This window comes from Pelophylax lessonae (assembly GCF_965119305.1).
Source record: "Pelophylax lessonae genome assembly, chromosome: 8".
In the NCBI taxonomy this organism is placed as follows: Eukaryota; Metazoa; Chordata; class Amphibia; order Anura; family Ranidae; genus Pelophylax; species Pelophylax lessonae.
In genome coordinates this window covers 35,527,549-35,582,505 of record NC_138775.1, presented here as the reverse complement: position 1 = coordinate 35,582,505, position 54,957 = coordinate 35,527,549, and the positions used below count along the sequence as shown (strand labels likewise).

The window sequence follows — 54,957 nt, the reverse complement described above, 5'->3', positions numbered from 1 at the left end:
GCGGCTAATGTAAACAAAGCCGCCTGTCATTCTCCCCTGTGTAACAGCACAGATCATACAGTCCTGCTATGTAAGACCGTTGATCTCTGCTGTTACACACACACAGCCACATCCAATCACAGTTAGAAGCACGCCCCTAGGGACACACTTAACCCCTTCCCTGCCAGTGTCATTTTCTACAGTAACAGTGCATATGTATAGCACTGATTACTGTAGTAATGTCACTAGTAACCCCAAAAGTGTCAAAATATGATGCAGTTCATCATAACCGACTTAAGTGGGCAAATGCTCACTTTCGATGGCGTCTGGCACTTTGGAGAGGTTTTCTTCTCACGGATGAATCCCGGTTTTCTTAGATCTTTGAGTTCACCTTATGAAAAATGGGGGGCAAAACAAGTGTTACCTTTTATAATTTTCTTCAGTATATATGTATATGCGTGTGTGCGCACATGGCAAAGTTCTAATAACTCTCCCATAACCATATCCCTTTTTTTTTTCTAAAAAAATAAAGAGTAAAATGTTAAAATGTAGCTGTGCTTTTTGAAATGTTTTATGGCAGTCCAATAAAAATCTGTTTCACTGAGGATTAGCATGATTGTCCTGGTAATCTTTGTACAAGATTTTTTTATTGATACTATGAAGACAGTTAAGCAGTCCATAGAAGATGCGATTTTTGGTTGCAGGAAAGAAAATCACCTCCTTTCCCCATCAACACAGTCAGTTGCACTGGTAAATACACCTGGATAAAACAAAAAGTATGTCTGTCTTCATTTCAGGCTGCAAAGCAACAAAATGTGATTATTTTAGAGGGGGGTGATTCTTTTCTATATCCACTGTATGGTTTTATTGTAAGATTGTATTTGTTTTATTCTTATTGGTCCTTTTTCTATTGTCTTTATAACCGAAATTCATTTCTGTTTAGGTCACTAAAAGAAAATGCGTCATCTCACGTCTCTGTCAGCGTGTCCTGCTCTCTGGCGTTCTCTGCCCTGCCCGTCCTCTGAACTCAGGCTGGATTTTGTGCTTCCAGGTGGCCAATCTTTTCGGTACATTGCTTTATATAAATCTGTATATAAGAATAGAATTTCCAAGTTATAAATAAACCTATCGGCCTAAAATGGTGTTATCCGCATTTTGCCGATAAGAGAAAAAGGTGCCAATAATAGCACTGAAAATGCACATGACTTTGCCATGACTTGACACGACTTTACTATGCTTCTGGTGTGTTTTTCATCGTTAATGTGACTCAAAAACCGCATCAAAAACATAACACAGGTGCTTTATTGATGCTTTCTTGCTGCGTTTTCAATGCATTTCAACAGGGAGGTGCGTTTTTGGCAGAACCGCCCCCCCCCCCTTTTCTTACTTGAACTAGGGATGCACCGAATGTTCGGCGGCCGAACATTATTCGGCCGAAAATAGAAAAAATAGCACTTTCGGTGTTCGGCCGAATAAGTAAAAAGGCCGAATAAATTTGTGCCGAGCAATGTCAGCGGCGGTCACTAAATGGCGGCCCGCGCGATGCTTCCGCCCGGACCGCGAGCCCGCTACCTAGGAGTCCTTCAGTCCCCTTCCTCATTGCGGCTCCCGGCTCCCTGCTCACATGCCGCCGGTGTCCTGTCCGGCCGCGAGTAGGGGGTGTGACGTCACGCGTGCGTCCCGCCCCCTGCTCCTGACTGCGGCTCCTTCACACTCGGTCCAGCGAGCGTGACACTATGTGCACGCCCCGCCCCCCTGTTCGCGGCTTTTGGCTCCAACCTGGCTGCAGTTCAGGTATGTGGAGCACATTTGGGGGAGAAAACGGTAGCTGCACAAGCATTAGTGTGCAGACTGGCATATTTTGCCATATGTTGCCACTTGCCATGCTCATTAGAGTGCCCTATAAAGTGCCCCTTAAAAAAAAAAAGAAAAAAAATGTGCCCAACAGAGTGCTCCCTTGACATAAAATGTGGCCATCAGCGTGCCCCTTATTTTATGCTAAGGGACATGCTGATGAGCATATTTTATGTTAAGGGGCACTCTGATGGGCATATTTTATGTTAAGGGGCACTCTGATGGGCATATTTTATGTTAAGGGGCACGCTAATGGGCATATTTTATGTTAAGAGCAACGCTGATTTAAATGTTTTGTTTTGCCCATCAGAGTGCCCCCTAACATAAAATGTGCCCATCAGCGTGCCCCCTAAAAATTGGCAAAATAAATGGAAAAAATGCGAAACACCGCGTTCGGTATTCGGCCTTCGGCCAAGCATTTCATTATTATTCGGCTTCGGCCAAGAATTTCATTTCGGTGCATCCCTAACTTGAACCCATCCAATCCAGCAATGTGCTCCCGCCGCTGTCTCACTCCTCATCAGACAGATTAATAGCACCGGCAGTGATTGACTCCCGCTGCTTTCTATCAAATCCAGTGACACGGCGGGCGTATCAATGGACGCAGCAGCGGGACTGGGGAACGAGCATGCACGGGTGCCCCCAGGTAGAGTGGCTTACCTTGGGGGCACTCGACGAAGAGGATGGGCCCGGAGCGCCAGTGGGTGACCCCAGAAGAACAGGATCGGGGCTGCTCTGTGCAAAACCATTACACAGAGCAGGTAAGTATAGGCGCTGCCCCCCGTGTCTATCAAATCGGGTGACATGGGGGGCGGGGCTGTGTCTCGCTGTCTGTGTCAATGGACGCTGCAGCAGGACTGGGGAACGAGCCCGCACGGGTGCCCCCAGGTAGAGTGGCTTACCTTGGGGGCACTCCACGAAAAGGAGGGGCCTGGAGTACCAGCGGGGGACCCCAGAAAAAGAGGATCGGGGCTGCTCTGTGCAAAACCATTACACAGTGCAGGTAAGTATAGGCGCCGCCCCCATGTCTATCAAATTTGGTGACATGGGGGCGGGGCCGAGTCCCAGCTGTCTATGTCAATGGGCGCAGCGGAACTGGGGAGCGAGCACGCACGGGTGCCCCCAGGTAGAGTGGCTTACCTTGGGGGCAAACCGACAAAGAGGAGGGGCCTGGAGCGCCAGTGGGGGACCCCAGAAGAAGAGGATCGGGGCTGCTCTGTGCAAAACCATTACACAGAGCAGGTAAGTATAGGCATGTTTATTTTTATAAAAAAAAAAATAACACAAAGCTTTATAACCACTTTAAGCTGCTAAGCACAACTATTGTGTAGCCCTGCAAAGCTTGAAGCAGAGGCTGTGTATGTAATGGGGAAATATGGCTGCCTATATGTATGTATACAATCTATATGTAGAAACCGGGTTTTTTAAAATACATAAGTACATGAAGCCAACCCTGGCAGGACTATATATTCCAAAACCCTTTCCCAGCCAGCCCTGGCATCTCTTTAACTGAGTCTTTACACCCGGGGGATGGTTAGGGCTGCCCATTCATGTGACTGCTGTGATTGGCCAGTGGTTACATGATTGGGATCTGGTCCCACCAGCTCCCGATCATTTTTGGAGACCAGGAACTCTCTCTGACAGCCAGGTCACTTTGCTGGGAGTGCGCAGTGAATGTGCTTTTGGCTCAGAAACCTCACCCATCCATATACGTGTATATGCTGCATGCTGGTGTTAATGCCCATCCTCCTTGCTTTTGCACATATGCATTCCGTGGGCAGCAAGAGGTTAAAGGAATAATGTAAGTAGGATTGGGGCTGGTCTTTCTTTTTGATTGTAAAACAAGTTACGATTGGCTTCTGTGATATTTCTGAAATGTTACCCTGCTAGCTTTAAAAGCTTGAAAAATCAGCTTAAATGGTGTTAACAATGAATTCCATGTATGGCATTTTTTACATCGTTACATTGGTCTGGCTTGGACCTATGCAAACACCAAGCCCCTGAAAGCTGGAAATCTTTGTAGTGGGCACTGTTACTCCGGTGACCTTCACTAGATCCTGTGTCCAACGTGGAGCGACTGCACAGTGAACACAGGGTTTTTTGGCTACTTAGCATGGGCCCCATTCAGAGAATGCTTTGCATTCATTGAGATAATGCAAAGCATTCTCTGAATGACGCCCATGCCAAGCAGCCGACCTACTGTGTTCACAGTTCAGCAGGGCAGCCGCTCGGTATGGGATCCGTAAGCCAGTGGAGATCACTGGAGTACTACAGTGATTTCCAGCTTCGAGAGCAGGGGTGTCAAAATCAATTTCATTGTGGGGCCACATCAGCATTATGATTGCCCTCAAAGGGCCGGCTGTATCTGTAAGACAAGATGTCCCCACCTCCTTTATATCAATGTCACCAGCCCCCCCACTATTAGAAGTCAAGAGTCCCCCATTCTCCCTTACATCACAGTGCACCCCCCCCCCCTTATCTTGTGCTGCTGTCGGGAAGAAGCTAGGGGTGGAGCTGTGAAGCAGAAAGTGCAGGGTCAGGAGGAGGACCAGAGGAGGGTGCAGGGTCAGGAGGAGGACCAGAGGAGGACTGGAGTCTGCTGAGCCCAGGGAAGCTGGAGACGAAGGGTTGCTGCACAGAGATAGAGGATCTGTAGGAGGAGTTCTGCTCTCTCTGCTGCCAGCTGCTGAGATTGGCGGGGGGGGGGGTGGATATTTTCTCTGCACCTTCATAGAGAAGGGCAGGACCTATAGGAGGAGTTCTCTCCTCCTTTCTGCTGCTAACTGCTGAGACAAGGTGGAGGAGGAAATCAGGGGATTGCCACACCTGCAAGAGAGGTGCGAGGGCCACATGAATTGGCCTGGAGGGCAGAATTTGGCCCGCGGGCCTTCTGTTTGACACATGTGTTCTAGAGCAGTGGCCCTCAACTCCGGTCCTCAGGGCCCACTAACAGGCCAGATTTTAAGTATTACCTTGGGGAGATGCAGACTAGAGTACTGCAATCACTGAGCAGCAAATGATCTCACCTGGGATGTATTTCAGTTATCTTGCAAACCTGGCCTGTTAGTGGGCCCTGTAGGCCAGGGTTGAGGACCACTGTTCTAGAGGGATCCTACAGGTATGGTATATTCAGCATTCCATTGGTCCAAGCAAAGTTCAGCTTTAAAGTACTGGTTCTCCTCCCTTTTTGCATTGCATTTCATTATAAGGCAAGGCAATCAGATCTTTAACTCCTTGAGAAAAGCGTTCCCATTGTGCTTGGTGCTTTGGGGAAGCTGGCGACACACAGTCCTCTGTTGATGTCATTTGTGAAAGACTTGTCATTTTTATTCAGGTGGAGGGAGAGCAGTCTAGGTTTCTGGACCGGCGTGGTACATGGGCGTGTGTGGACCCTGACACAGAAGGATGACCGTCTCTGGTACGCCGTTTACCCCAACACAGAGGAAGAAGAGGGTAAATCAAATAAGGAAACACGGAAGAAGGCCAGAAAGAGAAAGCTGCAGAAGACCACTGCTGGGACCATCGACACTGAAGACATAAAACAAGAAAAAGACGATGACTGGACAAATGTACCTATTCATAATGACTCCAAAGACTGCAAGAAAGACAGGGAAACACTGGAGGATTATTTCCAGCTGCATCTCCATCTCCAGAATCTCTATAAGCAATGGGGAGAATCAGACACCAACTTTCAGAAAGTAGCCAGAGAGTTTTCAGGTAATTGTCTGATAATTACATCTGTGTCATTTTTTTTTTTTTTGCAAATATATATTTATTGAGAACATCCGGGTACAGGCATAACAAAATACATAATACATACTGTATTTTCTGGCGTATAAGGCTACTTTTGAACCTCAAAAAAATTCCCCAAAAATGGGGGGTCGTCTTATACTCCGAGTATAATATCTCCAAGGTAACCTAAGTATAAGTATTACCGGTAGATGTCTCAAGACCCTGGCTGTGTGGGAATCCTGTACCGGTATACCGTATGTACCGTAGCTTTGGCTACATACAGTGTACCGCGCTGAGCCAATCAGGGAGAACGATGTATTCTATTATTGAATGCAAAGCCTGCTCGGATTGGCGAAGTAACATCAGCCCGCCTCTCTGACTCTGCCAATCCGAGCAGGCTTTGCATTCAATAGTAGAATACATCGCTCACTGTGATTGGCTCAGCTTGGTATACTGTATGTAGCCGAAGCTACGGTACATACGGTATACCGGTACAGGATTCCCGCACAGCCAGCATCTTGAGATTACATCTACCGGTAATACTTTATACTTAGGGTACCTTGGAGATATGAGAGATTACATGTATTACAGTACTTGGGGTACCTTGGAGATCTATGAGAAATCTGATGTTTTTCAATGGTGTTGCCTTGCTTCGGAAGGGGGGTAGTCTTATATGACGAGTATAGCCAAAAATCTATGTTTTAACTTGAAAATTAGGGGGGTCGTCTTATACGCCCAGTCGTCTTATACGCCGGAAAATACGGTACATACAGAAGAGGAATGCAACAGAAGCAAATCACGGTACAACAACATAAGTCATAGAAGAACAGTTCTGTAAGGCTGTGAGTGACAGATCAAACGTAATTCCCCCAAGAGGATTAACAGGTTAAAGCATCCCTCCTCGTAGGCCTCACAGAAGAATCCGGCCCCAGCTAGTAACTTTTTCTGATGTGAAACAGGCGGTCCCACCCAGAAACCGCAAGAAAGATGGAAAGCGACGGAAAGAAAAGAAGGAAGCAAAAGAAGGACAAAAGAGGGACTAGGAAGGGAGTGTAGAAGGGAATAAGGGAGGGGAGGAAGGAAGAGGTGGACCGGGGGGACGGAGGGGGAACGGGACCAGAGAGGGAAAGGGACCCCCCCCCCACGCTACAGGGCATGGATCGGGAAACTGCAAATTGTGCTGTAATGAAAAGCATGCCACGGGGATCACTCCGCCAACAGGTGAGCCCCCTCTCCAGACACGACAAAAAGATCCCTCTTTCTGATCACTACCTTATTAGTTTCACTCTCTCCCTCTCCTCCACCCCCTTTCCCTCCAGCTACTGTACAGTTACCCGCAGAAACCTATGCCATCTCAACCCTTCTCTTCTCTACTCTGCTACCGACCACCTCTATGACAAAATCGCACCCCTGTCCTGCACCAACCTAGCCACTTCTGTCTACAACGCTTCACTCTTAGCCTCCCTGGACACAATGGCCCCCCTCACCACACACCGAATCAGGCCCCGACCCCTTCAACCTTGGCAAACCGATAACACTAGAAGTCTGAAAAAGCATAGCCGCGCTCTTGAGCGCCTATGGCGCAAGACTCGGTCTCAGAAGGATTTCAACCAATATAAATCTGCCCTCCAAAAATACAATTCCAGTCCCCACACTGCCAAACAGACCTATTTTATCACTCTCATTAACAGCCTGTCATCACGCCCCCGGCAACTCTTCGCTACCTTAAATTCTCTACTCTGTCCTCCACTACACCCTCCCACCGACTCACTCACTGCCCAGGAGATTGCCTACCACTTCAAACAGAAGATTGATACAATTCGTAAGGAGATCATTGCTGTTCAGATACCTTCCATGCCTTATGCTCCATGCCCACAGGTGTGATCATTACTTCCCTCATTCAACCCCGCCACTACTCCAAGGGTAATGCACTAGGTGTTTGCGCCTCCTTTTCTTTTTCATATGCACTATTGAGAAAAGATACTCAACTTCTGTAACTCAGCCTTATCGTACAATCCCATTCTCCTTGTGCTGCAACTGTGTGTTATAATCCATGAAATAAAGTGTTGTCACCTCTCCCCAGGAATTCGCATCCTGCGCCAGGATCCCGTAGAATGTCTCTTCTCATTCATCTGTACCTCCAACAACCACATCTCGCGTATCACAGGAATGATCGAACGAGTTTGCAGCAGTCTGGGAAGACACCTGTGCCGTCTCGATTCTGTGGATTATTACTCCTTCCCCAGTCTCCAGGCATTGGCAGGTAGGCCGCCTCTCTGGACATCAACTGGTTGCAGGATGGTGGTGTTCAAAAGCAAACGACTTCTAGTTTTGTTCTAGGATTTCAGATTTGATCTAGCTGTTGTGCTGGTACTGTTTATACTCTACTAAGGCAACGCTAAATCCCCTCGGTTGGGGAAAAAAAAAAAGAATTACATATACATGATAGGCATATCAATGAACAAATAAATACAAACTAGTGAAATAACAGATGTAAAATAAAGTGCATGTGCCTTTAAGCTCATAAATGAGTTCATTCAAAACAAAAATTTTGATAGTGCAAGAAAGATTCCGGTGTGGTGTAAACCCCCTTATAGTAGTCTACATAGATTAAAGTGCATGTGCCTTTAAATTCATCCAGTGCAAAGTGATTATACCAGAACATTCCTTTGCAAAAATGATGTGTGCCCCCTATTGCAGCGCACACTCCTCTTACTTAGATTCCTCCACCATTCCACCATGCTCAAGTAAAAATGAACACTTCCCAAAACCCCATGACTCTGTATATGAACCCCATGACTCTGTATATGAGTGGTTATAGTCAGCATGTGCAAACACCCCAAATGGCTCTGCTCCTCCTTATTACTCTAGGTATTAGACATTTCTACTTCTCAATGTTGCTAGGATGCCTGAGTATGGAAAATAAACATGCCCACAATAATATAAAACTATAAAGACTGACTTTATCAAATTAACAATCAATTGCACTCGCATATAAAATAAATCTCAGCACTTTAAACTGACTAATCTAATATAGATCGAAATACTCCACAGTACGTGATGACATCACTGCACTTAGGCCACGCCCTACGCGTTTCATCAAAGAATGACTTCTTCATGGCAACGTTACTGATAAACAACATAAATAAAACATTTATGGAGAAGGAATTGCTTCTTAATAACATTACAGCGACAAAATATACCATATCCGTGTGACACACACTTGTACTTTTTTCCGAAGTCAGAGAATAGCTCAGATCCCCTTCACCTTAAAAAAGAATCACGCCTGTGCTGAGACAATTCCAGACACTGCCATTGCTTACCCAGACATTTCTTGAAAATAACTAGCTGTAATGCAGATCCAAGGACTTTAATGTCTTCCTAGTCTTAGACCTGGAATTAATATACACTATATTACCAAAAGTATTGGGCTATCTAACTTTACAAGCACTTGAACTTTAATGGTGTCCTAGTCTGTAGGGTTCAATATTGAGTTTGCCCACCCTTTGCAGCTATAACAGCTTCAACTCTTCTGGGAAGGCTGTCCACAAGGTTTAGGAGTGTGTCTATGAGAATTTTTGACCATTCTTCCAGAAACGCATTTGTGAGGTCAGGAATTGATGATGGACAAGAAGGCCTGGCTCGCAGTCTCCGCTCTAATTCATCCCAAAGGAGTTCTCTTGGGTTGAGGTCAGGACTCTGCATGCCAGTCAAGTTCCTCCACCCCAAACTCACTCATCCATGTCTTTATAGACCTTGCTTTGTGCACTGGTGCGCAGTCATGTTGGAACAGGGGAACAGGAAGGGGCCATCCCCAAACTGTTCTCACAAAGTTGAGAGCATATGATTGTTCAAAATGTCTTGGCATGCTGACGCCTTGAGAGTTCCCTTCACTGGAACGAAGGGGCCAAGCCCAACCCCTGAAAAGCTGCCCCACACCATAACCCCCCCCCCCCCCCTCCACCAAATGATTTAGACCAGTGCACAAAGCAAGGTCCATAAAGGTATGGATGAGCGAGTTTTGGGTGGAGGATCTTGACTGGCCTCCTAAACCTTGTGGACAGCCTTCCCAGAAGAGTTGAAGCTGTTATAGCCGCAATGGATGGGCCAACTCAGTATTGAACCCTACGGACTAAGACTGGGATACCATTAAAGTTCATGTGCATGTAAAGGCAGGCGTCCCAATACTTTTGGTAATAAAGTGTTTGTAAATCAGCAGAACTGAATTTGCCCAGTATTCACTTACTACATGCTGGTTCTGGGTCAGTGACTCAGAAAGTATTAAAATCACAGAAAGCCAGAAGGTCTACAATGGCAGCTTGTAAAGGTAAAAGAGGAATGCTGTGCATGAATTAAATAATTCCTTGAAACTCCAGCTAGTTGAAGAGCTGTGGTCACTATATAGGTGTGTGGCATAAAACATAGCCAGTGCATTTAGGAGGATTGGGGCTGTATTGCATCACAGCCTGTAGATGGAGCTAGAGGTCTCTGGCAATAGTAGCAAACACTATTCACTTCTAGAAGATTCATCCTTCATGCTGCATCTCTCAGCAGAGCAAGCCATGTTTTGGCACATTCTACACATAACAATGTTGTCATCCATATGTCATTCAGGGTAGTTATATAAGATACTAATTGCTAGAAGTATAATCCATCATGTTGACACTTGTGGCTTTATGTAACGCATTGACCAGTGATTGACCTATACTGTCTCATTGTTTCGTACTACAGCTGATATAACACAGAAACCAAGTTAAGTAACCTGGGCTTTGGGTACAGAGCAAAGTTTGGCAGCCAGAGCGCAAGGACCATCCTACATAAATACGGCCTGGACTGGTTGGAGAGCCTTCATCGTGTTCCCTATGAAGAAGCAAAAACTGCACTATGCGATTTGCCCGGAGTTGGAGCCAATACATTTAGGAGGACTGAGGCTTCCCCTTCTTCAGAGTTTTGGTATATTTAGATCTATTGGTCATGGTGATTGCAGTCTGTACCCTAATATACAGCAGTATTGGTGTTCTGGAGTGTGTTTTGCACCTGCAGTGACAAAACTTTTGCCACTGCAGGCACAACAGACGCTCCATACAAAGGATATAATATCAGGGCACAGACTGCATTCCCCATGGCCAACAGATCTAACAATGCCAAAGCTCTGAAGAAGGGGGAGCCCCAATCCTTTGCAGCTCGGGGACTATGTTTTATGCCATTCACCTATAAAGTGAGAATTGCTCTCCATTAGCTGGAGTGTGCTTCCCCCCAAGCCCTAAATCAGATCACTCTACTATAGACCTGGGGGCAAAATGCTGGCAGGGGTTTGTCCTATGCCATGAAAGTCACTTTGAGAAAAAAAGGCAGATGCACTTCAGGGGAGCTCAAAAGCTGCCAAGTTTATTGTCCCAGACAAACGAATCAGATGAAGGGGTTCCAGGTGGGGACTCTTTGATTGTTTGCCCAGAGCAAAAAAGTTGCTAGCATTTAAACTTTCCAAGAATAAAGCCGGCTTTCTCTCTTTCCTTGAGTTTCTAAGACTGTACTCATGCATGGCGGCAGGGGAGGACTGGGCCAGTGGGCAAGGCAGCAATTCCCCCCTGGGCCACCCTGATGCCCCATAAAAAGGCTGCACCACTTCTGCCACAGACATGCCTAAAGAATTCCTGGTGAAGAGAAGTAAAAAATCCCTGCCGCTGACCTACTGAGTTTGGGTTGAAGACAAGGACAAAGCGCAGGCCCCCCCAAGCATGGATGGTGTAAACTGTGTCTGAGTAGAGGCCGGTTCCATGCCCTACCGAAGACTCTTCTGCCCCGGTCAGCCCCAACAAAGCTGTCCCAGCTTCCCCCAACCTCCCACTGCTGGCCAGGTCGGGAACTCGGATTCAGCCGGTACGTAGAGAGTATCTGGAGCAGGGCTTCAGCTTGGACTGGGGGTTGGGAGGAGGATTGGAAGAGTGGGAGGGGGCTGAGTCGCTGCACCGTGGGCCTCTGGTTTGTATTTGCCCCCTGGGCCGAAAGTTGTTAGTCTGCCCCTGCATGGCGCCCCTTTGCTGCCTTACCCCTGACAAGGTTTTGTGCTAGCTCTACACTACAAAGCAATGATAGCTGACAGAGATTATCTTTATAGGTCTCCATTAAGGCATCAAAGAACAGAAGGGTGCAAATGCCTAGTGCTTTATCTTAAAGGGTAACTCCACTTTCGTGGGGAAAAAAAAAATAGCAAATAAAGAAAAAACAATGTAGCGTATACAATTGCGACACAAATCATATTGTAATAGATTGTTATTTTACAAAACCTTTCCTTTTCAATCTGCAGCTGTTGTATTTTCTGAAATTGCAATGCAATATGGCCGCCTGGAGCTGTTCTGTACACAGAATGTATACTGACCACACCCCCAGAAACATAATTTCCTGCTTGTGTGATTGGCTTTCCAATTTTCACATAAGTCTGCTTAAGATACAAGTCAGATTTCTGGCATCCCCTGCAATAAAAATGTAATTTTTGGTGAGATACCCCGAATAGGAACAAAGGGATGTAGGCCCAGCAGCTTTCCTCATTAGAGCCCTGCAGCTGCCACAGCTCATAGATAATTATGAAACCACTCCCATTAGACCCACTCAGCACAGAAGAACAAACAGGGATTTCTTCAGAATAACAAAAGGTAGGAATCTGCAACAAAGGTTGTTATAATCCTTGCAATGTACAGAGATCACCTAGAGGGGAATGTTTTTTTTCCAACAAAAGTGGAGGTACGCGTTAAGCACTTTATTGTAAGATAAAATATTAAAAAAATACATATTCGCAAACCAAGCATGGAATAATGGAGTATCATGATACAGAGTCCAGAAGTCCAACTGATGCTTTTTGGGGGACAGGTACTCTTGCTCAGAGCAAGGTCATTGCTTTGCGAAAGGGGGGCCTTCAGTTGGTTCCGCCAGTCATGTGATCCCATGAGGTTGGAGGGTGGACTTCCGGACCCTGTATCATGATACGCAATTATTCCATGTTTGCTTTGTGAGTTTATATTTTTTTGGGATCTTTTATCTTACAATAAAGTAAGTACTTGAGATAATGCACTAGACGTTTGCGCCCTTCTGTTCTTTGCAGTTTGTCCAGTACAAGATTTCCTGATCAGAGACGGGCAGCGCTGCCACAATCATCCAGCCCGAGCTGCACAGTGACATTTGCATACTTTATGGCACGCTTCTCTGCAAATTCTGAGCGCTGATGTGTCAAGTTTTCTCTGGTTTTGCTATACTCCATTTAAAATATATCTCACATTAAAAAGAAGTGCAGCAAATTTACAGCATATGCTATACACCATGTGCAAAAGCTATGTATGTATTCAGTACTCTATATACAATAAATGTGTAGGGTATACACTTCCTGACTGCCCCATAGCAAATTTACTGCTACAGGGCAGCCGTTCTGTGCAGAATCGTGTGTGTGTGTGTATATATATATATATATATATATATATATATTATATATGTGATTCTGCACTTCCTCGTTGGTAGTGCGCCGCTGGCGGCCCGCTTCTGCTATGATTACTTACAGCAGAAGCCGATTTGCAGGTGCCACCAATGGATGTTCGCCGGGACCTACTTATCGTTGGGAAGAGACACAGGACAGAGCTCTGCCTATGTAAACAAGGCAGAGCTCTGTCCTGTCAGTGGGGAAAGTGATGGATTTTGTGTCCCTGCAGAGCAGGGAATAAAATCCATCACTTCCCTTAGTAAAAGCAGCACACAGTTTACACAAAAACACTGGCTAGGCACACAGTTACCACTTTGATCGCCCTAGATATTTAACCCCTTCCCAGCCATTAGTACAGTGACCGTGCCTGTTTTTAGCACTGATCACTGTATTAGTGTCTCTGGTTCCCACAAAGTGTCAGTTAGTGTCAAATTGTCCCTCGCAATATCACAGTCCCAATATAAGTTGCTTTTCGCAGTCATTACTAGTATAAAATAAATAAATAAAAATTCCAGTATATATACTGTACCATAGTTTGTAGACACTATAATGTTTGTGCAAACCAATCAATATTATAATAACGCTTATTAGGATTTTTTTTTTACCAAAGATATGTAGCAGAACACATATTGGCCTTAATTTTAATGTGATTTTTTTTCTTTTTTATTTGTTGGATATGTTTTGTAGCAGAAAGTAAAAAAAAAAAATATATATATATATATATATATATATATATATGTAACATTTATATATATACTGTACATATATTTATATCAGGGCTTGACAAATTTTCCTGAAATCTAGGAGCCAGCTAAAAAAGTTAGGAGCCAGTTTTTTTGTTTTTTTTTAAACTAACAACCAAGCTTTATTTAAAAAAAAATCTGATATTAAATTTACACATAAATACGACTAGAACCCCGCTCTCCTCTATAGGGCAATCGAATGGAGACAGACCGTCTGTCTGTTTCCATCCGATGCCATCTGATCCGATCCACGGGATGGATAGAAAATAGAACCACCATCCGTCTGTTTTTGGCGGACAGGATCAGATGGCGGCAGATTACCGCTCCATAGAGGAGACTGAAGGGTCCGATCAGGTCTGCCTGAGAAACTGGGGGACAGGACACCTCCTGCAGGGCACCCCATGCGCCAGGTCGCTAATTCTAGTCGCCAATGCGACCTGACGCCCGGGGTTTGTCAAGCCCTGATTTATATATATGTATAAATTAAGGCCAATATGTGTTCTGCTCAGGGCTTTTTTTCTCGGAGAATAGGGGCAGGAACTCCCTCCTTCTGAGTCACCCCTTGTCTCCACCCACTACCCACCTCTGAACACTGTCCCTTGGTTCCACCCCCTACCCACCTCCCACGCACAACAAAATACCTCACCCAGCAACAAAAGATTCACCCCAGCAACATTAGACCCCCTCCAGTAGCAACAACGGCTCTCCCAGCAAGGAGTATCAATATATCAGCCAACAATAGACCTCTACCTCATCAGGAGATCTCTACCAATAACATTAGACCCCCCAGCAACAATAGACCCTCACACTATAATCGATCCCTACAAGTGACAATAGATCCTCAAGGCAACTAGCATCAAGAGACTCTCCAGCACACCCCACACCCCTTGCCATTACATACATTCAGTGCTGGAGGTGCCGGAACTGCGTTCCCCCGCGTTCCTGCTGAAAAAAAGCCCTGGTTCTGCTACATATCTTTGGTAAAAAAAAAAATCCTAATAAGCGTATATTTATTGGTTTGTGCAAACATTATAGCGTCCACAAATAACGCAGTGGTGAGTGATCAATTGCTACCAGAAAAAGCTCTATTTGGTGGAGGGGGGGGGGGGATGGAAATTACATACTTTTTTTTTTTTTGAGTACAGCGTCGCAATTTTCAGTTAAAGTAACACAATGCCGTATCACAAAAACATCGCCTGGTCATGAAGGGGGATAAATATTTCTGGAGGTCAAGTTGGTACACAACACATACTTCTGTGTTATGAAAACAATGAGGCGCTGTATTGCATAGCAGCCTGTAGATGGAGCTAGAGGTCTCTGGCAATTTTAGCAAACACTATTCACTTCTAGAAGATTCATCCATCATGCTGCATCTCTCAGCAGAGCAAGCCATGTTTTGGAACATACTACACATAACAATGTGGTCCTCCATATGTCATTCAGTGTAGTTTATATAAGGTACTAATTGCTAGAAGTATAATCCATCATGTTGACATTTGTGGCAATATATAATGCGTTGCCCAGTGATTGACCTATACTGTCTCCTTGTTTTACACTACAGCTGATGACACAGAGGCCAAGTTACGTAACCTGGGCTTTGGGTACAGAGCAAAGTTTGTCAGCCAGAGCGCAAGGACCATCCTACATAAGCACGGCCTGGATTGGTTGGAGAGCCTTCGTCGTGTTCCCTATGAAGAGGCAAGGACTGCGCTATGCGATTTGCCCGGAGTTGGAGCCAAAGTGAGTTTAAAAGTCTCAAGTCAGTCTCTCAGTAGCTCAGATCAACTGTTTCCCCATCATAACTCCTGCCCAGTGTTGATCTTAGTGTAGCACCCTCCCAGATAGGTTGTTTTTTTTTTGTTTTGTTTTTTTTTTTTTGGTTACGTTAAGCAAATTTAGTTCTTGTGGCTCTCCTGTGATCAGTAGAACAGCTTGTGATTGCTTTGGGGCTGCTCTGGGCTCTGCAGGCTACTGGTTTGATTGCTTCCCCCTGTTTTCTGGAAGTTTCCAAAATGTAGTGGGTGGTGGAGTCAAACAAACAGCTTGAATATTAATGTGGCTCCAGCCAATCCCTGGGGGAATGTGCCCAGATAGTGGCTGGGGAAGTTCATAACAAGTTTGGAGCCTGAGGGAATTCTTTTCCCAGGAGGAGAGGTTCCCTTCTAGGAAGAATAACTTAATATTCTGCTTATGGTCATTGAGGTCCTGGCTAAGCACAGCTGTAGAGCCTATCCTGCTACAGACTCTTTAAAGGCAAAGAGCCTGGCCTGAAACATTAGTTTCTCTATCGCTCATTGACAGACGTAGTCTTCTTGATTCTCAAGAGCTGGGTTATGTTGTCTCCGCAGGAGTAGGACTAGGCAGAAAGACAAAACGTTCTGGCTCCACCTTAGGGGCAGTCCCTGAGGGTATATCCTCCCTCTCTCTGCTACAGGGAATCAGTTTTTTTCTGTCTAGTCAGGAGTAAGGACCTAAGCTCCTTGCTGGGATCTTTTTGGTCCTGGCAAGATTTTTTATTTAGAAGAAATATTTTTTAGGTAGTTTTTTCTCCAGTGTTTTTCCTGTGAGATCTTCAAGCAAACGCCGGACTGGGCGACACTAGTGGTCACCCCAGCCGGCCTACGAGCGCGCGCAGACCATTGCATTGCGCTTGGTCGGCCGCGACACATTCAAGTAAGTATGCGGGGCCGGGCGACGGGCTGGATGTTGAGATCCAGTGGTCACCCCGGTTTCTGCCTACGAGCGCGTGCAGACCAGAGCTCCGCGCTGGGTCGGCCGCGACGGAGTCCCAGTGGAGGGACTGACCTTGCGAGTTAAAAGTCTCGCTTGGACGCCAGGAACCAGAGAGTCGAGGCGTCCGGAGTGGTCCACAAACCCCCACCCCGGTGGAGAGGGTATTGTGAAGAGAGGGTGCCTGTCGGTTCGGTATGGTGAGTAAACGTTCCCTTTTTTCTTTCCTCGTTATGAGGCAGTATGAATTATGGGCCCCTCCATATATGGTCAGTATATATCTGACACTAAAAGTCCCCCTTGTAAATACAGTATGTGTTTGTGGGAAGTGGACTTGGTTTGAGAGCTAACACTCTACCCAGCAGACTGTAGCATTACAGCAGACATAGGAGGTATAATCCTACCTTATTTGTAGTGTATCTCCTGTAGATCTATCAATCGCCACTCAGCAGAGATGCAGGTGGATGTGCTGGGAAAAACGATTTCGGCGGTCCGCCGCCATTTTGCCGTAGACCAGGTGCATGCATGTCCTCAGGTCACGCCGGCCGCCATGTTTTTGGAGTCTAATGTCTCCTATATGGGGGCGGCCATGTTTCATGAGCCCAGCTACCTCGTGGAGAGCTGGGAACGCCGGAAGGCTTACACAGGGGGCGGAGCCACGTCCTTCTACCCGGGGAAAAGCAACAGCTCCTTCCAGTCTGTAAAAACAGACGCTGACTGCAGTTGGTTGGAAACTTCACTGCATCGGTTGGTGAGCCTTGGGGGTCCCTCTTTCTCTCTCTGTGGGATCGAGAAGCAGGTACTCTGAGGGGCGCTATTGCGCTAGGGGGAGACACATAAAAAAAAAAAAAAAAAAATTATTAAAAAAAAAAAAAGAGGTATTTTTTTATTTAAAAAAAAAAAAAAAAAAAGTTTTTTTGTGTTTTCTGGCAAAGGTGTCCTGAATTAACATGGACCCTGCCACTCATGTATCTCCTCCGGATCCCCTCGAGGGGTCTGCGGGATCCTCCAGCACCCCACTGACGATTAAATCATTGTCCGCTATTATGGAAGCTTGTGTCCCGGGTGGAAGTGGCTTATCAGGGACAGGGCGCAAGTAAGCGACCCCCGCCTAACCCCTTATTATCTGAAACCTCGGATTCAGACTCTGAGCCTATTTCTGCAGTTGCAGGTACTTCATCTGGTATTGGTGTCTCGTGTACTGTCTTTTCAGACAGTGAGGAGGATGTTTCGGCATCAGCCATAGCCAGAGAGGAAGCGTTGGTAAACGCACTCATGGTATCTGTTCAAGAGACCTTAAGATTACAGGGTATTCCGTCAGAAATAGCTGAAACTGAAATCCCTTTTGGGACTAAAAACGCATCTAGTGGCGAAGGTTTTTCCATTGCCCAAATGTTTTGGCAATCCAATCAAAGAAGAATGGAGTCTGCCAAAACGCATTTCTACTATTTCTAAACGCATTGACAGGCGTTATCCGTTTGAGGAAACCCTCATTTAGATATGGACAGAACCACCTGTGGTGGATTCACCAATTGCTAGATTGAATAAAGCCACGGTTATTCCTCTAGAAGACGCTCCGTCTTTTAAAGATCCAGTGGATCGCAAGATAGAAGCTATGTCTCGCACCATGTTTACCTTGATTGGATCAGCTTTCAGACCAATAATTGCTATTGGTCTGGTTTCGCAGGCTGTAACTGTATGGACCAAGTGGTTACGCCGGGACCTAGAAGAGGTCCCTCAGGCGGTATCAGATTTGTTGGGGGTTACAGTTTGTGTGTGATGCGGCGTTAGACGCCACTTCATTATTGGCGCGAGCATCTGTCTCAGCGGTGGTTCTCAAGCGTACACTGTGGCTAAAAGGTTGGTTAGCCGACCAAGGTTCCAAAAAAGCATTGGCTAATTTCCCCTTTTTAGGAGAGCGTCTATTTGGAGCCAACTTAGATGAGATCATTAAGGATCTCACGGGTGGAAAGAGCACCTTTTTACCGCAAAATTTTAAAGGTAAAGGAACTCGTCAAAGACGAGGGCCTTCTTTTTCTGCTCACAAGAGGTTTTTTTCGTCCCGCGGGTGAAAAAATTAAGTCCTCCAAAGCTCCTGCAGGAGGCGTCAGGGGTCGTTGGTCGGGCAAGCAAAAGCCCGCCCCCTCTAGACCTGAAGATAAACCGTCCAAAGCCTGAAGGTGCGCCCCCCACCCATAACTGGGGTGGGGGGACGTCTTCGCCGGTTCCCGGATCCATGGCTTTCCAGAATCCCGGACAGATGGGTTTGCGAAGTCATAAGGTCAGGGTACAAGATCGAGTTTCGATCTCTCCCACCGGCGCGATTCTTCCCTTCCAATAGCCGACTATCCCCGGATCGTTTAGACGATCTGTGGAGAGCAGTCACAGATTTACTACAACAAGGAGTGGTAGTCCACGTTCCTTGGACAGAATGCTTTCAGGGGTTTTTATTCAAACCTATTTACAATACCCAGGAAAGAGGGCAAAGTGCGTCCAATTCTGGACTTAAGGGCACTCAATTCTTTTGTCTACATAAGAAGATTCAGAATGGAGTCCATTCGCACAGTAGCAGCCTTTCTGCATCCAGGGGATGTCCTAGCGTCCATAGACATCTAGGACGCATATCTTCACATTCCCATTTTCGCAGGACATCAGCGGTTTCTACGTTTTTCCGTAGAAGAGAACCACTATCAGTTTGTGGCGTTACCTTTCGGTCTCGCCACGGCTCCGCGGGTCTTCAAGAAGGTGTTGGCCCCAATGTTGGCACTTCTGCGCCAAAGAGGCATATCGATTCTAGGTTACCTAGACGATCTTCTGCTTCATGCAGAGTCTCCTCAGACCTTGCTACAAAACATAGAAATTACTATGATTTCTTTACAGGAATTCGGGTGGCTGGTGAACCAGCAAAAGTCATTTCTGGTTCCCACCCAGAGGCTCGAATATCTGGGTCTAATTCTAGACACAGTCAGGACAAGAGTTTTTCTTCCGGTAGGGAAACTCCGAAAGATTCAATCAGCAGTCCACCAACAGCTGGTCTTCCCTTCGGACCTGCATGAGGGGTCTGGGGTTGATGGTGGCTTCCTTCGAAGCAGTCCCATTTGCCCAGTCCCATACCCGAATTCTTCAGCAAGAGATTCCTCTCAGATGGAATCGGAATCCGGAATCCCTGGACAATCAGATCCGATTGAGCAAACAGACCAGAGAGTCTCTGGTCTGGTGGCTTCGGTCTCCGATGCTCAGCCAGGGAAAGTCATTTCTGCCAATATATTGGACGACAGTGACCACGGATGCCAGTCTATCCGGATGGGGAGGAATTCTCGGTCAGTTATCTGTCCAGGGACTTTGGTCCCCGGAAGAATCCAGGTTACCGATAAATGTATTGGAACTGAGAGCGATCAGACTTTGTCTGATTCACTGGACCGAGCAGCTCCAGGGCAGCCCGGTTCGGATCCAGTCGGACAACGCCACGGCCGTGGCTTATGTCAATCACCAGGGGGGCACCAAGAGTGTCCGAGCGGCCAAAGAAGTGGCTTGCATTCTTCGCTGGGCGGAACGATTTGTTCCAGCAATCTCTGCGGTGTTCATTCCGGGGGTGGAGAATTGGCAGGCAGATTATCTCAGCCGTCAGACTCTGGATCAGGGGGAATGGTCCCTCCATCCAGACGTTTTCCACCAGTTGTGCCTACGATGGGGCACCCCGGATATGGATCTGTTGGCATCTCGATTCAACAGGAAAGTTCAGAGATTCGTGGCTCGCTCCCGCGATCCTCTAGCAGAAACCGCAGACGCACTGATCGCCCCGTGGGGGCAATACCAGCTAATGTATGCCTTCCCTCCTCTTGGGTTAATGCCAAGACTTCTTCGCAAGATAGAGGAGGAAGGAATTCCAGTAATCCTGGCAGCTCCGGACTGGCCTCGTCGAGCTTGTTACGCCGACTTGGTCAGACTGATGGCGGACGTCCCGTGGAGACTTCCTCTCAGGGAGGATCTACTGTCTCAGGGACCGATCTTCCATCCTGCTTTATGATCGCTGGTTTTAAACGGCCTGGTTATTGAGACCCAGGTGCTGAAGGACAAGGGATTGTCAGCTTCAGTTATTCCTACTCTAGTTAAAACAAGGAAAGCGACTTCCAGAAAGATTATCATCGTACATGGAAGTCTTATATTGTGTGATGTGAATCCCTTGGGTTCCATCTACATCTTTATTCGGTAGTCCGAATATTGGCTTTCTGCAACAGGGAGTTGAGCAGAAGCTGGCCTTGAGTGTTATCAAGGGTCTGGTTTCAGCATTTGCTATCTTCTTTCAGAAGCTTTTGTCTACTCATTCCTTGGTGCGGAATTTCATCCAGGGGGTGCGACACCTGGCTCTGCCAGTGCACGCGCCGTTACCATCCTGGGATCTTAATTTGGTGCTGTCGGTTCTTCAGACACCTCCCTTTGAAAATATCAGGGAGATTCCCTTGCTTACTTTATCCCAGAAGGTGGTCTTCTTGGTGGCTATCACTTCTGCACGCAGGGTGTCAGAACTGGCTGCATTATCCTGTTGTTCCCCAGATCTGGTGGTTCATAGGGATAAGGTTGTTCTTCATCCGAATCCATCCTTCCTTCTAAGGTGGTTTCAAAGTTTCATTGAATAAGGACAGTGTATTGTCCTTCCTATGTCCTTAGCCCAATCATCCTCGAGAATTTGCATGGCATTCCGTGGATGTAGTTCGGGCGATCAGGATATACTTGAATACTACGGATTCAATTTGTAAGACGGATTCACTGTTTGTGATCACGGATGGCCCTAAGAAGGGGTTGCCTGTTCTGCTGCGACCATCTTTAGATGGATCAGACAGACGGTGGTATAGGCTTATTTTATCTAAGGGTCGGGATCCCCCGTTCCCTGTTAAGGCGCATTTTACTCGGGCGCTTAGAGTTTCCTGGACCTTCCGCCATCAGGCGTCAGTGGTTCAGGTTTTCAAGGCGACTGTTTTAGTAGTCGGTTCATACCTTTACAATATTGTATAAGGTTTATGTGATGGCATCGTCAGATGCCTCTTCTGGCCGCAAGGTTCCTGCAGGCCACTGTTTGAGGAGACTGTTGGTCTACCTCGAGGATTTGTGGGGTAGGTCTCATCTGTTTTCTCGATGAGTCCTTTGATACTTCTGGTTGGCTCCGGTTGGGCCTTCTAGATTGGATTTTGATTCTGTCAATCCCACCCCTCATTTTGTGGCACTGCTTCTGGATGTCCCAGCTCTTGAGAATCAAGAAGACTACGTCTGTCAATGAGCGATAGAGAAAAATGGATTTTTGTAAGATCTTACCGTAAAATCCTTTTCTCTTAAGCTCATTGACAGACGTAGTACCCGCCCCTCTATCATTGAGTTGGGTTGGGTTAAATTCTCTGTACTGCTTTAAAACAGAACTGATTCCCTGTAGCAGAGAGAGGGAGGATATACCCTCAGGGACTGCCCCTAAGGTGGAGCCAGAACGTTTTGTCTTTCTGCCTAGTCCTACTCCTGCGGAGACAACATAACCCAGCTCTTGAGAATCAAGAAGACTACGTCTGTCAATGAGCTTAAGAGAAAAGGATTTTACGGTAAGATCTTACAAAAATCCATTTTTTGGTGTCCACCTGCTGTCTACTCTCTGTCCTATTGCTAAAGAGACTGTTCTAGGAAGTAGCTGCAAAGAGAAGAGCGTCCTGTCATTAATGTTCAGCGTTTGGAGTTTCCCAAATCTTTCCTAAGCCCCATCCAAGTTAACCTGCAATAAGCATTAGCAAAAGGTAACCCCTAGACTGTTTACTGAGCCAGAGGAGGGAATGTTGCTGTTTGTCTGGCTGCCACTACACTTGTGGTAAGGAACCTGGAACAAAAAAAAACAAAAAAAATCAGTGGCCCTAGGGCAGTAATAGCAAACCTGAGCACCCCAGATGTTCTGGAACTACATTTCCCATGATGCTCAACTACACTACAGAGTGCATGAACATAATGGGAAATGTAGTTCCAAAACATCTGGGGTGCCAAAGTTCGCCATCACTGCCCTAGGGGGTTGGCACTACATTAGGAATGTGAAGGCTGCCGAGTAAATGCTGGGAGAAAGGAGCAGGGTGAGCTGCAGAGTTACTAATGGGTGAGGGAACAGGGTGAGTTGGGCTGTGGAGTCCATACTTGGAGAGGGGAGCAGGGTGAGCTGAGTTACTGATGGGTGAGGTAGCAGTGTGAATTGGGCTGTGGGGAGTCCCTACTTGGAGAGGGGAGCAGGGTGAGCTGAGTTCCTGATGGGTGAGGTAGTAGGGTGAGTTGGGCTGTGGGGAGTCCCTACTTGGAGAGGGGAGCAGGGGGAGCTGAGTTACTGATGGGGGAGAGAGCAGGGTGACTTGGGCTGTGGACAGTCCCTACTTGGAGAAGAGGGTGAGCTGAGTTACTGATGGGTGATGGAGCAGGGTGAGTTGGGCTGTGGAGCCCATACTTGGAGAGGGGAGCAGGGTGAGCTGAGTTACTGATGGGTGAGGTAGCAGGGCGAGACTTGGAGAGCAGAGCAGGGTGAGCTGAGTTACTGATGGGTGAGGTAGCAGGGTGAGTTGAGCTGTGGGGAGTCCCTACTTGGAGAGGGGAGCAGGGTGAGCTGAGTTACTGATGGGTGAGGTAGCCGGGCGAGTTGAGCTGTGGGGAGTCCCTACTTGGAGAGGGGAGCAGGGTGAGCTGAGTTACTGATGGGTGAGGTAGCAGGGTGAGTTGGGCTGTGGGGAGTCCCTACTTGGAGAGGGGAGCAGGGTAAGATGAGTTACTAATGGGTGAGGGAGCAGGGTGTGTTGGACTATGAAGTCCCTACTTGGAGAGGAGGGTGAGCTGAGTTACTGAAGGGTGATGGAGCAGGGTGAGTTGGGCTGTGGAGCCCATACTTGGAGAGGGGAGCAGGGTGAGCTGAGTTACTGATGGGTGAGGTAGCAGGGTGAGACTTGGAGAGCAGAGCAGGGTGAGCTGAGTTACTGATGGGTGAGGTAGCAGGGTGATACTTGGAGAGGGGAGCAGGGTGAGCTGAGTTACTGATGGGTGAGGTAGCAGGGCGAGACTTGGAGAGCAGAGCAGGGTGAGCTGAGTTACTGATGGGTGAGGTAGCAGGGTGAGACTTGGAGAGGGGAGCAGGGTGAGCTGAGTTACTGATGGGTGAGGTAGCAGGGCGAGTTGAGCTGTGGGGAGTCCCTACTTGGAGAGGGGAGCAGGGTGAGCTGAGTTACTGATGGGCGAGGTAGCAGGGCGAGTTGAGCTGTGGGGAGTCCCTACTTGGAGAGGGGAGCAGGGTGAGCTGAGTTACTGATGGGTGAGGTAGCAGGGTGAGTTGGGCTGTGGGGAGTCCCTACTTGGAGAGGGGAGCAGGGTAAGATGAGTTACTAATGGGTGAGGGAGCAGGGTGTGTTGGACTATGAAGTCCCTACTTGGAGAGGAGGGTGAGCTGAGTTACTGATGGGGGAGGGAGCTGAGCTGCTGGGTCATTGCTGGGAGTGGGGGGGGGGGCAAAGTTATTTCACTGCTGCAAGAGGGGGGCTGAGTCACAGTTGGGGGGGGGGGGTACAGGGAGATGAAACACTGCTGAGAGTAGGGAGCTGAGTTGCTGAGAGAGGGACTTGGGCGACTCTGGTGCTTTTTCTTCTCGTTTACTGGAACCAGTTTGTATAGAAAAGGACTTCTGTCTTCTCTCCTCTTTACAAATTACCATTCTTATTCTTGGTCAGTGAAGCAGAAGGTATTGAGACCAGGGGATCTACATAACAGCCAGACAGCCAAAATTTTCGAAAGGAGGTCCACAATGGCAGTCTTCATATTTTTCTCATGACCGGTTCACAGAAAACTGAATCCCATTGTTGAGTCCAGCTCAAGGACTGTCACCTTGAATCCTGCCTTCACTGCCTAGTTTGTCACAGACCTCACAATTTCTTCTAATATGCTTTTAGTAGTATAAATAAAATATATAATGATTTTATCCAGGGCTTTCCAAATTATATCTATAATTATTGGGTTCCTTGACTGTCTTCATCTGACATTTGACCATGTTTTGATCATGAGGCTGGAGGGGTGAGGGGCTGAGTTGTCTTATTATATATTTTTTCATAATCTTTGTGTGATTTTAGATTGCTGACTGTGTTTGCCTGATGGCGTTGGACAAACCTGGAGCCGTACCTGTGGACACCCACGTCTGGCAAATCGCTAAGAGAGACTATCTGCCTCAGCTCGGCCAGGGGAACAAAAACATCACCGACCGGGTTTACCGGGAGATTGGTAAAAGAATTTTATGCACAATGATTCACCCATGCTGATCTCAGCATTCTCCACCCATCTCCTCCCACCACCAATAACAACATTTTCCTTTTTTATTTACTATTCTGATGGATTTGGAATCTGGTTGTTGTGTATTACTGTACAATGTACATTATTACTGCCCATTGCTCTTCCTTAAAGTGGTTCTAAAGGCTGAAGGTTTTTTACCATCTGTGTACAGATCCCCCCCCCCCCTTATACTCACTTGAGCCCGATCCCAGTCCAGCAATGTGCACAAGAACGGAAGCTCTCTCGGGTCTCTGCCTCCTCATTGGCTGAGACACAACGGTGGGAAACATTGGCTCCCTCTGCTGTCAATCACAGGCAGTGAGGAGGCAGCGAGGATAGGGGCCGAGCTACGCTTTGTGTGTTTAATAGACACACAGAAGCGGTTCAGGAGCGAGCAGGCACGAGTGCCCCCCAGAGGAAGCAGCTTACTATGGGAGCATTCAGCAGGGAGAAGGACCAGGAGTGTCGGCAGGGGACCAAAAAAAAAAAAAAGAGTAGTGGGTGCACTGTGCAAAACCATTGCACAGAGCAAGTAAGCATAACATGTTTTTTTTTTTTTTTTTTGAACCTTTACAAACATTTTAAAGTGGTTGTAAACCCTCACATATGCCCACTCAAGTGACTAACCTTAAGTGATGCACAGAAATGAAGAAAATCCTCCTGCATAGTTTGTACTGGTTTATCTGTAGCCATTTAAAGTGCAGAATTTACACAGCATTTCTAAGCTTCCCCAAGCAGAGGGTGGAGATCTGATGTCAATCACTGCACAATTAAGAGAGAAATTGGTGTAATCTGAAAACTAAGTGGGGGGAATTGACCCCCCCCCTCTTTTTGCAATCTCATAGGGAAACCTGCACAGCTGAGGCTGTCAATCACAAGCTGTGTGCTGAAAGCCCCCTCCCTCATCCCCTTTGATTACTTGCAGTCCGCACAACCTGTAAGAAATGACTTGTGCAGATAGCAGAGGAATGAGACTGCAGACAGAAATCATACTCAGTGCTTTGGATTGAGACACACTTTAGAAGGATATGCTTTGTTCATTTTATCATGTCAGACGTTTACAGCCAATTTCTGATAAATCCGATGAAATTAGAGCCATGCGTGGCCTTGATGGCACCTCGAAAATGCTTGGGGAACAGCAACTCCATTTAATCCAATGCAATCGCAGCTGCGGGGGTCTGCTTGATTACAATAGCTGTTTAATAAAATAAAAATTATATAAAAAAAATGTAAGCAGCCTTTGTATACTGTATAGGCAAAAAATAACAGCATAGGCCAGTATGAGTAGTGCAATGAATTATAGATCGACCGATTATCGGCAAAGAAGAACCGATATCGGTCGATCACTACAATGAATACGAGTCCCCAATAGAGGCTAGGTCATGCTAGACCCAGGTATCTCTTATCCACCCACAATCATTCAATTATAAAGATTGCTCTAGTATCTCTTAAATGAGTCTCTTATGATTAGATTTCTTATATTTCACAATAAATATGCTCAAAATAGTTCACATAAACACTAACAGATTGTACTTGTGCTCACATACCAGACAGTAACATTTTCTGGTCCTTTCCTACGCATTTCATCACAAGGACAATTTTAAAATATAAAACTTTATTAAGGCACAAAGTGGCTACAACAAAACAACGCACAACGTTTACAAATTCAGTGCACATGGCTGCCGCAAACATCACATACTGCATAACATATGATAATGCCAAAATTACACTACTGGTGTGAGGCTCTCCCACTGTGCCTCATTTTTCCTTTTTTAGAAACAGAATTGAAGTATCGAAGCAACGGCTAGCCGTGCTATCAGGAAGTATAAAAAAAAAGAGAAGGAAAGAGAGAAGGGAGTAGAGGAAAAGGGGGAGAGAAGAAGAGAAAAAAAAAAGCGGGGGGGGGGGGGTCAACGGAGGAGAACAAGCTGACTTGCATATCTGTATTGGTCTGTGTGATGTTGATTAGGACCCGAGTAGGGTAGCCCCTTCGTCAGAGAGGACAAAAAGATTCCATAACCCCCATATTTTAGAGTATTGTTCGTGTTTGAGTTGGCCAGTAAAGATAAGGTCCTCCATCCTATTTATCTCTTCCACCTCACAAGGACAATTTTCATATTCACTTATTTACACTGTTTTGATTGGCCTATGTTAAAAAATAATCTATACAGTATAAAAGCGCTGCTTAAAGATGAACTTCAGTCTCGTTAATGCTGGCCCTGTCCGCCCTCACTGGCACCACCATCTTTGTTAAAGCCTTCGGGACCAGGCAGAGATCTGTGGAACATTTGTGCACTTGCCGACACGCATGGCAAATGAAGGTACAGGAGCTCTTCAATCGCTCGCTCTTCACACATGTATGTAGGAAATCCTGGGTGTTCATAGATGTGCCGAAGGTCTCTTCCTGGTCCTGAAGACCAAGCAGAGCCATGTAGCACATCTGTGCACACATGGAATTGAGCGCAACTTCTTTTTCACCTGGGTGAGAAAGGAAATGTTGTCCTGCAGCACAAAAAAGTAAAAAGCGCTTTAAAAGAAAAAAATCAATTTTTGTTGGAGAGGGAGGAGGCTGGAGCCAGGTGCAGACAATTTGTGTTTTGGGGTGAAGGTCCACTTTAATTGTTGAGATTTTCTTTTTTTTCTACCAACGTGTTACATATCTCATTTTATTTGTAGTCTTTCCATATGTATAATATTTTCTTCTCAGAATATTTTTTTAGAAGAACATTGGGCCCAATAAAATATTTAAGTGAGAAATTGCAATAGGGAAATTTGTTTAAAATTGTCACAAAAAAGTTGCAAATTGTGACAAATTATTCATAATGTCACAGTGACCATTATTCCTGCGCCACCTACTGCATGACACACCGATGCACTCATTCCATGCACCCAAAATATGTGCAATCTTTTCAATGATTTGTCACACAAATTGTCATGTTTCTGTGAAATGCAGCAAATGGGAATTATCTGTTTCTGCATTCAATGGGAGAATGCATTGTAAATGATTGTTTATTTGTCACCATAGTAATAATGTTAGTGTCACACTGCTGAGTTTATCGGGATGAATAGGAGTATTTCTGGCTACTTCTGATGGAGTGTGACATCCCTGCCAGTTCTAGCTCTACACTTTTATCCTCACCTTTCCTAAAATGCTCTTTTTTCCTCCAGGAGATTATTTTCGGAATTTGTGGGGTCCATATGCCGGATGGGCACAGGGGGTAAGTAGAAATTTGATCAGCTGCTGTGCATGTAACATTTTAAAACTGGTTATCACCAGGGAGGCACCGATATGGGTACCGTATATACTCGAGTATAAGCCGAGTTTTTCCAGCATGTTTTTTCATGCTGAAAATGCCCCCCTCGGCTTATACTCGAGTCACTGGCTTCACTGTCTTTTTAAAAATAGCGCTGCTCGGCGCCGACTTGTCACTGCGCATGTGCCGCATGCCCGGGAATAGCCGAACGTGTTGCGGCTTTCCCGAGCATCGGCGGTGCATTTGCAGTGACGTATTGGCGCCGGGCGGCGCAATTTTTAAATCGAAGGCGCCTCACCGACAGGTATTTGACACTCCTCCGCAGCCCCTGCATTTCCTCATGCAGTGCTGCGGGCATGGTACAGGACATTCTCCTGTACCATGCCCGCAGCACTGCATCTCCTGTGCCATGCCTGTACATACTGTGCCATGCCTGTACTTACTGTGCCATGCCTGTACATACTGTGCCATACCTGTACATACTGTGCCATGCCTATACCATCACCTGTGCCATGCCTATACCATCTCATGTACCATGACCTGTGCCATGCCTGTACCATGACCTGTGCCATGCCTATACCATGACCCGTGCCATGCCTGTACCATGCCTATACGATGACCTGTGCTATGCCTGTACCATCACCTGTGCCCTGACCTGTGCCATGACCTGTGCAATGCCTATACTATGACCTGCACCATCTCCTGTACCATGCCCGCAGCCCCTGTTTTGTGTCTCATGGTGGTCCAGTTGGGTTCAGTAGCTGCTGCATTTCCCACCCTAGGCTTATACTCGAGCAATACGTTTTCCCATTTTTTTTTGTGGTAAAATTAGGGGTCTCGGCTTATATTCGGGTCGACTTATACTCGAGTATATACGGTATTCGTTTTGGTGCCGATACCAAGTATTTTCACGAGTACTCATACTTGTGAAAATGCTTCAATACCTGAAACCAATACTTTGCGGTGTGTTTTGCACCCATACATTGCTTGCCTGAACAAACTATTTAAAGTCCTAGTAAGCCATCCAATCATGTAAAATTATTGTTTTTTTTCACCTGCATGTGATTGGATATTCAAAGTGAACAAGATTCTAATCTCCTTTAATAATTCAATTACACAGTCTCCTCTGCAGTTAGACCGAAATCACAGCTACCTGGGGGTCCCAGCATATGGGATTCCTGTGGGGTTGATTCACTAAAACTGGAGAGTGCAAAATCTGGTGCAGCTGTGCATGGCAGCCAATCAATCTCTAACCTCAGGTTGTTCAATTAATCACTTCCCGATCACCCGCTGCAAATTTACTGTGGCAGGGTGGCTCTCCTGCACAAACCGACATAGACCTACGTCGGTCACGCCCGGAAAGCTAGGGGGGCGGGCACGCACCACCGGCGGCGTGCTCCAGCCTCCACTCGGCAGCGGGGAAGCCGCCTGACACCTGCGATCGTTCCCCGCTGAGAGAGAAGGACGGTCGGCTGTTGTAAACACAGCTGACTGTTCTTCTCCATGAAATGATCACTTCTATATAGGATCACATGTCTCTATGGTCACTTCACAAGCCACACACCCCCACAGTTAGAATCACTCCCCTAGGCTCACATTTAACCCCTTGATCACTAATAGTATTTACCCCTTCCTTGCCAGTGTCATTATTCCAGTAACAGTGCACATTTTTACCACTGATTACTGTAGTAATGTCGCTGGTCCCCCCAAAAGTGTCAAAATGTCAGTTAGGGGTCCGATTTGTCCGCCACAATGTCACAGGCCCGCAAAAAATCGCAGATCGTCGCCATTACTAGTAAAAAAACAAAAATGACAAATCTTTCCCCTAGTTTGAAGACGCGATAACTTTTGTGCAAACCAATCAAAATACGCTTATTGCGATTATTTTTTTTTAACCAAAAATATGTAGCAGAAAAAAAATTGGCCTAAAATGTTAAAAAATTTAGATTTTTACATTTTTTTTTTGAGAATGTCAAAGCAGAATGTGAAAAATATTTTTTTTTTTTCAAAATTGTCGATCTTTTTTTGTTTAAAGCGCAAAAAATAAAAATCGCAGAGGTGATCAAATACCACCAAAAGAAAGCTCTATTTGTGGCAAAAAGAGGACGTCAATTTTATTTGGGTACAGCGTCGCACGACTGCGCAATGGTCCATTAACGTAACGCAGTGCCGAATCGCAAAATAGGACCTGGTCATTAAGGGGGCAAATCCTTCCGGTCTTAAAGTGGTTAAAGGGATTGTAAAGTCAGCAGGTTTTTTTAAGATAAAAAGCCTTCTGTGCGCAGCAGCCCCCCTAATACTTACCTGAGCCCATCTTTGTCCATCGATGTTGTAGGAGTGTCTCGCCTCCCCTCCTTATTGGCTGAGACAGCAGCTCTACAACATTTGGCTCCCGCTGCTCTCAGTCAGCCAATCACAAGAGAAAGGGGGCTGGGCTAGGCTGCGGCTCTGTGTCTGAATGGACACAGGGAGCAGTGACTCGGCTCTGGTGCACCCATAGCAAGCTGCTTTCTGTGGGGGCACTTAACCGAAGGGAGGGGCCAGGAGAACAGAAGAGGGACCGGAGAAGAGGTGGATTCAGCCTGCTCTGTGCAAAATCATTACACAGAGCAGGCAAGTATAACATGTTTGTTATTTTTAACTTAAAAAATACGAGACTTTACAATCACTTTAAGCTTTGACAAAAGAATGTGGAAGCTGATTAGTTTCTATGCACAGCTGCACCAGATTTTGCACAGTCCAGTTTTAGTAAATGACCCCATGTGAATTTCAAAACCTGATTAGTAAACACCCTCCATGACCAGCAGATGTCACTGTTTCCACTGCTGTGAATGAGTCCCCCCCAAAAACAGACGCAGTTTTTGTTTTTTCCAGTGCAACTTATAACATCCAAGTGAAAGATATAACACCAACATGTAAAAAAAAAAAAAAAAATCAAAAAACAAAATCACAGAGTTGGAAAAAGGATCACCCTCCCCCCCCCCCCCATGTCAGTATTTTGATGAACCACCTTTTGCTTAAATTACAGCCTTTAAGTCTGTTGGGATATGTCTCTACTAATGTTTCACATCTAGATTTTGCAATATTTGCCCACTCTTCTTTGCAGAACTTCTCAAGTTCAGTTAAATTTCATGGTTACCATTTGTGGACTGCAGTATTCAAGTCATTCCACAGATTTTCAACCAGGTTTAAGTCTGGGCTCTGACTAGGCCATGCAAGGACATTCACCTTTTTATTCTCCAACCACTGTGTGATCATTATTGCTGTGTGTTTTGGTAAACTTTCTTCCCATTGACTTCTTTCTGGCAGAGGGCAGCAGATGTTCCTCAAAATTTTGGCAGTAAGATTGCCCCTTCCATTTTCATAGTTACATAGTTGCATAGTAGTTGTGGTTGAATAAAGACAATAGTCCATCCAGTTCAACCTGTGTGGGTGTGTGGGGACGTATCCATTACCCATACCCCTGAAGGTTTTGATCCTTGAGATGTACGTCCAAGAGTCTTTTAAAAGTAGCCAAACTCCCCGCAGTTACCACCATTTGTGTCAGGGAATTCCACATTCTTGTAGCCCTCACTGTAAAAAACCCACTGTGTAGCCTGAGGTTAAATCTCTTCTCCTCTAATCGCATTGTATGGCCTCGTGTCCTCATACATTCATTGCGACTGAATATTTTTTTCTCTATGCTGAGATCACCATTGAGGTACTTGTATATTGCTATCATGTCCCCTCTCGGGCGTCTACTCTCCAGGGAGAATAAATCAAGCGCTTGTAAGCGCTATTCATAATTAAGGTCCTCCAATCCCCTAATCAGTTTAGTTGCTCTTCTCTGGACTCTCTCCAGCTCCTTCACATCCCTTTTGAGGATTGGCGACCAGAACTGGACAGAATACTCCAGATGTGGTTTCCTTCTATCCTGACAAGTGCTCCAGTCCCTGCTGCAGAGAAACACCCCATAACAGGATATTCCCACCTCCATGCTTTACTGTGGGAATGACGTTATTTGGATGGTATTGGATTTCCGCCAGACATATGGTTTGGTGTTGGGGCCAAATTATTAAATTTTAGTCTCATCTGACCGTAACCTTTTTCCATGTGGCCTCAGAATCTTCTAGGTGTGTTTTGGCAAAGCTCAGTCATGACTACATGTGGCCTTTCTTGATGAGTGGCTTTTTTCTTGCAACCCTCCCATACAAGCCACATTTGTGGAGAATTTGTTATATTGTTGTCACATGCACGCAATGACCACTCTTTGTCAAAATATTTCTGCAACTGCTTCAGAGTTGCTGTAGGCCTCTCTAGCCAGTTTTTCTCCTGGCATCCAGTTTGGCAAAACATCCTGATCCAGGGATTGTCTGTGTTGTACCAAATACCTTCCACTTCTTAATAATAGACTTCACTGTGCTTCTAGGCATTGATAAAGCTTTTGACATTTTTTTATATTCATCTCTTGCCTGTCCACAACTTTATCCTGGAGATCTTTTGACAGTACCTTGCCACTTATAGTTGATTGTTTGCTTCAGTTGCACTACCGGGACTGAAATGCTCCAGGAAAGCTTTTTTTATTTTGAACTAATCAACATGACCACAGCTGATCACAGTTGAAAGTCAAATAGTTTTGTGTGCCATTAAAAAGGTAATTATTAGCTACACCTGATTCAGTTTACAAGTCATTTTTAGGAGGGGGTTATCTTCTTTCCAAGTTATTCTGTTTTTGCATTTTTTTTAAAAAATATTTTGGCATGTTGGTGTTGTATCTTTTACTTGGATGATATAAGTTGCACTGAGTAAATACAGCTGGATAAATCAAAAATGGTGTCTGTCTTCATTTCAGGCTGCAAAGCAACAATATGTAATTATTTTAAAGGAGGGGCTTTTCTTTTCCATACCCACTGTACATACAGTGCATTATATACATACAAATTCACATGTGCAAAAAGGCCCTGCAACACGCCTAAACACAAAAAACAAATTAATATCACGTATGAAAAAAAGTGCATGCATTTTCAAATGCAGATGGGTGAATGGATTATTTTTCTCACAGTAAGGGTTTTATTTGTATGGAAAGGGAGGAACCCCCGTCTTTTCTCCACTTGGAGAACAAGGCAGGAGAGAAAAGGGGGATTTGAAGGTGCCTTACATTAATAATAATTCTATAAAGCTGGCCATACACTAGCCGAAAAATCGGCCATGAAAACAGACAATCGCGACATCATGTAATGACCAAATTTCGAATGATAAATCATTCAATGGACGTTTTTCGTTCAGTTTGTCACATATGCCTAGTGCAAACAGTTCGGCCGAGAAACACATTAACCTTTCAATTTATCAGTCGTTCGGCAGAATTTTCCAAACTGTTCCTTTGATTTTTCAGCTCTAAAAAGTTAAAAACGATTTTCCATTTGTGCCCATTAACGGAACGAAAAACAAACGATCAGACCAAATGACAGATTTTCCAACGATTTTTCGGCTAGTGTATGGCCAGCATTACCTACAAATATAAAAACGTGAACATTTTATTAGTACATCAAATATTAAAACCATAAGAAAAGTAGCAATAACAAAATTCTCTACACATATAATGTATCTGACTCGGTGGGATCAAATGAATACGATATGGGTAATTCAGGATCAACGTGTTTCGCCCTGTTAAAGGGCTTCTTCAGGATCCAGATATGAAGAATTACCAGCACTTATAAGGCACAAGAATAATGCTAGTAGTCTGAAAGATGAAGACTTAGTCCTCACCAATGACCATGCTTAATGTCAGATCCATCAAGGTTGTTAAGAAAACCAGGGAAGAAAATCGGGACGGGCCAGTAAATAACCTGTATTCTTAACCACTTGCCGACCGCCGCACGACTATTTACTGCGGCAGTCAGCCCCCTACAGGCAAAACGACGTAGGGCTATGTCGCTCACCTACGAGCCTCTAGGGGCGAGCGCGCGCCCCCGCTCATTCACTAACATCCCCGCGCGAGTGACCGGCGTCTCCGATGTCCGCTGGTCACTCGCGATCTCCCGCTGGAGAGGGAGAAAGGCAGGCGGCTGATATAAACAAAGCCGGCTGTCATTCTCCCTGGTGTAACTGCAGAGACCATACGATCCTGCTATGTAGGATCGTATGTCTCTGTGGTTACATCACAAGCCACACCCCCCCCACAGTTAGAAACACGCCCCTAGGGATACATTTAACCCACTGATCACCAATAAAGTTAACCCCTTCCCTGCCAGTGTCATTTTTACAGTTACAGTGCCTATTTATAGCACTGATTACTGTAGTAATGTCACTGGTACCCCCAAAAGTGTCAAAAATGTCAGTCAAGGGTCCGATCTGTCCGCTGCAATGTCGCAGTCCCGCAAAAAAAATCGCAGATCGCCGCTATTACTAGTAAAAAAAAAAAAACAATAAAAATGACAGAAATTTTTCCCGTAGTTAGTAGACGCAATAACTTTTGCGCAAACCAATCAAAATACGCTTATTGCGATTTTTTTTTTTTTTTTTTTTTACCAAACATATGTAGCAGAAAACAAATTGGCCTAAAATGTTAAAAAATTTAGATTTTTACATTTTTTTTGGGGTGGGAATTTCATATAAAAAAATGTGAAAAATATAATTTTTTCAAAATTGTTGCTTTTTTTGTTTATAGCGCAAAAAGTAAAAATCGCACAGGTGATCAAATACCACCAAAAGAAAGCTCTATTTGTGGGAAAAAAAGAACGTCAATTTCATTTGGGTACAGCGCCGCATGACCGCGCAATTGTCTGTTAAAGTCACGCAGTGCCGAATCGCAAAATAGGCCCTGGTCTTTGAGCAGCCAAATCCTCCGGGGCTTAAGTGGTTAAAAAGTGGATTTGAGATAGAGGAAAATCCTCTCACTCCTTTCCCTTTACCACAGACAAATAGTCCAATATCCAATAAGATGCCAGATTTCAATCCATATGTATTAGTGTAGAAGATGACCTCCTCTTGTGTACAAACCGACAATCCTACATCCCCACACAAGGAGACCAAATGTATCTCTCCTCCCGTGTCTGTAAATGACAGATGCCTCGATCAAACATATAGCGTCACCAGTTCACAGCCGCACCAGTCCCATCCGTTTTATTTGTATCACACCAGAGCCGTGTCATGTGACTGATTCATGAATAGCATTGAGTGTAGCTCGTTTTTTAGTCTCTGTGTTTTATTGCATTTTGTTCTCATTCATTGTTGTTGGGGATTTGAGGTCAAAGAAAATTAGAATAACTTTTTTCTTTCCTCTAATTGTTTCCATGTCCAGGTCTTATTCTGTTCTGACCTCAAGAAATTCCAGAGCCCCGACAAACCCCCGAAAGCCAAGACAAAGATAAAAACCAAAATAAAGGAAGAAAACTCGATGGCTTGAATAATGTAAATACTTTTTTGTAGCAAATTCATAAAGAATTAAACATTTCCTTTTCTATGCTTTGTGTGGAATTTTGGTTTTTGAAGTTTGCCAGGAAAAGCTTAAAAAAATGATATTAAGTACATCTCTACAGAACATACACACTCCCCCATTTTATTCCCTTCCTGCCCACCCCAGTGTCCATCCCTTCCTGCCTACCCCGGTGTCCATCCCTTCCTTCCCACCCCGGTGTCCATCCCTTCCTGCCCACCCCGGTGTCCATCCCTTCCTGCCCACCCCGGTGTCCATCCCTTCCTGCCCACCCCGGTGTCCATTCCTTCCTGCCCACCCTGGTGTGCCTTTAAAAGGCTTAGAACTCCCAGGGGGGTGGAAAGGTTTGGCAATCATGTGGCCACTGTGATTGGCTGTCACAGTGGATAATTGGTCGAGAGCCAGTCCCGCCAGGTTCGGATCATTCGGGCAGACCAGCGGGCTCTCAGCACAAAAACCTCGGCTGCCAAGGGACATATGGGAGTTACAGTGCCTTGAAAATGTATTCATACCCATTGAAATTTTCCAGGTTTTTTCATGTTACAACCAAAAACGTAAATTTATTTTATTGGGATTTTATGTGAAAGTTGCACATAATTGTGAAGTGGAAGGAAAATGATAAATGCTTTTCAAAATATTTTACAAATAAATATGTGAAAAGTGTGGTGTACATTTGTATTCACCCCCCTGAGTCAATACTTTGTAGATCCGCCTTTCACTGCAATTACAGCTGCAAGTCTTTTTGGTGATTTCTTTACCAGCTTTGCACATCTAGAGAGAGACATTTTTGACAATTCTTCTTTGCAAAAAGGCTCAAGTGCATGACTAATAGTTGTCCTGTGGACAGATTCTCCCACCTGAGCTGTGGATCTCTGCAGCTCCTCCAGAGTTACCATGGACCTCTTGGCTGCTTCTCTGATTAATGCTCTCCTTGCCCAGCCTGTCAGTTTAGGTGGAAGGCCATATCTTGGTAGGGTTGCAGTTGTGCCATACTCTTTCCATTTTCCTATGATGGATTGAACAGTGATCTGTGAGATGTTCTAAACTTAGGATATTTTTTTGTAACCTAAGCCTCCCTTAAACTTCTCCACAACTTTATCCTTGACCTGTCTGGTGTGTTCATTGGGCCTTCATGATGCTGTTTGTTCACCAAGGTTCTCTAACAAACCTCTGAGGGCTTCACAGAACAGCTGTATTTATACTAAGATTAAATTACACACAGGTGGACTCTATTTACTAATTGGGTGAGTTCTAAAGGCAATTGGTTCCACTAGATTTTAGTTAGGGGTATCAGAGTAAATAAAGGGGGCTGAATACAAATGCACGCCACACTTGTAAAAAAAATTTGGAAAACCATTTATCATTTTCCTTCCACTTCACAATTCTGTGCCACTTTGTGTTGGTCTATCGCATAAAATACCAATAAAATATATTTACGTTTTGGGTTGTAACATGACAAAATGTGGAAAATTTCAAGGGGTATGAATACATTTTTAAGTCACTGTAAAACCCATCCTTTTACCACTGCACATAGGTGTAACCGGGGTGGCAACAGATTAAAAATTCTGCACAGGAAAATACCACTTGATCTACCAGAAATCCTGTGAGCTCCTAAATTTTGGGCAGCAAACAGTGTGTGGCTGATTTAAAGAGGAACTAAACTGCAAAATACTCACCTTCAACTTCTAACAAAAAGACCGTTACATCCCTCACCGGACGCTGCCATCTTCTCCTGGGGCTACTTCCGGATTTTCAGCTTCTTGATTGACCAGCTGGGGGTAAAGTCATCCTGTGCATGTGCATGGGAGTCAGTCATTCTGGCACAGCCAGAGAGTGCCAGGATTGCACACTGAGCTGCAAATGGGTAACTCGGTGTACATTTATTAGAAGATGGAGCAGGCAGGTAAGTGTGACATCACATCTTCTTTCCTCTATTTGTTTCCATGTCTCTTCTAAAATAATGAACTGCCTGCTTGCATTTCGTCTATCGCTGTCCTCGTGATGCTTATAGTCTACAGATCCGACATGTACGGGGGGCAATTTAGACTGGAGCAAATTAACCTACCAGCATGTCTTTGGAGTGTGGGAGGAAAGCACCCAGAGAAAACCCACGCAAGCACAGGGAGAACATGCAAACTCCATGCAGAAGTGTCATGGTTAGGATTTGAACCCATGATCTACTTACTGTAAGGCAGAAGTGCTAACCACTTAGCCACTGTACTGCCCTTTTTTTTTTTTTTAACTCACTTTGCTGCCCCCATGAGCATGCTCCCATCTTTAGTGTGGGCATCTAAAGCCCTCTGGTATCTCCTTCCGGGATACGGCGCTGTTGACTATCCCAGCATGCACCTCCTGATCTCGCGCATGCCAATATACTGCATGTTCGTGTTTCCCATTGACTCCTGGGATTGATGAAGTTTATATCCCAGGAGCTAATGCCCGGCCGGAATTGACGTACCTCGCCGCGGCGCAATACCCTGTGCAAATAAGGTAAATAGACTACTAAAAAAAGTTCAATGAGGAATTGTAAAGCGATAACGACTGGGAGGGGGGTGGGGAGAAAGTTCAAAATATGGGTGGAGCTTTAAAGTCTTAGCCCTGCTTTATTACAGGCTAATAGACTGTTCACTTTGCAAGGGATGGTAAACTTTGCAAGGAAATTTTCCTCAGAGCTCAGTTAATGGGGTGAAGCCCTTCTCTATCTTCCAATCATGTGCAAGCAGAAATGCTGTTCATTTTTGCAAAGTGAAATTTCACCACATTCACTAAGCTGTGGATACATTTCCTTGCAAAGTGAACAACCTATTTTTGCCTTTCCTTGCCTGCCGGACTACAGAACCTCCCTGCCCTTGACTCCAAAAAAAAGGAAGATGTAGTTTAGGTGTTTACCTACTTCAGGAGAAGCCAAGCTCCCAGTAGCTGCCTCTGCAGGAATGTTCCAATCCTGGTGGTGTCACAGCCTGGGAGTGAACCCGGTTTCTCACTACGGGAACAAGGTAAAAGAAAACACAATTCTGGGACATGCTGTAGAGAGGAGAAGGTTTGGGGTTACATTTGGGTTGTACCTATAAAAATCCTTTAGAGCCAGTTCACACTGGTGCAATGCCAGTCATCGCATGTGATTTGCACCGCATTGCTGTGCAGATCACATGCCATGTCTGCGCCATGCGATTTCAGCCATACAAACTGTGTTGCTGAAATCGCATCGCATTTGCACCAAAAAGGTGCAGGAGCCTTTTTTTGTTTGGTGCGCACTGGAATTGGATTGAATTGGTGTTCACACCCATGCGATCCGATTCCTGCACCATTTCACAGTTCGTACTGCGACCTGCTTACTAATCTGGGGGTTTAATTGACATGAACACCCCCAGCGATTTGCTGATCTTAGTGTGAACCACTGTGCGATGCAGGAACTGACACTGATGTACAGGGTGTCCCGCATTGCGCCAGTGTGAACCAGGACTGAAGGAGGTTTCGTTAAAATACCTTTTATCAGTTTTAGGAGCTCTTCTTAATTAGGGCTTTTATGTTAATCCCTAAGCATTGATACCTTGTGGTTGATTTACTAAAGGCAAAATAGACTGTGCACTTTGCAAGAGCAGTTCCTTCAGAGCTTTGTAAATGAAGTAAAGCTTCACTTTACCAAGAATACCCAATCACAAGCAAGCAAAATAGAAAGAAAACTCCGCTTTTGCTTGCAAGTTGCATATGATTGGAAGGTGGAAGTCAACAGAGCTTCCCATTATTTACGAAGCTGTGGAGCAACTGCTCTTGCAAAGTGCACAGTCTATTTGCCTTTTAGTAAATCAACTTCTTTGGATCATTGACCAGAGGTATTATGCAGACCTGGAATCTGACTTCACTTGCAACAGTGCAGTTGCCACATTGCAATCCAGAACCAATAGGGTTGATTTAGCAAAGGCAAATAGACTTTTCACTTTGCAAGAGCATATTCCTTAGCAAAATTCCCATGCAAAGTGAACAGCCTATTTGCCTTTGGTAAATCAGCTACAATGTGTCTAACAGCTCAATCAGCAGCGTTTCTGTGGAAGGCTTAGTGAGTCAGTACTGGCCCTGGTTGAAAGCCTGGAAGTGATGGTGGAATTGATGATGAATTACGCTCTGTTGACTGCCGAGTCTTAGGAGAACAATGTTAGATTCGGGAGAAGATAATCTTGCTGCTCAAGCCTGGACTTGTGCTGGAAGTGGTATCGGAGTGTTTAATTATTAGGGCATGTCGCCATCAATTAATACATCCTGACCTAGGTCAAAGATTATTTTGTGGGATCTCCATTGTCCAAGTTTAGCCTTTAACCACTTAAGCCCCGGAAGATTTTACCCCCATTCCGACCAGGGGTTTTTTTGCGATTCGCCACTGCTTGACTTTACCTAAACGAATTTGACGTCCTTTTTTTTCCACAAACAGAGCTTTCTTTTGGTGGTATTTGGTCACCTGTGCGATTTTTACTTTTTGCGCTATAAACAAAAAAAGAGCGTCAATTTTGCAAAAATAACAATATTTTTCACATTTTTTTATATGAAATTCCCCCAAAAAGAAATGTAAAAATCAAAATTTTTTAACATTTTCGGCCAATTTGTTTTATGCTACATATGTTTGGTAAAAAAAATTGCAAAAAGCGTATTTTGATTGGTTTGCGCAAAAGTTATCGCGTTTACTAACAAAGGGAAAGATTTTTGTCATTTTTGTTGTTTTTTTTTTAACGCGTAATGGCGGCGATCTGCGATTTTTTTTTTTTTTTTTGCGCTACTGCGACATTGCGGCGGACATATCGGACCCTTGACTGACATTTTTGACACTTTTGGGGTTACCAGTGACATTTCTACAGTAATCAGTGCTATACATATGCACTGTTACTGTAAAATTACACTGGCAGTGAAGGGGTTAACTTTTTTGAGAGGGAGGGGTTATGTGTGTCCCTAGGGGCGTGATTCTAACTGTGATTGGCTGTGGCTTGCGGTGTATGAACAGTGATGATAGTAGAACCGTATGATCACCATTCATACACAGGGGAGAATGACAGGCGGCTTGTTTACATTAGCCGCCTGCCTTTCTCCCTCTGCACCGACGATCGTGAGTGACCGGCAGACGATCGGGTCCACCAGTCACACGTGCGGGGGGGGGTCCGTGACCGTGCGGGAGCGGGAGTGCGCCTCTGGCGGCGCGCACTCGCACCCGAGACCCTCACAGGCTAGCGACGTAGTACTATGTCGCTCTGCCTGTGAGGGGCTGACCGCCGCAGTAAATAGTCGTGCAGTGGTCGGCAAGCAGTTAAAGGAAACTGGTTATAGGAGAAACAACCATTGCAATTTTAGCTGATTTAACCACTTTAATACAGGGCACTTCCCTCCCTTCCCGCCCAGGCCAATTTTCCCCTTTTAGCGCTGTTGCATTTTGAATGACAATTGCGCGGTCATGCAACACTGTACCTACACCAAATTTATGTCATTTTCCCCCCACAAATAGAGCTTTCTTTCGGTGGTATTTGATCATCTGTGCGATTTTTACTTTTTGCTAAACAAATAAAAAAAGACCGAAAAGTTTTAAAAAAAAAAAAAAAAATTTTGTTTATGTTATACAATTTTGTAAATAAATAATTTTTTTCCTGCACTGATGAGCACTGATGAGACTGCACTGACAGGCACTGATGAGGAGGCACTGATGGGGTGGCACTGATGGGGTGGCACTGATGGGGTGGCACTGATGGGGTGGCACTGATGGAGTGGCACTGATAGGCGGCACTGATAGGCGGCACTGATATGCGGCACTGATAGGCACTGATATGTGGCACTGATAGGTAGCACTGATATGCAGCATTGGTGGGCACTGATAGGCGGCACTGCTGGGCACTGATAGGCGGCATTGATGGGCACTGATAGGTGGCACTGACGGGCACTGATAGGTGGCACTGACGGGCACTAATGGGCACTGATAGGCGGCACTGATGGGCACTGATGGGCGGCACTGATCGGCACTGACGGGCGGCACTGATGGGCACTAATGGGCACTGATAGGCGGCACCGGTGGGCAATAATGGGCACTGGTGGGCGACACTTAAGGATGGCAATGATGGGCACTTGTGGGCAGCACTGATAGGGAGGGCACTGGTGGGCAGCACTGATGGGGTGGGCAATGGGGGGCTCCCTGAGCCCTGATTGCCATCCCTGGTGGCCATAGTGGGCATCCCTGGGGTCATAGTGGGCATCCCTGGGGTCATAGTGGGCATCCCTGGTGGATCTAGTGGCATCCCCCCCCCCGAGGGTCTGCACTGGTAATCAATGATCTGATTACCAGTGCCGACCCCCCCCCTGTCAGGGGAGCCGCCGATCGGCGCTCCTTTACTCGTGCCTGTCAGGCACGAACTAAGGAAAGCCGATCAACGGCTGTTCCTATTTACTATGTGACCAGCCGTGATTGGACACGGCTGATCACATGGTAAAGAGCCTCCGTCAGAGGCTCTTTACCGAGATCGGAGATGCAGGGTGTCAGACTGACACCTCGCATCACCGATCGCCGCTCTGCGCGCCCCCGGCGGGCGCCCAGAGCGGATTTATCCTGCCGCCGTCATATGACGTCCGGTCAGGATAACTCAACCACATTCCCGCCGTCATTTGCCTATAGGGCGGGCGGGAAGTGGTTAAAAATCGACTGTCCAGGCTGTAAATGTATGGTCGGATGCAGCCATTGTACAGATATTCAAGCAGCCATGGGTGCTGAGGCTGCCTAGATATACTAGATACTGTGTTTCTCCGAAAATAAGACCTACACTGAAAATAAGACCTACTGTGATTTTCGGGGAGGGCTGCAATATAAGCCCTACCCCGAAAATAAGCCCTATTTTAAAGTGTTTGTAAAAATCCTAGAATCCACTCTATTACTGTTTTATATAATGTCCAATGTGTGTGTTTCTGTATTATAATTGTGTCAAATACCTTCTGTAGAATGCCGCTCGGCACTCAGCTGATCTCCCGCTGCTCTCCTCCTCTTCTCCCATCTGTCAGCGAGGGGATCTCAGCCCCTCCCCTCTGCAGTGCTCAGATCGTAGAAGAGCGCTCCAGGGGGGTCACGGAAGCGCCAAGCGGCGCTGTAACGAAGGTATTTGGCACAAATATAATACAGGAACACACACATTGGACATGATACAGTGGGTACGGAAAGTATTCAGACCCCCTTAAATTTTTCACTCTTTGTTATATTGCAGCCATTTGCTAAAATCATTTAAGTTCATTCTTCTTCCTCATGAATGTACACATAGCACCCCATACTGACAGAAAAACACAGAATTGTTGACATTGTTGCAGATTTATTAAAAAAGAAAAACTGAAATATCACATGGTCTTCAGTATTCAGGCCCTTTGCTGTGACACTCATATATTTAACTCAGGTGCTTTCCATTTCTTCTGATCATCCTTGAGATGGTTCTACACCTTCATTTGAGTCCAGCTGTGTTTGATTATACTGATTGGACTTGATTAGGAAAGCCACACACCTGTCTATATAAGACCTTCCAGATCACAATGCATGTCAGAGCAAATGAGAATCATGAGGTCAAAGGAACTGCCTGAAGAGCTCAGAGACAGAATTGTGGCAAGGCACAGATCTGGCCAAGGTTACAAAAAGATTTCTGCTGCACTTAAGGTTCCTAAGAGCACAGTGGCCTCCATAATCCTCAAATGGAAGACGTTTGGGACGACCAGAACCCTTCCTAGAGCTGGCCATCCGGCCAAACTGAGCTATTGGGGGAGAAGAGCCTTGGTGAGAGAGGTAAAGAAGAACCCAAAGATCACTGTGGCTGAGCTCCAGAGATGCAGTTAGGAGATGGGAGAAAGTTGTAGAAAGTCAACCATCACTGCAGCCCTCCACCAGTCGGGGCTTTATGGCAGAGTGGCCTGACGGAAGCCTCTCCTCAGTGTAAGACACATGAAAGCCCGCATGGAGTTTGCTAAAAAAAAACACCTGAAGGACTCCAAGATGGTGAGAAATAAGATTCTCTGGTCTGATGAGACCAAAATAGAACTTTTTGGCCTTAATTCTAAGCGGTATGTGTGGAGAAAACCAGGCACTGCTCATCACCTGTCCAATACAGTCCCAACAGTGAAGCATGGTGGTGGCAGCATCATGCTGTGGGGGTGTTTTTCAGCTGCAGGGACAGGACGACTGGTTGCAATGGAGGGAAAGATGAATGCGGCCAAGTACAGGGATATCCTGGACAAAAACCTTCTCCAGAGTGCTCTGGACCTCAGACTGGGCCGAAGGTTTACCTTCCAACAAGACAATGACCCTAAGCACACAGCTAAAATAACTAAGGAGTGGCTTCACAACAACTCCGTGACTGTTCTTGAATGGCCCAGCCAGAGCCCTGACTTAAACCCAATTGAGCATCTCTGGAGAGACCTAAAAATGGCTGTCCACCAACGTTTACCATCCAACCTGACAGAACTGGAGAGGATCTGGAAGGAGGAATGGCAGAGGATCCCCAAATCCAGGTGTGAAAGACTTGTTGCATCTTTCCCAAAAAGACTCCTGGCTGTATTAGATCAAAAGGGGGCTTCTACTAAATACTGAGCAAAGGGTCTGAATACTTAGGACCATGTGATATTTCAGTTTTTCTTTTTTAATAAATCTGCAACAATGTCAACAATTCTGTGTTTTTCTGTCAGTATGGGGTGCTATGTGTACATTCATGAGGAAGAAGAATGAACTTAAATGATTTTAGCAAATGGCTGCAATATAACAAAGAGTGAAAAATTTAAGGGGGTCTGAATACTTTCCCTACCCACTGTATACTAATAATAGAGTGGATTCTAGGATTCCACTACAAATTACAAACATTTTTACTTTGTTCACACAGGGAAATCCTGACAGGCAGGGAGGGAGAGAAGACAGCACATTATATGTTAAGACCTACCCCGAAAAAAGGCCCTACTGTGCCTTTTGGTGCCAAAATTAATATAAGACCCGGTCCTATTTTCGGGGAAACACAGTAGCATTAGAGATTTTGCTAGCATTACCTTTTTTACAGGTGTCTACAGTTTTGAAGATGTCTCAGGTCTTCTTTACCCTCTTCTTCCTCTTGTAGTGCCATGTTATTCCAGCACGGAAAGGGGGTGGAATGACTCTCTGGGCCCGCAGTGAGAGGGTTGAATACCACTGGGTCCTGGATCCCTGGGTGAGTTAGTCTGAGGGGCACAATGGCAGCGAAAAGGTGAGTATAGGAACCAGAGCTCTTTTTTTTGATTTTTATACACTGCTGGGGACTTTGTCTTTCTGTTTTTGTTGAAGGTTGAATCGGACTCTGATGATTTTTTTAAATTAGATGCAAAACTGGGCTAAATAGGTGTGTGTGGGGGGTTAGTTTGTGTTCCTTGCATCTGTAGAGAACTTTCCAGAAAATATGTATAAAATTGAATGCATGACAATGTCAGACTTGCCCTGTGCTGTTTGCTGTTCAGACTGCATTTTGTCCTCATTCTTTGCATACGCACCCAGGGACAGTGTCTGAGGCATATTTTCTTAACCCAGACATTTCTGCATCCATTATGTACATAGCATTACATAGTCACTCTGCTTTCTAACATTATACCCGTGTTTCTCAACCTTATTTCAGTTGCAGCACCCTTTCAAAGTATGCCAGATCTTGAGGCACCCCAGTCTAAAATGTTAAAAAAATATAAATGTTACTTATCAGTGGGAAACCTGACAATGCACACAACCGCCCCAATAAAATTAACTTCAAATCAGTGTTTGCCCATCACATCCTCTGCCTTCCTTCACATCAGAGGCCCCCCATCATATCAGAAGTCCTGCATCATTTCTGAGGCCCCCATATACATGAGAGCACCTCATCACATTGGAGTCACTCCTGTACAAAAACCCCACCATCACCACTGGAGCCCCCCATTACACAGTCCTTCATTACAGAGCCCTCCAATCACACAGCCCCCCCCCCTCCAATCACACAGTCCTCCCATCACACAACTCCCTCTTCACACAGTCCCCTCTTCACATTGGTGCCCCTCAATCACACAGCCCCCTCATCACAAAACCATTCAATCACACAGCCCCCCCAATCAGAGCCCCCAATCACACAGTCCTCCCATCACAGAATCCCCCAATCACACAGTTCTCCCATCAAAGCCCCCAACCACAGTCCCACCATCACAGAGCCCCCCACTCACACAGTCTTCCCATCACAGAGTCCCCCAATTGCACAGTCCCATCCTTACAGAGCCCCCAATCACACAGTCCCCCCCATCACAGATCTCCCCCAATCACACAGTCCCTAATCACACAGTTCACCCATCAGGGCCCCCTGATCACACAGTCCTGAAATCAGAGTCCCCAATCACACAGCCCCCCCCCCATCTGAGCCCCCCCAATCATACAGTTCTCCCATCACAGAGCCCCCCAATCACACAGCCCTCCATAAGAGCACCCCAATTACACAGTTCCACTATCACAGAGCCTCCCAAACACACCGTCCTCCCATCAGGGCCCCCCAATCACACAATCCCATCCTCACAGAAACCCCCCCAGACACACAGTCCCCTCATCACAGAGCCCCCCAATCACACAGTCTTCCCATCAGAGCCCCCCAATCACACATTCCCACCAACACAACTCTCCCCCAATCACACAGTCCTCTCATCACAGAGCCCCCCTAATCGCACAGCCCTCCCACCACAAAGCCCCTCCCCAGTCGTCGCACAATTTACTTGTCAGAGCCCTCCAATCACATTCCTCTCTTTACATCAGAGCTCTACCTTTTTGCTCCAAGAGCAGAGCACGGGGTTGGAGGAGACCTTCAATCTTCTCAGGAATGCTGAGGGCATTCCACCTGCACTGTAGCAGTAATGTGTCTCCATGTTGTCAGCAAGCTCGCTGCCATCACCCTAGCAACGAATGATGCTATGCACCCTGGCCCTAGTAGATCATTGTTATGGAGCTGATGCCCAGCCCGCCCATACCATTGAAAGTCATAACGCTGCTCCAGGGCAAACTGGGTCCTGTGCTTGTAGCTTCCTGCGGGGGAACCAAAATGGCACCCCAGTATAGTACCTATATCGGATGTTTAGTGTGGGTGCTAATTATGGTCATACCTGTGTGCTACAGAGTATGTACCATAATTGTTACATTAAAGTGACCTGTAATGTTAAAAAAAGATTGAGAATACAAGTCCCTGCAATAGAAAAGATATTATATTGTGTCTCCTATTTACCATTTGACACTTCTAGGAGTGTCACATGGCTCTGCACCTCAACCCCAACCCCTGTCATTTGCTGTAGTTTCGTACTTTGATCCCCACTACGTCATTACAGGACTAGCATTTTGGTAGAATCTGGTAACTAGTCATGGGGTCAAATCGACATTCATTTTCAACCACATTGACGAGGAAATTCAAAGGATTTCCATGTATAATCAGACATTCTTAAATAGGGTTCCTCCAGAGGTTGCTAGGGGTTCCTTGTGTTATGGCTGATTGACCTCTCATTTGATGGTGCCTACATGGTTCTGAGTCCAATACAGCTTGGCATGCCAGCAGCATGTCGCCAGTTATCATTTTAGCTGTCTGTAAGGGTGGGATGCTTCCTATTGACCATGTAAGGTGCATTCTTGCAATTGACTTCAGAGGAATTGACATTAGAAAGGACCTGAAAATAATTTTAGGTGTTCCCTTGGGGGTAAAAAGGTTGGGAAAGGCTCGTATAAATGCTTCTCTATTATAGGGACCTTTTATTCTTGATCTTTTGTATATCTGGCATCATTGCTTTAAAAAAAAAAAAACTGTGTCCTCACGGGATTGGCTCCCGAAGGCAAAACAACTTGGTTTAAACTTTTACTATTTTAAGAATTGTGTTGGAGATACCTTATTGTATTAGAACACAATGTGCCATGACAAGGCAAAACACCCTGTACTAGTAGATACGAAAAATATTTCAACCACGAGACCTTAAAGCATATGGACTGCCCCAGGGGTTGTAGTTCAAACTAAACCTGAACCTGCACCACCCTGTGTTTCTATTTTAGGGTCAGCTATTTAGTTCTAGAATATTACCTTTGTGTAAGCTTTTGTTTTTATCACATGTTTGCTTTTTTACACCTCCCACTAGCTTTTCTCATTTATAGAGCATTACAAGTGGCTGGAGAATGGATTATGTAAACGTAAGCCCAGTCACTAAAATGGCCTTAGCATGCCAAAGTACTGTATGTCTTTTCAATATTTTTAAGTCTGAAACTTTTATTAAAGCAATACCTGGTGATCCTACCATGAAGGTAGGTACTGGCTCTTCCAGTTATAGAGTGGCAACGGTTTTGCATGGTTTTGATTTGCATGTGTTGGCCTTCCATGTGCTCCTTCCCTCAAAGGCCAGTTATAGGTGAGGGCAGTGACCATTTGTTTGTACTGTTGGAATATTGGTGAGGGGATGCACTGGACACCTGTGCTGCCATAGTGCTATGTGCTGGGTGTCCAGTGTGCCCTGTGCCTTTATGGAGGGGTGGGCTCCTTCTAGGCTCACCTGCCCTCTGCCTATCCATTATAATGCATGTGCTTCCACTGTGGGGGCTCTCAAAATTTTGAGTTAGGACTCCAGATAATATGGGGGTGCCGTGAAGCTTACTCATGTATTTGCAAATGTGTGAAAACGAAACCCCTAAATTTTAACGCATTCTACTAGACAGGACCATTCAGTTAATTAGGCAGGCTGGACAATAAAGGCGCTTTTCTACTGCATGGAACCGAACGGTTCGGCTCGCTTTTGTGCTTTTCCACTGCATGGTACCGCATGGTACAGTGTAGGAACGGTTCGGTACGGTACGGCGGCGCTTTTCCACTGCATGGAACCGAACGGTACGACTCACTAAAATAGTACCACCTCAGTTGTGGTTCCAAGAGGGCCGTACCGGTACCATATCCCACAATCCTTTGACTTTGTCTTGACTGTTTGTCACTACTAGCCACTGATTGGTCAGAGAATTGTTGTTATCCCACCCACTTACTTTAGTGGAAAAGCAAACCGTACCAAACCGTACCGAACCGTTCCAACACCGTACCATGCGGTACCAGCAGTGGAAAAGCAAACCGGGCCAAGCAGGGCCGAGTGAAGCCGAGCCGGTACTTGCAGTGGAAAAGTGCCACATGTTGAGCAGGGAATTTCTGTTTTTTTTTTTTTTTTGGCAACGCTCTGTTCATGTCTCTATATTTCTTTTCTGCATTGCCATCCTTACCATCTGTTAGTCTTCCCATAACAATCAAAAGCAGTGGCTGTTGGAGCAAGTACATGGAAACAAGAAGTGGTAGAGTTATTAAAGTAGATGCAAACTCATTGAAGGACACCGGGAAGAATTTACCAAAACTGGAGCAGCTGTGCATAGTAAACAATCAGCCTCTACATTGGTCAGCCAGACCTTTATGACCACTGATAAAGAGAAGTATGGACTTTTCTTGCACATTTATACTTACCGAGGTGGATGCAGCATCTGTTCCCCCTCACCTCTAACACTGAGAACTGAGTGATCAAACACCAGAGATTGCTCGGTTCTCACAGCTGCTGACTGTCAGTCACTGGGGGACAACAAGACCGACACCGTTCTCCAGCAGCTCCTTACAGACCCACACAGGACCACTATTGGGACCCAGTTTTTTTGCCATATAGGAGAGTCCCACATCGCAGAGTGATCTGAATGTTGATCCATGAGTATTTGGTTTCTGGTGAGTAGGGAAGCAGAAGGGGGAGCACTAGCACTTTATACAAGAGAGGAGCACAAAGCACTTCTGTCACTTTTTCCAGGAATTGGAGGACGGGTATTTGCATTTGAAGGACATTTATGTATTTTTCGCTTTATGCACCTGTCACTTTAGTATTTATATTTATTTGTTGTATTTATTAATTTAGTATCAGTGGTAACATTTGATCAGCAGCGCTGACACATCTTCACATTCAGGTTTTCTATAATGCCCCATAGACTTTAGAGCTAGTTATGTCTATGGGGCACTCTAATAAATCTAGCTGTCCCTTTGTTGGTCCACTGTCCCTCATGTATTACTCCTTTTAGGCTACTGATTCCTGCGGCTGTTTTTGAGTGGTGTGAGCAGCTAACTGTGGCTGCCGAGCCCACACCCTTCAATTACAGACTGTAGGTGGCCACAGCTGTTTTTGTGGCCGTTCGCACCAATTGGTGATCACTGCTGGACGCACTTTGTGTAGAAAGGTGCAGGGGGCATAGAATAATGCTAAATATTTGAAAAGAGAACAATGGAAGTAGTGGTTGAGGTGTCCTGTTGGGAAGAGGGGTGGAAGAAAAAAAAAGGAATGGGGGGACAACGAGGGAAGTAAAAGTTAGCTAATATCAGTATAATTGAAAGTGGACATGTTAGTTTAATTTTTGTTACATATCAAAATACAGACATGATTCAGATCTATCTGAATCACAATAGTGATCACACATAATCAAAATAATCGATAAACAATCATCAAAATTTGTAAAAAATAGTGCAGATAACACTTATGCAATTGTGCACAGGAATGACAAATCAAATTAAATATGTGACAAACAGTATGATACTGTGTTATTCAATAAGAGCGACACGTCTGAAAGCATATAGCTTATAAATATAAAAAGAAATGACAGCGGAGACATTACTGGAAGAAGCAGCAGAGGAGTGGGAATCCCATCCATTAGGACCGCGCATTCATCTTTGGCTCTGAGTGTTGGTTAACAGCTGTTTTTGACTACCTGTAATGGGGGTCAATTTCATCTGGTAAGTGGTTTGTGCAGATGGATATCGGTGTAGGAGAGGATTATCCCACGAGCACTGGTGGTTGGTTTTTTATGTCTATCAAGAAGGATATTCAATCAACTTGGCTATGGGACTTTCTTTGAGCACATACTTCACATTTCACATGTTTTTGTGATATTTATTATTGTCTATTCCTTTCTATTTATAATAATTGAAATTTGCATGATTTGGATCTATCCGAATCTCCGAATTACAATAGTTACAACTTATAATGAATCCAATAAATAAATTGTAACAAAAACAACTAATTTATTTGTATTCGTTTGGATAGCATGATGTGATAAGTTTGGGCCTTTTGTTAATGTTTGGACAGAGGTTTCCACTAATGTATAGTCAGGTATCTGTCTGACAGCATCCCGGGTAATATCAGAAAAAGATTGTTGACCCCCTCTAGGAACTGGAATTTTCAAGGCAAACAATATACCCAGGCATAAAGTAAAATCTATAAGTTTTTTACAACATAATAACATTTTTACAGAAATAGACAAAAAGGAAAAATATACAAACATATATAACATAAAAAATAGCTCTTTATACAAAGATCTGGGTATTGAACAATCACCTGAAGAATGCGTTCTAACCGACGCATTTCATGTCTACAACCTTTCCTCAGGGGTATTAGGAGGGAGTTGCATAGATTCAACAATTTCAACAATTTCTATTGATAGAAAAATAACAATATTGTAAGGGAAATAAGTACAGATCACAGATTACACACATAATTACATGGTACCTACCACCTCAGATGTCAAGATAAGGTATAGCCGTGCAATACTCTACAGAGCAAAGTGTGTTTTTGTCTGTCTGGGATTTTTTTTGTCAATGTTTGAAGCATCCGAAATAGCGTAATGAAATAACGAATGATCCAAATTGATTTGGATCCATTCACCTTTATTCTAGTGAGTATAGCGTCTAGATTATTTTTGTATTGGAGTTGAACTTGAGAGACCATTTGTTTAATTTGTATGTGCACATATTAATTTGGATTCATTTGTTTTATTTGGATGAGAGCGGCACATGAGTCTTTGACTCTTGAATGATCAGCCAATTCTTTTTGCATTAACATTTTTCACTATTATAAAAAATGCACTACATAAGAAATATAAACATATTACCAGGGCTTTTTTTCTCAGGAAATAGGTGCAGGAACTCCTACTCCCCAAAAAACCCCCTCTTTCCAACACATACAGCTTCCAAACTGCATCAAATAGTGGGTATGGTCAAATTTCAGTAACAGTGGGAGGGTCTTAAAGTGGCATTAAATATCAGGAGTGCATTATGTACAGAGTGCAGAGTTTGGTGGGGTTATACACAGAGTGCAGAGTTTAGGGGTGCTCCATGTGTAGAGTTCGGGAGTGTGCTACACACAGAGAGCAGGGTTCAGGGGTGCGCTACACACAGAGTGCAGGGTTCAGGGGTGCGCTACACAGGGAGTGCAGAGTTCAGGGGTGCGCTACACACAGAGTGCAGAGTTCAGGGGTACGCTACACATAGAGTGCAGATTTCAGCCTTCTTCCACAGCTGCTTACCTCTGCATCCCCATCTGCATCTCAATTTCACCCCTCTTCTTCTCTAGTACCTCTCCGCAAACTGTTGGTGGCTCTGCCTCTCTTGCTTGCAGGGAGATCATCCAGTAGGAGTGTCTGCATCCCCACTGCACCCCAGGCACCTGAATCTCCCTTGTCTTCATCCTGCACTCAGTGGGAGCCACTCAGGAGATCAGATCTGTGGAAGCCATTGCGAGACAAGCTGTCACTTGTAAATACAGAAGCCAGACCCTCCAATAATATTTGGAGAGTGGCGGGGGGAATAGCTAGATTTAAAGTAAATGTAAATTCTCTTTTTTTTTTTTCTATTAAAATAAACATAATATACTTACCTACCCTGTGTAGTTTTGCATAGAGCAGCACCGATCCTCCTCTTCTCTTGTCCCTGGCTGGAGCTCCTGGCCCCTCCCTCCTATCAAGTGACCCAACAGCAAGCAGCTTGCTATGTGGGTACCCGTGCCGAGCTACAGCTTTGTGTATCCATTCAGACACGGAGCTGCCATTTGTCCCCACCCCCTCTCTCTCCTGATTGGCTAAGTGGGTTTGAGTGAAAGCAGCTGGAGCCAATGGCGCCGATGCTGTGTCTCAGCCAATCAGGAGAGAGAGCCCCGGATGGCTGAGGCACTTGAGGGCATTGCTGGATAGAGATGGTCTCAGGTAAGTATTAGGGGGGCTGAGGGAGGCTGCTGCACACAAAAGGCTTTTTATCTTAATGCATAAATATAAAAAACCTTCTGACTTTACAACCACTTTAAAGCTTCTGATTTCTGAAAGTTATTAATTAGGTTTGACAAGGCTCCATAGTGGCAGAATTCCTAATGGAAGTAGGGATATGTCCAGACCTGTAAGAGAGAAGAGAATATGCTATGATCTGATGTCATCCATATGAGCCAAAATGTTTTACTCTGTTTTCAACTCCAAGACCCTTAACCACTTGCCGACCAGCCACTGTAGTTATACGGCGGCAGGTCGAAACTGTTCCGCAAAACGACGTACCTGTACGTCGTTTCGTGTAGCAGTTAGTGGGGGAGCGCGTGCGCACGTGCCAATTGGCTAGAGGGGAAGCAAATCAGAGGGTTCAGCGGACCTGAGGTCCGCCGGGCACCCGCGATCGCTCCCCATGGAGACAGAACGGCAGTCTGCCAATGTAAACACAGCTGTTCTGTCTGTGATGAACACAGGGATCCTGTGTTCCTCCTATTTAGGAACACGGGTCTCTGTGTTCATCCAGTAAGTCCATCCCCCACACAGTTGGAAAGCATCCCCTAGGGACGCATTTACCCTTTGATCGCCCCTGGTGTTATCCCCTTCCCTGCCAGTGTCATTAGTACAGTAACAGTGCCAGTTCTGCCCGCCGCAATGTCGCAGTCCGGCTAAAAATCGCTGATCGCCACCATTATTATTAAAAAAATAAATAAATATGACATCAATGCCATAGTTTGTACGCAATAACTTTTGCGCACACCAATCAATATACACTTATTGTGATTTTTTTTTTACCAAAAATATGTAGCAGAATACATATTGACCAAAAATGATGAAAAATAAATATTTTGATTGAAAATGTTATATAGCATAAAGTAAAAAAAATGTTTTTTTCCAGAATTGTCGCTCTTTTTTTGTTTATAGCACAAAAAAAAAAAAAAAATCGCAGAAATTATCAAATACCACCAAAAGAAAGCTCTATTTGTGGGGAAAAAAGGACATTGTGTTATTTGGGTACGACGTTGCAGTTAAAGTATCCCAGTGCTGTATTGCAAAAAATTGCCTGGTCATTAAGGGGTTAAATCCTTCTGGTCCTTAAGTGGTTAATATTGTTGTTTTTACTGACTGTGGCACAAGAAAGAATCCAGAGAAAGAACAAATAGTATCAGCGAAAGGGAGTAGCCTTGGTGTGTGCCATTACAGATGGTAAAGGGATCTGAAAAGATGCCGTTCACATGTACTTGGGCGGTCGGTGTTGAATTGATGGATCTGAACCAACTCAACATATTGTTTCTAAAAGAATATACTGGAGAACTAATTCTAGAAAGAATAGATTATATTCCTATCGCACACCTTCCTGGGTATAGGCACATCGGTTGTGGGTGCTGCAGCGATAACCAGCTGGACACTGGATCTATCACAGATACTAACATTATCGCCAGCACACCATGGATCTTGCACAGCAGTCTGAAGAAACTAGGGATCGACCGATTATCGGCAAAGCCGATATATCGGGGCTGATATGCACTTTCACCGATCTATCAGGATCAGGACCGGAGGTTACCGATATTGCCGATATTTCGGGAAAGTGCTGTACCGGAGTGATGCCTGCAGCTAGAGGCATCACCCCGGCACCGGCGTCCATAGCCGAGGGTCGGCTGTCTTGTAATGACAACCGATGCAGCTGAGAAGCCGCTCGGCTGTCATTAAAAGGAGCGGGAGGGCCTTCTGCGGCTCGACCGGGTCTCCCATCCCACCGGGGCATTCGGCTCTGATCGGGTCTCCATGTAAAAACCCAGGAGTGATGTCATGACATCACTTCCGGGTACTCCGCGCCAAAAAAATTACAGTATTCAAAACAGCCAAACTTGGCGTTTTGAATGCTTTTAAGTGCAGAGGAGAGGTTTGGGGTCTTTTAGACCCCCAGATCCCACCACAAGAGAACCTGCCAAGTATATAAAAAAGAAAAATACAGATATGCGATGACCAAAATATTGGTATCGGCAATAAAAAAACGATATCGGTCGATCACTAGAAGAAACTTTTTATTGCAAAAGGATCACATCAGGATAGATGCAAAGTTTCGGAGTCACGCAGGACCCCTTTATTCTTGACACGCATTTGCAAACGCATGTGTAAGCTGCAGGGCAACAACACGGCACCTTGTTTTACCTGCAGTCCTAACACTTCCTAATTTGAGTGTCTCCACAATGGAAGCACATGGCTGCTAATGGATGGATGGGGAACAGGTGGGAGTGAGACAGTTCCATCCATCCATTAGCAGCCATGTGCTTCCATTGTGGAGATACTCAAATTAGAAAGTGTTAGGACTGCAGGTAACACAGGGTGCTGTGTAGTGGCCCTGCAGCTTACACATGCGTTTGCAAATGCATGTC

The 54,957-nt window shown here is 45.3% G+C and overlaps 1 protein-coding gene across 1 annotated transcript; it reads left to right on the top strand.

The window, feature by feature from the left end:
• The first annotated feature begins 891 nt into the window (after positions 1 to 891).
• On the top strand, positions 892 to 35,514 carry OGG1 (8-oxoguanine DNA glycosylase). The gene is made up of 7 exons (XM_082265773.1): positions 892 to 1,046; positions 5,168 to 5,550; positions 7,649 to 7,828; positions 15,338 to 15,516; positions 24,627 to 24,774; positions 27,991 to 28,040; positions 35,356 to 35,514. The coding sequence occupies exons 1-7, from the start codon at positions 937 to 939 to the stop codon at positions 35,458 to 35,460; spliced, it is 1,155 nt and encodes a 384-aa protein (XP_082121899.1). The 5' UTR covers positions 892 to 936; the 3' UTR covers positions 35,461 to 35,514.
• Positions 35,515 to 54,957: the final 19,443 nt, after the last annotated feature.

Excerpts from the sequence above, each read along its gene's own strand:
- OGG1 (XM_082265773.1), top strand. The coding sequence starts at position 937 with ATGCGTCATCTCACGTCTCTGTCAGCGTGTCCTGCTCTCTGGCGTTCT. Across the intron at positions 15,517-24,626 it reads TGCCCGGAGTTGGAGCCAAA|ATTGCTGACTGTGTTTGCCT; the intron begins GTGAGTTTAAAA and ends GTGTGATTTTAG. Across the intron at positions 24,775-27,990 it reads CCGGGTTTACCGGGAGATTG|GAGATTATTTTCGGAATTTG; the intron begins GTAAAAGAATTT and ends TTTTTCCTCCAG.